At 45.0% G+C, this 72,089-nt stretch overlaps 1 protein-coding gene and 2 pseudogenes across 1 annotated transcript; all 3 read right to left on the reverse strand.

The window, feature by feature from the left end:
- Window positions 1–23,044: 23,044 nt before the first annotated feature.
- Window positions 23,045–25,101, reverse strand: LOC141134102 (uncharacterized; annotated as a pseudogene).
- A 3,701-nt stretch (window positions 25,102–28,802) lies between these two features.
- Window positions 28,803–29,775, reverse strand: LOC141134103 (uncharacterized; annotated as a pseudogene).
- Window positions 29,776–52,375: 22,600 nt separating this feature from the next.
- Window positions 52,376–70,660, reverse strand: LOC141134727 (uncharacterized). The gene is made up of 5 exons (XM_073624164.1): window positions 70,458–70,660; window positions 64,683–64,821; window positions 59,989–60,128; window positions 58,640–58,692; window positions 52,376–53,700 (listed from the first exon to the last, which is right to left on the reverse strand). Exons 1-5 carry the CDS (start codon window positions 70,658–70,660, stop codon window positions 52,721–52,723), a joined length of 1,515 nt encoding a protein of 504 aa, XP_073480265.1. The 3' UTR covers window positions 52,376–52,720.
- Between the last annotated feature and the right edge of the window lie 1,429 nt (window positions 70,661–72,089).

Raw genomic sequence — 72,089 nt, forward strand, 5'->3', positions numbered from 1 at the left:
TAAAACTTCATAAATTAATTCATTCCCGAACAGACAGTCTCCCAGAACTCTCACCTCATACACTGTAATAAATCGCATGGTAAAATGGACAGAACTCTCCACCGCTCCCCTTTGGCTCCTTCTCCAGCTCACATACACTTCAACAAGGGATAGGGGTACCCTCTCCAGCTGTAAATGTCTTTACTCAGCCGTCCCTATACACTCCGGTATATTAATAAGGTAGTGGGGTTAAAAAGACCAAGGTACGTTTAAACAATTAGGTGGACTCTTACATGAAAAAACAAAAATAACAGGCAAGAACAGTTTAAAACCGGCGTTTTCGGCGCCTCCTTACGCCACTTCCGGTGCGCGTCTGACTCCAGCCACTCCCTACGCGTTACGTCACGTCACAATGAAGTCACGTGACGTAACGGTTTCAAACTGTTCTTGCCTGTTATTTTTGTTTTTCATGTAAGAGTCCACCTAATTGTTTTAATAAAACGTACCTTAGTCTTTTTAACCCCACTACACTATTGGAGGCACTTCTGTTCTTTCTCTTCCCCATCACTACCTTATTAATATACCGGAGTGTATAGATACTGAGCAGCACTGATTTGCTTTCTCATTACTACACCATCTCTGTGCACTACTTTATGAGCATTTATTACCCTTGTACTCACTGTTCTCTATAGAAGACGAGATAATATCATCTTTCTGTCCCTTAGAGTGAACTAATTTTTATGTGCCCATATACGCATTTTTCTTGCATTTTTTGCACATGCGATTTTTTGCACATGTGATTTATTTTTTACTTTTTTACACATTTATTGACTCTTTCTCCATTTTTTTGCTTATTTAGTGGTCATTTGTTTTCACTTGTTAATATTGTTAATATATCTTGCACATGCGATTTTTTGCACATGCGATTTTTTTTTTGCACATATATTGATTTCTTCCTTTTTTTTGCTCATTTAGTGGATATTTGTTTTCATTTATTAATATTTTTATGTCCCTTGCTGAAATCAATTTTTTCACGGTTTCTTCAACTTATTTGTAGTTCTCACCCCTTCTTGGCTGCACATTGCACTTTTTGCATTTAGAATATCTGCTAGTCTGCGCGAGATCACTATATTTATCTTAATAAATACACAACGCACACCAAGATTCAAGGAATACATGACTCTTACATTTAGATAATATTTGCTTATCCCAGAGTTCAGCTATGAAGGATAAAATCTTTACTTTTACATAAAAAAAATTAAAGGCAAACGTTTTTTTTTTTACTTTCTTTTTCATTTTGGATAGAGTAACAGAGGGTTATAACCCTGTCAGATTTTTTTTTTTTGCCCTCTTTGTCTCATTAGGGAGATTTACATTTACTTCCTGTCCTATAGCCAAAACAGGAAGTGAGGAAATCCCTCCAAAGTGAGGGAATCCCTGGTTGTCACCAGAAGTAGTGTCCCCATTGGAAGATTTCCCCTCTATTACTATACTGAGGACAACCTAAAATTTGGGATTTTCTTTCACTTTGAATCTCAATGGTAATGGAAAATAAGACAAATAGAGAGGATGAATCTCCCTATTGGGCACACGGACAGCAATAAAATCCTGACAGGTATTCTAATCCCTCTCTAATCTATCCAAAAATAAAAAAGTTTTATCTTGAGTTATAAACTACATGTAAACTCAATCACTGAAATCTCATAGAATCTTTAACATGTTAAAAAAAAATTCAAAAGGCAATTTTCATTTAAAAACTTTTTTTTAATTAAAAAAAAAAAATAAAAAGAATCCCTGGTGATTCTGCCTTGTTCGGGCATTTCCTGTTATGGACTAAGGCCCTGTCTCCCAAATGTGCTCCTGTGTTGTCACCCTGCCAGATGGGCTTCCAATGGAGTCTAAAGATGGATGCCATTTAAACACACACAATTAAAAAACGCACCTATTCTCAAACAAGATACATAAAAAAGGGGAAAAGGCGCACTGGAATGCACTGAAAATGCATCACAAAGCATCAAAAACACACATGTCCCCAATTGAGCTGAAGAATAAAGACCAAAAATGTACTGGAATGCGTAGAAAATGCACCAGAACGCATCAAAAATGCACCAGAACGCACATGTCCTTAATTGAAATGAAGAGGAAAAAGAGGAGAAAAATGCATGTCCTCAATTGATATGAAGGAAAAAAGGGGGGGGAACTTACTGAAATGTGTCAAAAATGCACCAAATCGCATCAAAAACTCACTGGAATGCACATGTCCCCAATTGATGTGAAAACAAAAAGGCGAAAAATGTACTGGAAAATGTTGAAAGCGCACCAGAACGCAACAAAATGCACATGTCCATAACTGAGATGAAGAAAAATAGAGGGGGAAAAAATGCAGTGAAACATATTTAAAAATGTCCCGAAATGCACTTGTGTTTAATTTAGGGAGAAAAACAGAGAGGAAATAAACACACTGTAAAATATCAAAAACTCACCAGAACGCCTCAAAAATGCACATGTCCTTAACTGAGATCATGAAAAAAAAAGGGAAAAAACGCACAGAAACACATCAAAAACACACATATCCTCAACTGAGAGGAAGAAAAAAAAGAGGGGAAAAAAACACTGGAACGCGTCCCAAACACACCAGAAACGCACTGGAATGCACATGTCCTTAATTGAGATGAAAAAAAAAAAAATAGGGGAAAAAAACGCTCTGGAATGCAACAAAAATGCACCGGAACGCACGTGTCCTTAAAGTGATTGTAAAGTCTTGTTTTATTATCAATAAAAATGAATAAAAACATGTTATACTTGCTCTGTGCAGTTGGTTTTGCACACAGCAGCCCCGATCTTCCTCTTCTTGGGTCCCTCTGGCCCCTCCCTCCTGTTTAGTGTCCCCACAGCAATCAGCTTGCTATGGGGTCACCCCAGCCGAGTCACAGCTCCCTGTGTCCATTCAGACACTGATCTGCAGCCTGGTCCCGCCCCTTTCTCTCCTGATTGGCTGACTGACTTTGATTGACAGCAGCGGGAGCCAATGGCGCCATTGCTGTGTCTCATCCAATCAAGAGGGAGAGTCACAGTCGGCCAAGAAACTCGTCAACATCACTGGACAGAGATGGGGCTCAGGTAAGTATTAGGGGGGCTGCTGCACGCAGAAGACTTTTTATATTAATGCATAGAATGTATTAAGATAAAAAACCTTCTGCCTTTACAACCACTTTAACCACTTAAGGACCGCCCTCCGCATATATACTACAACAGGTCACCCCTATTGCGAAAAACGACATACCTGTATGTCATTTTGTGCATGAGCCGCTGTGGGCACAGCGGGGAAGCTGATTTGTAGGTCCGGCGCTCCTCAGAGAGGCAGAACCGGGATCTGTCAATATAAACAAAGCAGATCCCCGTTCTGTCAAGGGAGGAGAGATAGCTCGTCTGTTCCTAGTGATTAGGAACAGCAAACTTTCTTCTGTACTCCCAGTCAGTCCCCTCCCCCCACATTTAGAAACACCTCCCTAGGGAACACTTAACCCCTTGATCGCCCCTGGTGTTAACCCCTTCCCGGCCAGTGACATTTATACCATAATCAGTGGATATTTTTAGCTCTGATCGCTGTATAACGCCCCTTTCACACTTGTACAACTTGCCCTATGACTAGGGACTGCAAAGTCGTATGACAAGTCGTTCCCCATGATTTCCAATGACTACCATTCATATTAGTACCACTTCAAGTCGTGCCGACTTTATAATAGTCCCTGCACTAGTTTGGTCCAACTTTGATCCTACTTCAGGCCATTGAATATCACTGAAGTCGGATCACGCACAATGTAAAAAAAAAAAAACAGCATGGGTTCCCCCTCCAAGAGCATACCAGGCCCTTCGGTCTGGTATGGCTTTTAAGGGGAACCCCCACACCGAAAAAACTGTATTTGGGGTCCACCCCAAAATCCATACCAGACCCTTATCCGATCACACAGCCCAGCAGGTCAAGAAAGGGGGTGGGGACGAGCGTGCGCCGCCCCTCTGAACCCTACAAGGTCCCATGCCCTCAATATGGGGAGAAGACCCGGCAGAGGCAGAAGACAGCGGACAGAGGGAGAAGAAACGGAGAGAGCTAGAAGACATCAGCGGAGAGAGTGCAGAAGACCCAGAGAGGGGAGAAAACATCAGTGGAGGAGGCAGAAGACGTCGCCAGAAATGGGAGAAGAGCCGGTGAGGGGAGAAGAAGGCCTCTTCGCGGCTACCCATTCAGTTCACGGTATGGGTGGGGGGCAGAGGCTAGAGGTCAGCTGACTGGTGAGGAATGTGAAGTGGGAGGGGCTGGAGGAGACCCTATTTCCTGATTTCAGCATAGGTGTCACTGCTACAAGACACCACAAAGTCGGAGACACAGTGAGTAACACTACCAGTGGCGGCTGGTGCTCAAAATTTTTGGGGGGCAGGGGGGTGCAAACAAACTGAAAAAATCTGAAAAAAAACCCCCATCAATTGCAGCCTCACTGTGCCCATCAAACGCAGCCACTTTGCCCATCAAACATAGTCACTGTGCCCATCAAATGCTGCCACTGTGCCCATCAAATGCTGCCACTGTGCCCCAAATGTTGCCACTGTGCTCATTAAATGCTGCCACTGTGCCCCAAATGTTGCCACTGTGCCCATTAAATACTGCCACTGTGCCCCAAATGTTGCCACTGTGCTCATTAAATGCTGCCACTGTGCCCCAAATGTTGCCACTGTGCTCATTAAATACTGCCACTGTGCCCCAAATGTTGCCACTGTGCTCATTAAATGCTGCCACTGTGCCCCAAATGTTGCCACTGTGCCCCAAATGTTGCCACTGTGCCCATTAAATGCTGCCACTGTGCCCCAAATGTTGCCACTGTGCCCATTAAATGCTGCCACTGTGCTCCAAGTGCTGCCACTGTGCCCCCGGCCGTCTGCCCGGAACTTACCTTGCCTCGGGTGGGCAGCGGGTGACGGCGGCAGGCGGCGAGCGGTGTCCGGTGTCCTCCATTTTCTTCCCCGACCCCGATGTCTTCTCCAGCCCACTCCTCCATTCGTCCTCTGCTATGATTGGACGCCTCAGAGGCGTCCAATCACAGCGCCTGTCATTTCAGCCAATCAGGTGACAGGTAACACAGACCCGGCAACCTGATTGGCTGAGAGGCGGTTCAATGTTAGCAAAGCGAATTCCTCCGCTTTGCTAACATACAGCTGAGTGAGAAGCGAACGCACAGCGTTGCACCCGCTTCTCGGATTTTTGGGTGCCTATTAGAGACTATGGTTCCCAAAAATGATCCCCCCCTTCCATTTGACCCGAAAATGGGCCAGGCACCTGAAAAAGGGGGTGTCAGCAGTGACCAGAGATAGATTCATGCAATGCATGAATCTATCTATGGTGATTAGAGAGTGACAGGAGAAGGGGGGCCGCGCTCCTGCGCTTTTTATGGACGCACCACCACTAAACACTACCTGTGATTATGGTTGCCATTAAAAGTCCCTACTACAGTTCTCAGATCAGCAGATGACCTTGATCAGGAGCGCCCAAGTTGGCTGATCAGAACTCCCCCCACCAGCAATGCCACTCATCCCATTCCCTCCACCAAGGAGTAAGAGAAGGAATAAAAACAGAGAATACATGGAAGGGAGAGGAAAAGAGGGAGAGGAACAAAGAAAAAGGGAGAGAAAGAATAAGAGAAAAAACAAGAAAGATGGCTAGAGAGAGGGATGGGGAAAAAAAAACAAAAAAAAAAAGAAATTAGGATAGAGAGAGATAAAAAGGAGAACAGAGAGAAAGAGTGGGACATCCTAAAATGTACCATAAGGGGTTTTAATCCTGTACAAGTGGAAGGGACTCAAGGGCCACAAATTACTTGTCTTGCCCTGGGTGCTGACAACCCACGCTACAAAAATACATTTTACTGTTAGGGGTCCCCACAACTTGGGAAATTTTATCAAGGGGTCACGGCACTAGAGAGGTTGAGAACCACTGATTTAGATGGTGAGGAGTGTTTCACCGCCTGTCAAACGCCCTCTGAAAATGCAAATCGCCCTTCAGAGGGAACCACACTCCACTGCAAGTCTGAAAGAGCCAATGAAATAACACTTTGTATCAATTTATAGGAAATAAATTCTTTCATTGGTGATCTCATTGTATCATTCTCAGGTATTAGAGATTTCTCCCCTGTACAGTCATATTTCTATCTATGATGATACAATAATATACAGAGTTGCACTCACAGCAAACTTGTAAAAACTAAACAGAAAAGTTACTAAATGACATCTCCTGGAGGAAATGACCCGTCAGACTGACCTGAACCGTTCTGATGATCTCTGCACCGTAGAGGGGAAATCTTTGCTGCTGATGACAACTCCAGTCCTGCAATGGTTTTTGTACACAGGAGCAGAGTCACATGCAGGCTTCCTATTGGCTGCTGCAAAGTCAGCTATTCTGCTGCAAGGCAGAAAAACAAGACCGCACACACAGCGTGATCCTGTTTAACGCGTTTATTACTAAAAAAATCCCCATTAAAATTCAATCACAAACAGTGCTCAATCGCTTTTGTCACATGTATACGGCAAACAACCGCTGTCAGATGCTAGCGGTATCTCACCCCTCCGTGGATCCCTGCGCTCCTTCCCGATTGAACAGTCTGACGTCACCCAATTCACGCCGTCTCAGCCAAGCCCTTAACATTTCATCCTTACGACTTCATCTGGGGGAATGGCTGAATGGCACAGCGTGCCTCTATTTATCATGAACTCTTAGTAAAAGATTATCTGGCGTTTCACGTGTGAAAAAAAAGCGATTAACCCCTTCCCGCCCACGCTATTGCCAAATGACGGCTACAGGGCAGGCTTACTTTGCTGGGAGGGTGACTATTGGCACCCTCCCGTGATTGTGCTGCCTGCGCGCCCCCTGCGGCACACGCGAGCGCTCAGTCTTTCAGACTCAGCTGATCACAGATAGGGTAAAGGGCCAATCACAGCAGCCCACGGGATCTATGACAGCTGATCACAGAGGGTAACACAAGCTGGTTAGTGGCTTTTCTTTCCTTACGTTGACAGCATGCGGTGAGAAGAAGAGAGCCGATAACTGGCTTGTGTTAAAGGACATCTACATCTGATAATCAGGGCACTCATTATCAATGTCCTGATTATCAATGAAGTCCCAACAGTGCCCATCAGTGCTGTCAATCAGTGCTGTCAATCAGTGGCCATCATTGCTGCCAATCAATCCTGCCAATCAGACCATATCAGTGGTGCCAATCAGTGCCCATCATTGCTGCCAATCAATCCTGCCAATCAGACCATATCAGTGGTGCCAATCAGTGCCCATCATTGCTGCCAATCAGTGCCTATCAGTGCCTCCTCATCAGTGTCACCTATCAGTGCCTCCTACCAAGGGCATGCTGTACCCAAACAAAATTGACGTCCTTTTTTCCCACAAATAGAGCTTTCTTTTGGTGGTATTTGATCATCTCTGCGGTTTTTATTTTTTGCGCTATAAACAAAAAAAGAGCGACAATTTTGAAAAAAAAAGTAATATTTTTTACTAATAAATATCCCCAAAAAATATTAAAAAAAAAACAGATTTTGTCCTCGGTTTAGGCCGATATGTATTCTTATACATATTTTTGCTAAACAAAAGTAAAAAAATAAATTGCAATAAACGTATATTGATTAGTTTGCGCAAAAGTTATAGCGTCTAAAAACTAGGGGATAGATTTATGGCATTTTTATTATTAATTCTTTATTATTAGTAATGGTGGCAATCTTTATCGTTTCTGCGACATTATGCCTTGTTTACATAGGCATCTCTCCGTTCTGCCGCTCTGTGACACGATCACAGGACACCGGTGGACATCGAGCGGGAACGGTCACACACGCCCACTAGCCCTGCAAATTAAAGGGGACGTACAAGTACGCCCATTTTCCCACCGTTACCATTGTGCTGACGTATATCGGCGTGTGGCGGTCGACAAGTGATTAATGGGGATTTTTTAGTAATAAACGTGTAAAGCAGGATCACGCTATGTGTGCGGTCTTGTTTTTTCATGTTGAACTTTGAAGAACAATCGTTGTAGAGATGAGGAGGTCCGAGGAATCCACCTGAAGGGATGTTTATAAATAGAGCAGTTTGCCTATCATTAACGCGATAGGCGATCGTTTGTGAGGAGTGTGTAATCCTGAGGAGTTGTGTAACCCACTGAGCAAAAAGGGTGTGCTATCCTTAATGGTGGAGGATTGAAGCTTACAGGTGTCCCCTTTCACATCGATGTAATTTGATCGACCGCATACAATCGCATGTCAAATCAGAGCCTATTGCCAGCAATAGGAGCGTCCCAATCGGCGCGACTCTGACTTTGCAGCACCGTACTGATTTCCAAAAGAAGTTCCTGCACTATTTTGCCCACTTCGGGGACGATTACAATAGACATCTGTGCATGAACCCGCACAGATGTCTTTCAAGTCGCTCCCTGAAGTCGGACTGAAATGCAGATGAACTCGCACGGTTTCAAATCTGTAGGTAATTCTGGATGAATGGGTTTAATTAGGGAGTACGTGCTCGGTTAAAAACCGACAGTGCACAAAAAAAATGTAATATAAAATTATATATATATATATATACAGTCAGGTCCATAAATATTGGGACATCGACACAATTCTAATCTTTTTGGCTCTATACACCACTACAATGGATTTGAAATGAAACGAACAAGATGTGCTTTAACTGCAGACTTTCAGCTTTAATTTGAGAGTATTTACATTCAAATCAGGTGAACGGTGTAGGAATTACAACAGTTTGTATATGTGCCTCCCACTTTTTAAGGGACCAAAAGTAATGGGACAGATTAACAATCATCCATCAAACTTTCACTTTTTAATATTTGGTTGCAAATGCTTTGCAGTCAATTACAACCTGAAGTCTGGAATGCATAGACATCACCAGACGCTGGGTTTCATCCCTGGTGATGCTCTGCCAGGCCTCTACTGCAACTGTCTTCAGTTCCTGCTTGTTCTTGGGGCATTTTCCCTTCAGTTTTGTCTTCAGCAAGTGAAATGCATGCTCAATCGGATTCAGGTCAGGTGATTGATTTGGCCATTGCATAACATTCCACTTCTTTCCCTTAAAAAAACTCTTTGGTTGTTTTCGCAGTATGCTTCGGGTCATTGTCCATCTGCACTGTGAAGCGCCGTCCAATGAGTTCTGAAGCATTTTGCTGAATATGAGCAGATAATATTGCCCAAAACACTTCAGAATTCATCCTGCTGCTTGTCAGCAGTCACATCATCAATAAATACAAGAGAACCAGTTCCATTGGCAGCCATACATGCCCATGCCATGACACTACCACCACCATGCTTCACTGATGAGGTGGTATGCTTTGGATCATGAGCAGTTTCTTTCCTTCTCCATACCAGGGGCGGATCCAGGGGGGGGCAACGGGGCAATTGCCCCCTCCGAGAAATGCGGGTGACAGAGAGCAGGGTGTGAGAGAGAGCCCGCCGGCGGGCAGCTCCGTAAGTGAGAGAGCCGCCAGGCGGCTCCGTGAGTGAGTGACAGAGCCGCTGGGCAGCTCCGTGAGTGAAAGAGCCGCTGGGCGGCTCCGTGAGTGAGAGAGCCGCCGGGCGGCTCCGTGAATGGAAGAGTAGCCGGGAGGCTCCGTGAATGAAAGAGGAGCCGGGCGGCTCCGTGACTGAGAGTGCCGCTGGGCGGCTCTGTGAGTGAGGGAGCCGCTGGGCGGCTCCATAGGTGAGAGAGCCGCTGCTGACATGTGCCGCTCAATGTGGGCGGGCTGCTGCCTGATGGCCAATCAGGGAGCCGGCGGGCGGGGGAGCAGAGAGATGACATCATCTCTCACCGCCCGGCGCCCGCCCTGCATCCCTGCAGTTCAACTTCCCCCCTTCCATGCAGGCAGCTGCGGCAGCAGAGAGATTACATCATCTCTGTGCTGCCTGTCTCTGGGACACAAGAGACCACCTTAGCAGGTGGCAACTGACAGGCGACGTGGCAAGTGACAATCCGCAACATGTAGCAGGCGACGTGGCAAGTGACAATCTTCATCTGGTGGCAGGCAACGTGGCAAGTGACAATCTGCATCTGGTGACAGGCGACGTGGCAAGTGACAATCCACAATATGTGGCAGGTGACGTGGCAAGTGACAATCTGCATCTGGTGACAGGTGACGTGGCAAGTGACAATCCGCAACATGTGGCAGGCGACGTGGCAAGTGACATGCCAAGTGACAATCCGCAACGTGGCATGCAAAGTGGCAAGTGACATGGCAAGTGATAATCCGCAACGTGGCAGGCGACGTGGCAAGTGACATGGCAAGTGACAATCGGCAACGTGGCAGGCGACGTGGCAAGTGACAATCTACATCTGGTGACAGGTGACATGGCAAGTGACAATCCACAACATGTGGCAGGTGACGTGGCAAGTGACAATCTGCATCTGGTGACAGGTGACATGGCAAGTGACACACTCGGGGCTCCCACTGATTCTGCATTATGGTGAGTTAAACTATTTAATTTTTTATAACAATGTAATTATAGTAATAATGCGCTTCAATCATCCTGACACCATAACAACCATGGTGCCGTGATGATTGAAGCGCCAACACCAGCCATTTCCCCGATAGATGTACCCCAAAAAAATATATTTTCTGGCAGTGCCCCTCCCGAGACTAGGCTCTGGATCCGCCCCTGCTCCATACTCTTCTCTTCCCATCACTCTGGTACAAGTTGATCTTGGACTCATCTGTCCATAGGATGTTGTTCCAGAACTATGAAGGCTTTTTTAGATGTTGTTTGGCAAACTCTAATCTGGCCTTCCTGTTTTTGAGGTTCACCAATAGTTTACATCTTGTGGTGAATCCTCTGTATTCACTCTGGTGAAGTCTTCTCTTGATTGATGACTTTGACACACAAACACCTACCTCCTGGAGAGTGTTCTTGATCTGGCCAACTGTTGTGAAGGGTGTTTTCTTCACCAGGGAAAGAATTCTTCGGTCATCCACCACAGTTGTTTTACATGGTCTTCCGGGTTTTTTGGTGTTGCTGAGCTCACAGGTGCGTTCTTTCTTTTTAAGGATGTTCCAAACAGTTGATTTGGCCACACCTAATGTTTTTGCGATCTCTCTGATGGGTTTGTTTTGTTTTTTTAGCCTAATGATGGCTTGCTTCACTGATAGTGACAGCTCTTTGGATCTCATATTGAGAGTTGACAGCAACAGATTCCAAATGCAAATAGCACACTTGAAATTAACTTTTATCTGCTCCTTGTAAATGGGATAATGAGGGAAGAACACACACCTGGCCATGGAACAGCTGAGCAGCCAATTGTCCCATTACTTTTGGTCCCTTAAAAAGTGGGAGGCACATATACAAACTGTTGTAATTCCTACACCGTTCACCTAATTTGGATGTAAATACCCTCAAATTAAAGCTGAAAGTCTGCAGTTAAAGCACATCTTGTTTGTTTCATTTCAAATCCATTGTGGTGGTGTATAGAGCCAAAGATTAGAATTGTGTCAATGTCCCGATATTTATGGACCTGACTGTACATATATATATATATATATATATATATATATTTATATTTATATATATATTTATATATATAAAAAGTGAGTACACCCCTCACATTTTTGTAAATATTTTATTCTATCTTTTCATGTGACAACACTGAAGAAATGACACTTTGCTACAATGTAAAGTAGTGAGTGTACAGCTTGTATAACAGTGTAAATTTGCTGTCCCCTCAAAATAACTCAACACACAGCCATTAATGTCTAAACCACTGGCAACAAAAGTGAGTACACCCCTAAGTGAAAATCTCCAAATTGGGCCCAAAGTGTCAATATTTTATGTGGCCACCATTATTTTCAAGCACTGCCTTAACCCTCTTGGGCATGGAGTTCACCAGAGCTTCACAGGTTGCCACTGGAGTCCTCTTCCACTCCTCCATGATGTCATCACGGAGCTGGTGGATGTTAGAGACCTTGCGCTCCTCCACCATTCCTTTGAGGATGCCCCAAAGATGCTCAATAGGGTTTAGGTCTGGAGACATGCTTGGCCAGTCCATCACCTTTACCCTCAGCTTCTTTAGCAAGACAGTGGTGGTCTTGGAGGTGTGTTTGGGGTCGTTATTATGTTGGAATACTGCCCTGCGGCCCAGTCTCTGAAGGGAGGGGATCATGCTCTGCTTCAGTATGTCGCAGTACATTTTGGCATTCATGGTCCCCTCAAGGGACTGTAGCTCCTCAGTGCCGGCAGCACTCATGCAGCCCCAGACCATGACACTTCCACCACCATGCATGACTGTAGGCAAGACAGACTTGTCTTTGTACTCCTCAGCTGGTTGCCACCACACACGCTTGTCACCATCTGAACCAAACAAGTTTATCTTGGTCTCATCAGACAACAGGACATGGTTCCAGTAATCCATGTCCTTAGTCTGCTTGTCTTTAGCAAACTGTTTGTGGGCTTCACCTTTAGAAGAGGCTTCCTTCTGGGACGCCAGCCATGCAGATTTGATGCAGTGTGCGGTGTATGGTCTGAGCACTGACAGGCTGACCCCCCCACCCCTTCAACCTCTAAAGCAATGCTGGCAGCACTCATACATCTATTTCCCAAATACAACCTCTGGATATGATGCTGAGCACGTGCACTCAACTTCTTCGGTCGATCATGGCGAGGTCTGTTCTGAGTGGAACCTGTCCTGTTAAACTGCTGTATGGTCTTGGCCACCGTGCTGCAGTTCAGTTTCAGGGTCTTGGCAATCTTCTTATAGCCTAGGCCATCTTTATGTAGAGCAACAATTCTTTTTTTTCAGATCCTCAGAGAGTTCTTTGCCATGAGGTGCCATGATGACCTTCCAGTGACCAGTATGAGTGAGAGCCATAACTCCAGATTTAACACACCTGCTCCCCATTCACACCTGAGACCTTTTAACACTAACAAGTCACATGACACCGGGGAGGGAAAACGGCTAATTGGGCCCAATTTGGACATTTTCACTTGGGGGCGTACTTACTTTTGGTGGCAGTGGTTTAGACATTAATGGCTGTGTGTTGAGTTATTTTGAGGGGACAGAAAATTTACACTGTTATACAAGCTGTACACTCACTACTTTACATTGTAGCAAAGTGTCGTTTCTTCAGTTGTCACATGAAAAGATATAATAAAATATTGACAAAAATGTGAGGGGTGTACTCACTTTTGTGAGATACTAATATTATATATATATATATATATATATATATATATATACTTTACATTCGATTTTTGTGCACTGTCGGTTTTTAACCGAGCACATACTCCATAAGTAACCCCATTCATCCAGAATTACCAGTATAAATTTTTTTTCTTGTAGATTACTGTTCGCTTAAACACTACCAATAAGAACCCATATGGACCATTACATGTAACGAGGAAGTTGGTGACAGCTGATTGTAGGATGACCACTGTTATGTTTTTGCTCACATATGTTTAGTTATGTATTTATTCCCTATGAAGAGGTCACATGCCTGGTTATATGGATATAATGACTGACATGTCTATAGCCTTCGTTTTAGAGTTTGTGCTGTAATTCCATTTTTCCTGAAGCAGCAGGCTTTTGTACCTGTGAAACACACCTGCATTGATTTGAAGCTAAATCACCACCCAGCTGCAGTAGGGTGATGAATTATTCACAAATGTTATAGCAACTTTGTCTTTGTATTATGTTCAATATTAGTGGCATGTTTTAATTTTTGCATAAATAAACTTTGACTCTTTATCTTATGAGTACCAGTAAAGTCCTTCAAATAGTAGTTAGGGTTTTTGTACACAATTTACTATGCTTCAGGGATGAATGGACACAGTGAGTGATCAGTGCCAATCGCACAGTGTGTTCATTCGGGAAAGGAAGGGGCTGGTAAATATGACATATTTACGGCACACCCCCCTGCTCTCTATCCTGAAACATCCCCCTGTGTGCCCTCAGCAGCTGCTGACGGGAGAGGAGGGAAGCTGGCAATGCTGCAAGGGAGAGGGGCACAGAGGAAGGCCCAGACAGAAGGGGGATTGGGATGCAGATAGCAATCCCTCTGCAGTGCAACGGGAGGCGAAAAAAGGAGGAGAAACCGGCAGAGCTGCAGGGGGAGCCACAAGAGTTGGCAATAAGGCAGTAATTCGGGCCCCTCTTTTGAACTGATGGGGCCCGGGCCCGGTACAGGGGGGGCTAGCTGTACTGCCTTATCAGCGGACCTGGGGATATATTATTGGTTTATGTAACAATTTTGATTGTTTTAAGTAGCTGTCTCCTAAGGAGTTATTTAATTTTTTTTATTTTTTTAAATTTTATTATTTTTTAAACACACATAAGCGCTAGGTAGTGTGCATGAGATTTTTCTGTGTCACATCAGGTGGATGTTAAACTTTGCACCCCGGTGAGTGTTCTCTCTATGATTTAGGATATGCCATATCCCAGCCTTCCAATGCATCATTCCCTCTGAAATATTTTTCAACTTTTTTTTTTTTATAAACTAATTTGGCCTCTTTAATGCCCCTCTTAACCACTTAAAGCGGAACTTTAGTCTTTTTTTTTTTATCTTTCCATCTATTAAATCTTCTGCCCTCGTTGTTTTAACTTTGGATAGTAAACCTTTTTTTCCTGCCAGTAAATACCTTATACAGCGCACTTCCTGTTTCTTGTCTGGAAAAAAAGCCTAGGCTTATGACATCATACACAGCTCTCTCTCTCACTCTCATGAGAGTTTGCCAGGAAGGGAGGGGGGTGAGTCATAAGAGGGCCAATGAGATCTGCAGAGCTGGAGGTGTGCCTCTGTGTGAATCCAGGAAGTGAACAGGCAGTGGCTTCAGCTGCCCACAGTTAAAATGATTGCAGCCAGGCTCAGCGGAGGGAGATTTCTGCAGCATATTTGGCAAGTACAGAATTACAGTATGTATAAAATAATATGCAAAGTGGTTGGAGGGAAGCTTCAGAATGGCAAAGATGTTTTTATTACAAATGTGAGCAGACTGCAGTTCCACTGTAAGGACCAGCCTCCGTCATTATACTGCGTCAGGTTGGCTCTCCTGGGCAAATTGTCATAGGTGTATGTCGACCGCTTTAAGAGTGATGGGGGTGTGCGCACGCGCTCGCGATGCCGGAAGCTGATGCGCGTGGCTGTCGGCCGCGATGTCTGCCAGCCTCTCGCGAGAGCCAGAACAAGGGATCTATCAATGTAAACAGACAGATCCCCTTTCTGACAAGGAAGTAGAGAGAAATCTGCTGTTCCTAGTCATTAGGAACAGCAATTTCTCTCCTCCTCCAGTCAGTCCCATCCCCCCATAGTTAGAAATGCATCCCATAGAACACAGTTTAACCCCTTGATCGCCCCCTAGTGTTAACCCCTTCCCAGTGACATTTGCACAGTAATCAGCGTTTATTTTTAGCTCTATATATTTCGCTATATGAATGTCAATGGTCCCAAAAATGTGTCAAAAGTGTTTGATTTGTCTGCCACAATGTCACAGCCCTGCTAAAAATTGCAGATCTCCACCATTACTAGTAAAAAAAATAATAATAATAAAGATGCCATAAATCCCCTATTTTGTAGACGCCATAACTTTTGCGCAAACCAATCAATGTACACTTATTGTATAAATGGATGACTCCCGCGCTGTCTATTGAACTAAACTAGGGGGCACTGCTGCAAACACCTGTGAATCTGATCCAAACAGAAAAAAATGGTAAATGAGTAAATGATGATGTTTTACACGGCGCAAACATCACCATTTACCCAATATACACTTATTGCGATTTTTTTTTTTCTTTTACCAAAAATATGTTGAAAAGAATACATATCGGCCTAAACTGATGAAGAACTTAGTTTTTTTTTAACTTTTTTGGGGGGATATTTATTATAGCAAAAAGTAAAAAAAATATTGGGGTTTTTTTTTTCAAAATTGTCACTTTTTTTGTTTATAGCGCAAAAAATAAAAACCGCAGAGGTGATCAAAAACCACCAAAAGAAATCTGTATTTGTGGGCAAAAAAAAAAGGATGTCAATTTTGTTTGGGTACAACGTTGCGCGACGCCGCCATTGTCAGTTAAAGCGAAGCAGTGCCGTATCGCAAAAGAAAAATGGCCTGGTCATTAAGGGGGCAAATCCTTCCGGTCCTTAAGAGGTTAAGATTCACTCTAGCAACACCCTACTGAACCTTGTCCTTAATCCTAAAGGCACTATCCCGTCCTCTCGAGAGACACCGTACTCCAGGGATATGCAATTAGTGGACCTCCAGCTGTTGCAAAACTACAAGTCCCATCATGCCTCTGCCGCTGGGTGTCATGCTTGTGGCTGTCAAAGTCTTGCTATGCCTCATGGGACTTGTAGTTCTGCAACAGCTGGAGGTCTGCTAATTGCATATCCCTGCCGTACTCTCTTGGTCATCCAGGGCTTCTGATTAGGAAAAAAACCTTCATACGCTTCCTTTCTGTAACATTGTCTACACAGGTGCTAATGTAACTCACAAAGATCATATAGGGAAAGAAAACCAGGGGATAACCCGTAGCTCACTTGGGTATATGGGCTGGGAATGCTCTGTATGAGAGCAAACACAGCGTCCCTCAAATAGCTGACTCACCTCAATAAGGTGTGATCCTGGTAATCAGCCAAGCATACAAAAGGAAAAGGTGAAAAGAGAGCCTCACCTGCAGTAATTACTATGGACCATGCAGCTTATAGATAAGGGAACTTTATTACACAAAAAATATCAAATGGTAATACAAAAAAACACTGGATAAAAATCCCATCACCAGCACCTCAGTAAAAAAAAAAAAAATTATTCAAATAAACAACGTTGTCTGATCAGGATGCAGCTGCGTCATAAAAATCCACACACACACATACAGTGGGGACGGTAAGTATTCAGACCCCCTTAAATTTTTCACTCTTTTTTATATTGCAGCCATTTGCTAAAATCATTTAAGTTCTTTTTTTTTTCCTCATTAATGTACACACAGCACCCCATATTGACAGAAAAATACAGAATTGTTGACATTTTTGCAGATTTATTAAAAAAGAAAAACTGAAATATCACATGGTCCTAAGTATTCAGACCCTTTGCTGTGACACTCATATATTTAACTCAGGTGCTGTCCATTTCTTCTGACCATCCTTGAGATGGTTCTACACCTTCATTTGAGTCCAGCTGTGTTTGATTATACTGATTGGACTCGATTAGGAAAGCCACACACTTGTCTATATAAGACCTTACAGCTCACAGTGCATGTCAGAGCAAATGAGAATCATGAGGTCAAAGAAACTGCCTGAAGAGCTCAGAGACAGAATTGTGGCAAGGCACAGATCTGGCCAAGGTTACAAAAAAATTTCTGCTGCATTTAATGTTCCTAAGAGCACAGTAGCCTCCATAATCCTTAAATGGAAGACGTTTGGGATGACCAGAACCCTTCCTAGAGCTGGTCGTCCGGCCAAGCTGAGCTATCAGGGGTGAAGAGCCTTGGTGAGAGAGGTAAAGAAGAACCCAAAGATCACTGTGGCTGAGCTCCAGAGATGCAGTCGGGAGATGGGAGAAAGTTGTAGAAAGTCAACCATCACTGCAGCCCTCCACCAGTCGGGGCTTTATGGCAGAGTGGCCTGACGGAAGCCTCTCCTCAGTGCAAGACACATGAAAGCCCACATGGAGTTTGCTAAAAAAACACCTGAAGGACTCCAAGATGGTGAGAAATAAGATTCTCTGGTCTGATGAGACCAAGATAGAACTTTTTGGCCTTAATTCTAAGCGGTATGTGTGGAGAAAACCAGGCACTGCTCATCACCTGTCCAATACAGTCCCAACAGTGAAGCATGGTGGTGGCAGCATCATGCTGTGGGGATGTTTTTTAGCTGCAGGGACAGGACGACTGGTTGCAATTGAGGGAAAGATGAATGCGGCCAAGTACAGGGATATCCTGGACGAAAACCTTCTCCAGAGTGTTTAGGATCTCAGACTGGGCCGAAGGTTTACCTTCCAACAAGACAATGACCCTAAGCACACAGCTAAAATAACGAAGGAGTGGCTTCACAACAACTCAGTGACTGTTCTTGAATGGCCCAGCCAGAGCCCTGACTTAAACCCAATTGAGCATCTCTGGAGAGACCTAAAAATGGCTGTCCGCCAACGTCCAAGTCTTGCAAGCAGCTTCTTTGAGGCGCTTTAGGAGCGATGTATACACCGCTACTAAAGCGCCTCAAAGAAGCTGCTTGCAGGACTTTTTTGGACGTCCTGCCAGCACAGCGCCCCAGTGTGAACCCTCGGGCTTTCACTCTGGAATTGCAGATGAGGCTTTTTTTCAGGTGCTATTTTTAGCGCTAAAGCGCCTGAAAAACGCCTCCAGTGTGAAAGTGGGTTTAATAAAGCAGCTGACAATATGGTGAATTGAAATCGCTGTTGAAACACCATAGATGAGGAATATTCCCACAGTGTACGGGATAGTTGAGCAAAAAAGGGGGGCTCTGCGAGTGCAGCAAGGGGGGGGGGCACACTGCTTCCAGGCTGGTTGAGCGGACATGTTGGTCCATGCACTATACTCCTATGCTGTGTGTTTTTGTACTGCAGTGAACACTGGTCACACTGAGAACAATATCCCATGCTATACGCTGGACTGATATCCTAACCACTGTTACAGTGTTATTATATATGACCTCACTGCATCACTACTTCCCAGCTTCACCCTCCTGTGGAAAACTTTGAACTTGGGATACATACTTGCACTACATAAGGCCTGGAGGTGCTATCCACAGTGGTCATAGGAAAAACGTGCCCCCCCCCCCCCCCTCCCACTTGCTGCACTCCCCCATTTTTGCTCAACCATCCCGTACATTGTGTGAATATTCCTTATCTATGGTATTTTAACAGTGATTTCACTTCATCATAGTGTCAGGTGCTTTTTAACCCCAGGGATGTTATGTTGACATATGTATGTGTGTGTTTGTATTTTTATGACGCAGCTGCATCCTGATCAGACAACGTTGTCTATTTTTTATAAAAAATTTTTACTGGGGTGTTGTTGATGGGATTTTTTTATCCTGGTGTTTTTTGTATTACCATTTTGATATTTTTGTGTAATAAAGTTCCCTTAGGCTGGCCATACATGGTCGAATTTCGAAAAGAATTTTCTGTTGAAAATCAGAAAATTTGTGCATTTTGTGATCCGATGGTGCCACCATTGATTTCAAAATTCGACCAACCAAGCCTTCAATTTCACCTCCTGTTGCTACAGAAAATAATTTTCGTTGGCTGGGAATCTTCTTTTCTTTCCGGGAATTTTCTTTTCTTGCACACGCGCATTTCTTTTTTCGATTACATTTCCCGCATTTCTCCCATAATTGATTAGAAAATCGTTTGTTTTTAAAAAAATTTCTAACATGTCCGTGTGCTCAAAATCTCAAAAATCGGCTGTTGCTGTAGCCCACTAATGGTGCGAAATACGAACGAAAATTCTTAGATGAGATTTTCTAAAGAAAATTCTTTAGAAATTCGACCCGTGTATGGCCTGCCTTATCTATAAGCTGCATGGTCCCTAGTAATTACTGCAGGTGAGGCTCTCTTTTCACCTTTTCTTTTTCTAATTTTTTTTTTTAAAAGCCAGTGGAGTGCAAAACACACCCAAAAACTTCCACCCGGTGCCAAAAAAAGTGCACACACATAGAGAGTGACACACAAAAACGTGCAACGGGTGTTATACTGATCCTCCACTAGGGAAGGACCTTACCCTGATCCCCCAGGGCGTTAGGCTCCAGACAGGGACTGAGGTACTTCACATGGGACCATCTGGCCGAAACCAGATGGACGCCCGTTCTCTGGAAGGTCTGCCGAAACAGACCCACCCAAGTACTAGGTGGGACTCCCCCGAAGGGAGACCCCATGAGAGAGGGCGAACCAAGCCAGAAGGCCTATGTCCACCCCTTCCCAAGACTTTCAGAGTAGGCCCCAGGACTCACACCTTACTCATCACACTGTGACAGGCGTGCAACATCAACCAAAAAAGACAAAAATAGTGACAAACACGGGGATAAATAAAAAGAAAGTGGGGAGAAGGAAGGTGGGAAAGTGAAAGTGACCATTGTGTAATACAATGGCTGGCCCTCTGGCCAGGAATAAAAATTTCCCCTGAAAAAAAAAAAGGCTCGGCCCTAGAGGCAGGTGCGAAAAATGTGTGTTGTGGTGAAGTGACCATGGTGCCAAAAATCAGGTTCCTTTTCTAATGTAACTCAGTATTGTTCCTGTATGTGTAATTACTGTAGGTCATATTGTTAAAAATCTCCCAGGTGGTCCTCTCAAATCAGTCCTGTAACTGCTGGAGAGAGCCACCTGGCCAAATCCATATCTCCTTGCTTTCTGGAACATTGAGTGTGGTGTTGGACCTGGTGTGTTGGTTTGGGGAAGAAGCTGGACATTGGATATCTCATCACGAATTGTGTCAATTTTGTTTTTAAAATGATTGGCAATCTCCTGGGCAGTAAGTAAGTTGGTGGGTGGAGGCAATGGGGGGTGAAGAAATTAAGGGTAGAAAAGAGTTGACAAGGTTTGGATGAGAGTGTTTTGAGGAGAAGTGTAGTAGATTTGTTTAGCAATGTGGAGGCAGGAATTGTATATGAGAAGGGCAGATTTGTATAGGGTGAAGTCTTGCAGGGATTTCGTTTTATGCCATGCTCGCTCAAAAGCATGGCTGTGTCTCTAGAGACTTCTGGTGTCGTCTGTTTGCCAGGGCTGTAGGCAGGCAACCAGGGAAGGCCTGGTTCTGCGTGTAACAAGAGGAGCGAGTCTATCCAAGGAGGATGACAGTACGTTGTTGTAGATGGAAGTGGTCAGGTCTGGGCAGGAAAGGGGTGCCATTTTATCATAAAGGCAGTTGGTAGCAGAATGAAGAAGGGAAGGGTTGGGGTGGTGAAAGTTCCTGTGGGTAATTGTTTGCAGGTTGGCAGCATGGGAGGTAGGAGACAGGGAGAATGTGAAATGGATAAGGTTGTGATCGGAGAGAAGAAAGGGGGTGTTAAAGAGATTGCAGGGAGTGCAGTGGTGTGAGAATACAAGGTATTAAGTGTTGCCATTGGAGTGAGTGCTGATTTGTGTCCATTGTGTTAGGTTAAAAAAAGGAGGTTAAGTTGAGTAGCTAAGTGGCTGAGGTGTTAACATTGATTGGAATGTTAAAGTCACTTTGAATGATAGCAGGTACTTCAGGGGAGAGAAAGTAGGGTAGCCCTGCGAAGAAGTCATCGAGAAAGCATGACACTGGGCCAGGAGGCTTGTAAATTACTGCAATCCTCTGACAAACTGGAGAAAAAAGACAAATGCAGTATGCTTCAAATAAACAGAGGGAAAGAGGGAGGTGTAGGAAGAACCTGGAAGGTGCTTTGTGGGGAGAGAAGTCAAACTCCACCTCCTTTTTGTCTGCTGAATCTGGGTGAATGACTCCAGAGGAGGCCACCATAAGAGAGAGCAGCTGGTGAGGCAGTGTCAGATTCCTGGAGCCAGGTTTCAGTAATGGCAAGTAGATTGAGGGAGTTGGAAAGAAATGGTAATTGACAGAGGCAGGTTTGTTGTAGACTGGGTGGCCATTCCAGAGGGCACACATAAAGTGGGGCTGACTCGTGGAATCAAGGGAATTGAGGTAAGAGAGTGGGAATTACAGCTACTGTCAGAGAAGGTAGACTGGCAATTCTGGGAGTGAGAGTTGGCTGAAGGAGGGCCAGGGTTTGGGGCAATATATCCCCAGAAATTAGAAGTAGTAGGATGGTGAGGGCGGTAAGGTGGGAGTGGGTTTTTTTACAAGGGCAGGTGCTGCAGTGAAGTGGAAGTGGGGACATTGTGTGGGCTCAGAATGAGCAGGAGGTGATAAGTGCAGTAATATTGAGAGGGCAAAAGTGAGGGGGATATGTACAGGCTGTGGGGTGGAGAGGGGGAATGAGTTTGAGGAGAGAGGGCATTATTACATAGAAGATTAGTATGAGCATGTTGGAGGTTGGAGAGAGGGGGGAAAAGGAAGGCTGAGTGAAAGGGAAAAGATGAAGGGGAACTTCCAGACAACTTGGTGTGGAGCACTAATGTTTGTACTTGCTTTTTGTAGAAGTGCCTTAGTTAAAGTGCAATGCTGAATGTGTACCCATGTTGCACGTGCCAGGCACTTAACGCCGAAGTGACACTTTATACAAGGAGTGGAAAACCTACCTTGGCAAACCGTCCCAAAAGTTGAACTAAATGTATACTGGGAGGTTAACAGTTATTCAATTAAGAGCTAATTAAAAAGGCACATCGTGAAAGTGGGGGTTTTCTGGCCTAAACAGAGTGCAGAGAAAGAGGGAGACAGCAAGATACGGCTAGGGGTTTGATCTTGGCCAAGGCAGCATAATAAAAAAGTAAGTGTAACTTCCAAACAGACAAGTGAAAACTGCAGTTTCAAACTCCTAGCAAGGCAGAAGTGGATTGCAGACAGGCAAAGTGGCTTTTGTGTTGCAGGGAAGAGTTTAGGCAGTTACCCGTGTTGAAAGCGCATTGGGTCCAATGATCATTGAGTACCATTATTTTAATATCAATACAGACACAGATATGACCACAAGGAAACAAACCGTTGATTCAGTATTGTGGTTTGGGAGCGGGTGAACTGGCATAATTTTTTTACCTTATACAAAAATTCTATGCATACACTATTACATTTTGAAAATAACACTCAACTCTTAGACACTGTCTGATTCTGTATCAGGCTTTGTAAATTCCCCCTAATGAATACACAAAACTCCCTTAATCAAGATATACTGTATATCCAATTCTAAATTTTGACCATACCATAATGGCTATGACTGACACTAAAACAGCAGTATCTCTAGGGAAGTCACTGACATGTTTGCCATAATCCATTTGTTTACCAAGTTGAAGTAGTGATGCCCTTGGAACAATTGCAGCTAAGGGTTAGTACCTCAAGTTTTAAGCTTCAGCCTATCACTGGTGATGAAACTTTTCTAGTCAATATCAGCATGCCTAAATGTGTGCTCTTTTGCCTACAGTAATTTTGATCATTCTAGTGAATGCTGTTACTTAGTAGGCACTTAGTAGGCAATGACTTCATAAAGCATTCAATAAAAGGAAGTTAAACCTTTCCCAGCATTTCCTCTCTGTTCATGTCTTGGAAGTTAAGTCTTCGGTATAATGCAGAGTCCATATTCTGGAATTTCTGGGTGGCCTTGTACATTTTGCTGAGCACAGGGGCCAATGGTTCAAAACCTGCTGTTTTTGCAAGCCATTGGTTGTACTCCCACTGGTTTGTTCCACAATGGTGAAAATATTTTAAGGGTATCCCAGAATTCTGGGTTTTTAAGACTTCTTCCGGGGATTCTGAAAGCATTTCCCCTGGAGGAGGCAGCTGACATTTACTCTCCCGTACAGACAGAAAAACTGAGCCTAGCAATGAAACAATGAGAAAGGTATCACAATTTTAACAGCTCCACTGAAGCCCAGAGTAGGGTAGCGAGCATGAATGAGGTGCTTGTAGAGTGGTGGAAGATGACCCTATTCTACATTCGTTCCCACAATGTCTTTATCCTCCAAGTCCACTCTAGGAAGGACTGATTTCACATTAGGTTTCTCAGATGCTAGTTCAAGTTTATCCACACTTTTTCTAGCCAACTTCTCTCTCTGGCCTGTCTTCTGGTTGACCATAACTTCACTGCCAGTCAACAAAAATTGGTAGTTATATTTATAACCGGTACAGAAAATCATAGTGTCTGCTATAATGTATGTGCCATCTTCACAAATAAAACTAGTGGCGGTAGCCCAAACTATTGGAGGCACCAAGGAGATGTTTTCTGGTAGGGCCCACTGTAACTGAGGACCTTGGTGGCTCAGAATGACATGCTGAGCATGTGAAGACAGCTCCGGGGCAATATTAATTCCAGATGGTCCTACACCCAGGAGGACAACTGAGCAGGAAGAGTAATAATGGCTGTGCAACACTTGACCTGGAAAAGGTGTGGAAACTAAACTCACAGTAAAACTCTGCTTTCATTGATACACAGTAGCGGGCATAATGGCTACACAATGAAGTCTGCTATTTATTGTTATTATAATTAACTATTTTTTTATCTGTTAAAGAACCCAGCTTTTGAAAAACTACCCAACCCAAAAAATCTAATGCTTCTACCTTGCAAATCTGGTAACCACAGCAACATTTCATTGCCAAGTCATAAAACTCGCCCACTGTTGTGTGATTAAAGCAAGCAGACCCTCCCACTTAAAACTCAACCTCACAACGACTTCTATAAATACCTAAGAATACATCATGCCATGGCTTCTATCGTTTGGTCGGACCAACCTCTCATGACTGACATCATCAGAGCCTATAAATGCCCTGCCTCCCCTATTAAGGGATCCTCATTGTTCTACAAAGTGATTAGCAACACACAGAACCACAAGAAATTACCAGTTATGGAAAAGTGGGAACAGACCCTAACCTTCTCGGCAAACTTAACAACATGGAACCAAGCATCACGCCTCACCTTGAAAGTGCCTATGACACTGGGAAATGGCACAAAAACTGTTCCACCAATGGTACCAAACACTGGCAAAACTAGCCCATTTTTCACCTTCCCAATCACCTGCTTGCTGGAGGAAATGTGGCTATGTCGGATCGAATATCAACGTCTGGTGGTCCTGCCCCAAACTTTCACTTTTATGGCACTTTGTTCAAACCCTCTGCACCAACCTTACTGGCAACTCCACAAATATCACACCCAACTGGCTCTCCTAGGCCTAGGGTTTGAAGCTTGGGACAGTCAATACCATGTTACCCCCACCCACATCCTAATTGCAGCTAGACTTTCGATATCAAGAAACTGCAACAGCGACTCTTTAACCTCTCCTCAACTCATTCTTCTGACCCTCCATCCACACCTACAACTGGAGCTCATGTTTGCCAAAGCAAACCTAAACCTACCTAAATTCCAAAAGGACTGGGCTCCCTGGCTCAAGTACAATCCTTACTCTACTAACTTCATACCATCTCATTAACACGAATTACTCCACATTCCTAGGCTCATCTTATATATCATCCTCACCTGTACGAACGCGACCCAATTTCATCTCCTAGTACCATCACCTCTTCCCCAGCTGGAATGGACTTACATTTGGCTACACGTAGATCTATGGAACTTTTATTCAATAAGGCATATTAGACTTTTATGTTCACTTTCTTATGTAACACAATTATACAGCTCTACAACTAATACTGTATGTATACTTTGAAATTATTCGATAAAAAAGTTCTAAGTTAATAAAAAAGTAAAAAAAACTCAACTTCAGCCAAAATGTAATTAAAGCAAAAGTTCTACCTGCTGATTTTTCTCTTTATTGCATCAATCATTTTTGACCCAGTGACATCCTCACTACTTCTCATCCCTTTGCTTCTCTGGGAGAAGCTCACAGTGTGCAGTGAAATCAGAGTAAGCTGATTCAGTATAGAAGGGGAGCCTGTATAACTGTGCAAGATTAAAGAGAGTCCTGGAGTTCACTATTGAAGGGTTAGATCCTCTGTCAAGTATTGATATTGTTGTTTTTCCCAGTTTGAATTTCCCATCACATTCTGTTCCGAGTAACAATGGGTATCAGGACAAACAGGGTCTATCTCCCCAGTGGGGTTGGAAATGAAAACCTGCCAGAGGTTCTAAACCATCCCCATTTCATCCAAAATTGATAAAAGATTGGCTTCACATTTTCTTTAATGATAAGTAAATCCGTGAGGATTCCGTATATATGAGAAAACAAAACAAAGGCAATAAAGGTATGACATGTATGGTAATTGAACAAACATCAAATACAATTAATAAAATTAGAAACTTTTTCAAATAAATAATATAAAATTGGAGTAATAACTATGTTTGTAAAAAGTATTTTTTATTTAAATCGGAGTGTTATTTAAAAGACCATACAATATTTCAGGTTTAACTATAAAAAGTTTTGAAGTAAATGAAACAACTGTTATCGAGAGTTTTATTTTTCAAATCCAATATGTTATTTTAAATACAAATTTAAAAAAAGACACCTTTATTGAATGGTTAATAAAGACATATTAAACAATTCATTTTAAATTTATATTTCTATGTTATGCATAAAGGAGTAATGACAATGTCAAATACAAAAAAAGTAAAATAGTAAAACATTATTTTTAATTAAAAATATGTAAAAAGATTGGACCATCATCTCTATTCAAATATAATCCTATAATCCTATTCAAACCAATGCGTTACTTTGAATACAAATAAAAAAAGACACATTTAATGAATGGTTAATAAAGACATCTTAAATAGTTCATTTAAAATGTATATTTTTATGTTGGTCCTAAAGGTATTGATGGTGTCATATTCAAAAAAGTCAAATAGTGCAAAATATTTTTTTATTTAAATAAAAAATTGTAAAACTATCAGACCATCATTTCTAGTCAAATAAACATATTTTTTTATGACTAGCCATGCAGAGAATAAAAAAGAGCTCAGTAAACTGAAGTCACCTTAAAAATGCAGATACTGGAAATACTGTACTATCAGTGGCGGCCCATTCATTAGGGGCGCACGCTGCCGCCCCCCCCGTCCATGCGTCCGGCCCCCTAATTTACATACAGGGCGCCAGACTATGGATTCCAATGGGGGGGGGGTTTAAGCACCTGATTACAGCCTGAGGCACTGATAGGCTTCAAAAAAGGGTGGGCTCGAGGCACAGAGCACTGCGCCCCGATCCCACCCAGCTGTGAGACGATAGCGAATGAGCATTCGCTACTTTCACACGAAATTTCCTCCCCGTAAATCAGGAGGCGGGTCGTGAGACCCGTTTCCCGATTGGCCAAAACGACAGGCGATCCTGTTGGACGCCTAGCGCTTAGGAGGAAGGGAGTGGAGACGCACGGCGGAAGCCATGGAGGAAGCCGCTGGAGGAGCAGACACTGGAGCCACTGCCCGCACCCCGCCACCTAGGTGGTGTCCGCCCGCCGTGTTGGAGGACACCGTAGCCTTAGTAAGTGCCGGACTGCCGGCCGCCTGGTGAGGGGGGGCGCTTGGTAGTGCCGCCCAGGGGGGGTTGTTCCCTCCCCCCCCCAAAAAAAAATAAAACACCAGCTGCCACTGTGTACTATTATCACAGTTAAGTAATCACTAATAATGTATTTTTAAAATACAGTTACTACAAGTACCTGAATACTGTATGTCTTTAGCTTCCTATTCTCCTCTGAAGGAAGGGTGTTTTATTTAATTTGAAGAAATCTTCTTTCTATTTGAAATGTTTCATTATGCATGTAAAACTGGGCAGCCATTTTCACTTATAAGATGTCCAGTTTTCCTAGAGGATCAAAGCCCTGCTGATATACCTGATCACACCTGCTTGAGTGACAGCCTATTGATAGGTCGGTCATCAAGGTGATAAATAAGGACAAAGAACACAATTCATACTACAACAGACTATTCAATTACAGGGGGAGTGGGAGGCTGGGGGATTGGGGGATTAGGCTTCTAGTGTGTTTTGAGGTTTGTACTCTTATAAGATATCACGCTGCCACTGGAATAATCCATTGTCTTTTCGTCTATAGTATTACCGGAGAAAGAACAGTTCTGGTTATAGTTAACCTGTCTTTTTCTCTTTGTCCATGCAATTTAAAGCATATCTAAACCCAAAAACAAAAAATAAAATATATTGTAGCTTACCATTCCCTGAATGTGGTGTCTACATTCGTTTTCATCTTTCAGGCTAAGTACTGTATATGGCCTGCAAGTACAGAGATATTTCTGTCAATCCTGACAGAAATCCAGTGTCCTTGTCATTTCCTGTGCACTGAACTGAAATCTCAAAACAAAACTTAGCTGTCTCAGCTATCTTCTATTAAATACAAAAACAACTCCACCCCTATAATAAAGAGGTGAGGGGAAAGTGTTCTGTAGCTCAAGTCAGGATGACGTGACAACACTGCTCCTCCATGGGCAAAGGAAATGGTCACTTTAAAAGTACGTGTAAAGCCAAAAACCGTTTTTGTTTTGGATAGAGTAGAGAATGGCTCAGATATTTTGGGAAGATTTCCACTCATAAACACAACAGGAAGTTAGAGAAAATCTCTCCAAAATGAGGAGGAGAATACAGTTTTCACTGGAGTGTGTGTGTCTCCAATGGATGCTTGCCCTTTTAATCCTGTTCCAGTGACAACTCAAAAATTTTGGATTTCCCATCACATTCTGTTCTGAGTGACAATTGGTCATGAGGACAAACTGAAAGAGTATATCTCCCCAGTGGAGTTGAAAATAAAAACCTGGCAGAGGTTCTAAGACATTTATACACAATTACATTTTAAAAAGAAAGCTCAACTCTCACACTCTGTCTGACTCCGTATCAGACTTTGGAACCTCCCCCTAAAGAGTAACCAAGAATCCCGTAATCAAGATATACTGTATATCCCATTCTAAATTTTGACCATACCATAATAGGTATGACTGTCACTAAAGCAGCAGCATCTCTAGGCAAGTCACTGACAGGTTTGCCACAATTCATTTGTTGACCAATTTGCAGTAGTAATGCCCATGGAACAAAAGCAGCTATAGAGCTAGGGGTTAGTACCTCAAGTTTTGAGCTTCAGTCTATCATTGCTGATGAAGCTTTTCTAGTCAATAGCAGTACGCTTCAGTTGTGCTCTTTTTCTTTTGCCTGCAGTAATACTCCTCATCTTAGTGATTGTATCACTCTCAGAACAAAAGGCACTACTGTGATTTAGTAGGCACTTAGTACAACATGCCAACTAGTAGGCAATGACTTCATAAAGCATTCAACAAAGGAAGTGGAACCTCTCCCTTCATCTCAAACTCCTCTCTGTTCAAGATCTGGAAGTTGAGTCTTCGGTATAATGCAGGGTCCATATTCCGGAAGTTTCGGGTGGCCTCGTACATTTTGCTGAGCACAGGGGCCAACGGTTCAAAACCTGCTGTATCTGCAAGCCACTGGTTGTACTCCCACTGGTTTGTTCCAAGACGGTGAAGATATTTTAAGGGTATCCCAGAATTCTGGGTTTGTAAGACATCTTCACGGGATTCTAAAAGCATTTTCTCTGGAGGAGGTAGCTCTAACTTACCCTCCAGTACAGACAGAAAAAAACTGTGCTTGGCAATGAAACAATGGGAAAGGGATCACAATTTTAACAGCTCCAATGAAGCCCAGAGTAGGGAAGCGAGCATGAACGAGGTGCTTGTAGAGTGGAAAGAGATGACCCTGTTCCACATTAGTTCCCACAATGTCTTCATCCTCTAACAAGTCCACTCTAGGAAGGGCTGATTTCACATTTAGAGTTTCATTTACCTGAGGGTTTTCATCATTTTTCTTAAACCCTTTCCCAGATCCTAGTTCTTCAAGTCCATCTACATCTTTTCTCACCACCTTCTCTCTCTTGTCTATCTTCTGGTTGGTCGTTGTGTCACTGCCAGTCAACAAGAATGGGTAGTTATATTTATAACCGGTAGCAAAAATCATAGTGTCTGTCATAATTTCTGTTCCGTCTTCACAAATCAGACTATTGTAAGTAGCGCGCACCACTGGAGGCACCAATGAGAGGTTTGCTGGTGGGGTCCACTGTAAAGGAGGACCCCGGTGGCTCAGACTGACATGCTTAGCATGTAGAGACAGTTCTAGGGCAATATCAATTCCAGATGGTCCTGCACCCAGGATGACAACTGAACGGGAAGAGAAGACCTCTGGGTAGCGATAATAATGGCTGTGCAACACTTGACCTGAAAAAAGTGTGGGAACAAATTAGTGACTGGTTACAGATAAAATGTTACTTTAATAAAAAATTGATATCATTGCTAGTCTGTTATATAAGGTTCTAATAATCATCTATCTCAATTGTACAGTACAGGGCACAGGCTGGTTATGGTATGGAAATCCAACCCATGTGGTGCTCAAGGACTTCTTCTCAGCAAAGATACCATGTAACAGGAAGTGTTTGGCAAAACACAAATACTCCAAATCTTCATTTTATTTAAACGTCGATAAAACCAACCAATCTTTCAACGGGCTTCTGCCTTACAGGGTCTTAATCATAGTTTTATGGACAAGCTTACCCCATTTCTACACCCTTCTCTGTCAGTACCCCAAAGAGGAATACCCTTACTGATAGCAGTGGCAGAAATCTAGGAACTGAGACAAAAGCTCAGATATTTATCCTGCCAAAGGTCTGTAAACACTCAAACCACTAAGAGTGACAATGCTTTCTGAGTACAGGAGCAAGACCTTATTTTAACACTGCTCTCTGCGTTCAAACAAATAAAATAAAAATTCATTATGACTGGGTTAGTCCTCAAAAGATTTTCACCCCTCGAAGAATCATGCAAAGCTCTATCTAGTGGAAAAAGAGTTCACAAAAAAATCGGAATGTCCTGGTAGTAGACCCTGCCATATCAGGCTAAAAAAACATTTAACTGTGCCTATAGAAGATGCTCCTCCAGTTAAGGATTCTTCTGAGAGAAAATATGAGATGCTCTTAACAGTGCTCTTTTCTCTCACAGGCCTTGATCTGCAATCACTGCAATTTCTGTTTGTCAAACCTCAGCTAATTCGACTGGGGCATTGAACAACCAACAGGATCCTGTCTTCCAGCATCGAACTCTGGAGAAACATTTACAGACAGTACTCTCCACCTTTTGTATTAATGCCCTAGAACACATCATGACTTAAATGTCCAGAATGCCTCAGGTTTCTGCCCAAATGCACAGAATCTTATGGCTAAAAGCCTGGTCAGCCGAAGCTGCTTAAAAAAAATGCCTCAGACATATGACTGTAGTGGTAACCCCGTAGGGGCTGCTGAATGATGTGGCCCACCTGTCACCCTGCCCAACCTGGCATTCACTTCCAGACACCCAAGACAATGAACAAGTCCATAAGCATTGTTTTTTTTTGTATTTTATTGAGGGATTAGAACTTGGATTGGGTTAAGGAAATCATTGGATGCCCAGAAAAGACTCTTGCATGGTTTGGGACAATCTAGATATGCTCCTCCTGCACAACACTTGCTGAAGACTGCTCTCACCTTCTCTCTCCAGCACAATTCTTCAGGCGCAGCAAGCACATGGTTAGGCCTGACACTGATTTCAGCCAGGGCTGAGAAGAAGTGCCTTAGTACAGGCAGGGACCGCAGGCCTCCATTTGTGTAGCAAATGAAAGTTCTGATGCTAGCTGCCCTCTTTGGTGAACTACTGCTCCCAGTCAGTCCTCTTCAGACCCTGACAGCCCTCCTGGCCGCAGCTGCCTGCTTCCACTGCCCATGACACCACAGTCCTTACTGGCTATACATCCATCTCAGATTGCATCCTCCCAATCTGTTCTGGCATGCCTCCCCAGCATTACTGGCTGTGTGTCACACACCAACACCTGGTGGATCCCTCCTGGAGACTTGCCTGGTAGTATGCCCCGCTGTCCTCTCCTGCTCCTGTTCAGGACACCCCTTAGGTTGTGTGGGGTTCCTGTTCAGCTCCGAGCCCCTGGCCCAAGGCCCCCCCCTAGACTGGGAAGCTTCCTCAAATGCCCCAACAGCCTAATACTCCATCTCCAGTTCTTCCACCTGAACAACTCCTCCCTAGCTGAGCTGAATCTAGGTATTTAAGGAGGCCTGCCCCATGCCAATCCAAATTGGGGATTGGTCAGACCTCCTCAGGAAACCCCAGACAGCTCCACCTTTCTTCCCCACATTCCTTCGAGAAGCCTCTAGAAGCAGAAGGGGGTAACCAAAAGATGAAGCTAGCTGTAAGTCACCAGCCTACTCTAGGCCACTCCCAGCCCATCGATTAATACAAACAGGCCATTTCTTCTGATCATCCTTGAGATGGTTCTACACCTTCATTTGAGTCCAGCTGTCTTTGATTATACTGATTGGACTTGATTAGGAAAGCCACACACCTGTCTAAATAAAACCTTACAGCTCACAGTGCATGTCAGAGCAAATGAGAATCATGAGGTCAAAGGAACTGCCTGAAGAGCTCAGAGATAGAATTGTGGCAAGGCACAGATCTGGCCAAGGTTACAAAAAAATTCTGCTGCACTTAAGGTTCCTAAGAGCCCAGTGGCCTCCATAATCCTTAAATGGAAGACGTTTGGGACGACCAGAACCCTTCCTAGAGCTGGTCGTCCGGTCAAACTGAGCTATCGGGGGAGAAGAGCCTTGGTGAGAGAGGTAAAGAAGAACCCAAAGATCACTGTGGCTGAGCTCCAGAGATGCAGTCGGGAGATGGGAGAAAGTTGTAGAAAGTCAACCATCACTGCAGCCCTCCACCAGTTGGGGCTTTATGGCAGAGTGGCCCGATGGAAGCCTCTCCTCAGTGCAAGACACATGAAAGCCCGCATGGAGTTTGCTAAAAAAACACCTAAAGGACTCCAAGATGGTGAGAAATAAGATTCTCTGGTCTGATGAGACCAAGATAGAACTTTTTGGCCTTAATTCTAAGCGGTATGTGTGGAGAAAACCAGGCACTGCTCATCACCTGTCCAATACAGTCCCAACAGTGAAGCATGGTGGTGGCAGCATCATGCTATGGGGGTGTTTTTCAGCTGCAGGGACAGGACGACTGGTTGCAATAGAGGGAAAGATGAATGCGGCCAAGTACAGGGATATCCTGGACTAAAAACCCTCTCCAGAGTGCTCAGGACCTCAGACTGGACCGAAGGTTTACCTTCCAACAAGACAATGACCCTAAGCACACAGCTAAAATAACGAAGGAGTGGCTTCACAACAACCCCGTGACTGTTCTTGAATGGCCCAGCCAGAGCCCTGACTTAAACCCAATTGAGCATCTCTTAAGAGACCTAAAATGGCCGTCCACCAACGTTTACCATCCAACCTGACAGAACTGGAGAGGATCTGCAAGGAGGAATGGCAGAGGATCCCCAAATCCAGGTGTGAAACACTTGTTGCATCTTTCCCAAAAAGACTCATGACTGTATTAGATCAAAAGGGTGCTTCTACTAAATACTGAGCAAAGGGTCTGAATACTTAGGACCATGTGATATTTCAGTTTTTCCTTTTTAATAAATCTGCAAAAATGTCAACAATTCTGTGTTTTTCTGTCAATATGGGGTGCTGTGTGTACATTAATGAGGACAAAAATGAACTTAAATGATTTTAGCAAATGGCTGCAATATAACAAAGAGTGAAAAATGTAAGGGGGTCTGAATACTTTCCGTCCCCAATATATATATAGTCACTTAAAGTATAAGTAAAGTGTTTTGTTTTACAGCAGGGAATAGCTGCAAAAAAACTTTCAGGCATTTGGGGAGGTTTCTTTCCAGAGACACAAGAGGAAGTGAGAGGAAATCTCTCCAAAATAAGATTAATTCCTAACACCTCTCTATGGGATTGTATGCATTTGGAGGTGGCCTGAAGACCTTTTTAACCACTTCAGCCCCAGAAGAATTTGCCCCTTCATGACCAGACCATTTTCTGCAATACGGCACTGCGTCGCTTTAACTGACAATTGCGCGGTCGTGCGACGCTGTACCCAAACAAAATTCCTTTTTTTTTTCCACAAATGGAGCTTTCTTTTGTTGGTATTTGATCACCTCTGCGGTTTTTATTTTTTGCGCTATGAACAAAAAAAACTGACAATTCTGAAAAAAAAAAAACAATATTTTTTACTTTCTGCTATAATACATATCCCAAAAAAATATATAAAAAAACTAATTTATTCATCAGATTAGGCCGATATTTATTCTGCTACATATTTTTGGAAAAAAAATCACAATAAGCATATATTACAAAAATGGAAAAGCAATCAGCGCAAAAATTTGACAAATAAATGGACTATGCAAGCTGAACACTAAAGGATTCACCAACCCAAAGTAATATAATATAAAAGATAAGTGCAGCGCAATGAAAATGTACACATAAAATTATGATAGGATATTTATAAATGATTGATGGTAAATAATGTCCTTATTAACTCATAGATGGAATATACTCCCACTCTCGATCAAAACAGGACAAATAAAATCTTCTCAGATACTCTTGCAAATTAAATCTGTAGGAAATTGCGCTTACTGGAACTGTTGGACCTATAAATTATAGGAGGTCATACGGGCCTGATAACCAGAAACATCAGCAGAACGGCTTGGATCCCTTGGATACTTATCCTCATCCACCAATAGCTCTTACATGCTGGAAACCGTGTAATTCTTAATACAGCGTTCAGATTTTCCTTAATCAGATCCTCAGTAGGTGTATGATAAGCAACATAGGTGGGATGCCCAGAACATATAAAGAAAGGAGTCCTCTAAGTGCAGACTGTGTGCTACTTTAATAAAGACTTCCAAGGCAAATGACAATAAAAAGCGCTGAAAGTGCAGTATAAAAGGCAAATTAAAGTTTAAAAGCGATCCAATAAGACACTCAGCTAGGACGCTGAAGCGCAGTATAAAAGGCGATAAAGATTCATAAACGATCCAGTGAGACACTCAGCTGTTCGCGTCCGAACAGCTGAGAAGGCTACGGGTGACGTCACAGGTATACTCCGCCCCCCGTACGCGGCGTTACGTCCATATGGACTTCGTCAGCGAGGGTGGAGTCTGTGAGTCACCCTCGCTCCTTAAATAGCCGCCGCCTGTCAGCTGGGAATGGTCCGTTCCCGGAAGCGGAACACACATCACAAATTAGAGGGGCCACTGCATGGGGACACCGATACCAATTCTGACAGGAGCGCTTGATTAAAGCTAAATAGAGGAGATCAAATTGTGGGCTTAATTAGCCTCAGAGGAATGTATATATTAATTAACTAAGAAAATATAAACTAAATTGATAATAATAATAGTAAATAATTAAAACTATATTAAATATATAGTTAATATATTGCCTAATAATAATAATAATAATAACCTGTGTGTACCCGCAACCTTCTCTTACAATAAAATAATTTCACATATTCCCATGGCATGTTTGAGCAATATATCATTTAGTGACAACTTTGTGCAAAAAAAAAAAATTTGTCTCTTTCCCGCAACTTGTGTCACAATATAAAATATTCCATGGACTCGACATGACTCTCAGCAAATAGCTTGGGGTGTCTACTTTCCAAAATGGGGTCATTTGGGGGGGGTTTGAACTGTCCTGGCATTTTATGCACAACATTTAGAAGCTTATGTCACACATCACCCACTCTTCTAACCACTTGAAGACAAAGCCCTTTCTGACACTTTTTGTTTACATGAAAAATTTTTTTTTTTTTTGCAAGAAAATTACTTTGAACCCCCAAACATTATATATTTTTTTAAAGCAAATGACCTACAGATTAAAATGGTGGGTGTTTCATTTTTTTTTTTTTCACACAGTATTTGCGCAGCGATTTTTCAAACGCATTTTTTGTGGAAAAAACACACTTTTTTAAATTTTAATGCACTAAAACACACTATATTGCCCAAATGTTTGATGAAATAAAAAAGATGATCTTAGGCCGAGTACATGGATACCAAACATGACATGCTTTACAATTGCGCACAAACGTGCAGTGGCAACAAAATAAATACATTTTTAAAAGCCTTTAAAAGCCTTTACAGGTTACCACTTTAGATTTACAGAGGAAGTCTACTACTAAAATTACTGTCCTTGATCTGACCTTATCGGTGATACCTCACATGCATGGTGCAATTTCTGTTTACGTTTGACGACAGACCGCCGCTTGCGTTCGCCTTAGCGCGAGAGCAGGGGGCGACAGGGGTGCTTTTTTTTTTTCTTTATTATTTTTTTTTTTTATCTTATTTTTAAACTGTTCCTTTCATTTTTTCTTAAATCATTTTTATTGTTATCTCAGGGAATGTAAATATCCCCTATGATAGCAATAGGTAGTGACAGGTACTCTTTAGACCCTAGATCTCTCCTCTGCCCTCAAAGCATCTGACCACACCAAGATCGGTGTGATAAAATGCTTTCCCAATTTCCCAATGGTGCTGTTTACATCCGGCGAAATCTAAGTCATGAAATGCTTGTAGCTTCCGGTTTCTTAGGCCATAGAGATGTTTGGAGCCACTCTGGTCTCTGATCAGCTCTATGGTCAGCTGGCTGAATCACCGGCTGCATTCTCAGGTTCCCTGTTGAGACAGGAGAGCCAGAGAAAAACACGGAAGACGGTGGGGGGGGGCATTCCCTCCCACGGCTTGTAAAAGCAGTCTAGAGGCTAATTAGCTGCTAGGATTGCTTTTACATGAAAGCCGACCGCTGGCTGAAAAGAATGATACCAAGATGATACCTAAACCTGCAGGCATCATTCTGGTATAACCACTCAAAGTCGTGAATGGCGTACCTGAAGACAAAAAAATGGTTAACAATAAAACACAGTGAACGGTAAAGTATAAAAAATTGCATAACTGAAAAACAAGCGTGATAGAACATAAAAACAATAAAACATTGCAGAATAGAATACAGTAAAAAAGAGCAGAACGGCGTGGCCTGACACAGCATGGAGTAGGACGTGTGGACTCTGAGCTCCGTCCAGTACTCCTGTTTTATTACTAATCCTGGACTGTTTGCACTGGGTAGCCGGCTGGATTGTCTCCCTGGGACACCTGGGACAGAAGAATCTGGTTCCTGAAGAGGAGGAACGTGCGGCGGCCCGAAAGGAGCGGCGATCTCCCGCTCGGCGGCAAAATAAATCTAGACCGCGGCTCCGGCCTACAACCGGAGACCGCGGCCATCTTGGTCCTCCTCACTTACGGCCCTGCCTGAAACCTGCTGCATCACACAGGTACCCCACTACTAGATAGCTTCCTGGGAAGGCTGGCCTGCACTCATCCCCCTGTTTGCTGTCCTATTTACCCATCAGAGACCCAGGGAAACTGACGCCCATAACTGGCCTAGACTGCGGCCTGTGCCTACATATGGTGATCGGCGGCCATTTTAGCACACCTACCCTCTATGCCTGTGCTGTGAACACGGATTGTGGCTCTGCTGTTCCCCTGTAGACAGTGCCTACTCGTCCCCTGTATCTTGCAGGGCGAGGCTCAAGACTGCCAGTGCCTCTGAGAAGGGAGGGGTGACACCTCACACATTAACTTTGCAAGACCAGCTCCTGTCCCGGGCACCTGGGTGAATATTGAAACTAGGACTGCGGGGGCGTCGCCTGGACATGGCGGAGTGAAGTCACTTGGTGCTTGAGCTCCTGACCCCAGACCCAGCGAACGAGGCTGTTATGCCATTTCACCAGCTTTTATCTACCCGGCCATGAGCTATCGAAAGAGAGGCAAGTACAAGGCATCTCTCAAGCTAAACCCGGCGGCACAAATCGACCGATATCTAAAAGAAAAGTCCAGATCAAGCCAGGAGGTTCGCACTGGGATAACACGTGGCGAGGCCAGCTCGCCATCTGCATCCCCTGACAGCATGGCGGCTTCACAGAGTACGAGCTCACAGGCCCTCACGGGGATCCCGAATCTGCTAAACCCATCGCTGAACAGCCAGCCGGCAACAGGTCCTTCTGTGCAGCTACCCAGCGATGATTCCGACATAAGAGCATTGCTGAGGGCTCTGCCCACTAAAGCAGACATGGAAGCTCTCCCCACCAAGGTAGACATGGAGGCACTTGTCCTGAGAGTAGAGGAGCAGCACCGCCGCGATCTGCAGGAGGTTCGGGCAGAAGTCCAAGAGATTGATGAGCGGCTGACTAAAGAGGAGGCCTCAATGGGGACTCTGGAGACTCGAGTAACACTACTGGAGAGATCGCAGCAGAGATATCAGGAACAGCTAGCGGAGGTACAGCTGCATGCCGAGGACTTAGAGAACCGTAACTGGTGCCAAAACATACGGTTCAGAGGCATACCAGAAGCTACCGGCCCAGAGAATCTAATAGAAACAGTGCAGGCACTAATACACACAATACTAGATGGTGACCTTCCCGCCTCCCTGGAGTTTGACAGGGTACACAGAGCGCTTGGCCCGAAACATGGAACGTCCCCGTGATGTGTTATGCCGTCTCCACCGGTACAATCACAAGGAACAGATCATGCGCGCAGCGCGGCTCAAGGGCCCGGTGGATTTTGACGGAGCACAGATCTCAGTGTACCCAGATGTGTCCCGTGCAACCCTCCTGAGGAGAGCGATGCTGAAGCCATTGCTGGAGAGAGTAAGCCGAGCGGGACTGTCATACCGATGGGGATTCCCTATACAACTGACCATCCGGAAAGGAAGTGACAGTCAGGAGGGGTAGAGGGGGAAGTGCCAGGGAGGCTGATCCAGGACTGGAGCATCCCAATAAGTACGCTACTTTGAGTGACATTGGTGAAACCAGTCAGGGACCAGCACTGCTGGAGCTGAGGGACTCTCCTAGCTGCCGGGGGAAGAACTCCTCCAGTGAGAGTGGGGGGGCAGCAAAGGGAAAGGAAAGACAGATTCTGGTGGTAGGGGACTCAATTCTTAGAAGGACAGAGAGGGCAATCTGAAACCAAGACCTGAAGCGCCGAACAGTATGTTGTCTACCGGGCGCTCGGGTTCGGCACATCACGGATCGTGTGGACAGATTACTGGGAGGGGCTGGGGAAGACCCGGCTGTCATGGTGCACGTTGGCACCAATGACAAAGTCAGAGGCAGATGGAGTGTCCTAAAGAACGATTTTAGGGACTTAGGAGCTAAATTGAGGAAAAGGACCTCCACGGTAGTATTCTCAGGAATACTACCGGTACATCGAGCCACACCAGAAAGGAAGAGGGAGATTAGGTAAGTAAACAAGTGGCTGAAGAGCTGGTGTAGTAAGGAGGGGTTTGGGTTCCTGGAGGACTGGGCCGACTTCTCAGTCGGTAACCAGTACTATAGAAGGGTCGGACTGCACCTAAATAAGGAGGGTGCAGATCTGCTGGGAAGGAAGATGGCCAAAAAGTTAGAGGGGTTTTTAAACTAGGCGATGGGGGGGAGGGTCCACAGGCAGAGATAGCCAGCGCGGAAGATATTCCAGAGGGTAGTATTGAGGGCATTAGTGGTAGGTTAACCAAAGCACAAAAACACAAGGTGAGTATAGTAGCAAGTCCTAGTTGCAATATCGAAACACCCAATACGAAGACAATATGCGACCGGTCTAAACTATGTGGCATGTTCACCAATGCCAGGAGCATGGCGGACAAGATGGGTGAACTAGAGATACTGTTGTACGAGGAGGATTTGGATTTTGTGGGAATTTCAGAGACCTGGTTCAACAGCTCTCATGATTGGCTGGCAAACATTCAAGGGTATACCCTATACCGCAAGGATAGAGAGGGTAAAAAAGGGGGAGGGGTATGCCTTTATATCAAGAATAATGTACAGGTGAATGTGAGAGATGACATCACTGAGGGAGCTAGAGAGGAGGTGGAATCCTTATGGGTAGAGCTCCAAAGGGATAAAGCTAAGGGGAAAATAATACTGGAAGTATGCTATAGGCCCCCTAACCTGAGGGAGGAAGTGGAGACGGATCTCCTATCACAAATTGGAGTAGCAGCAAGGATGGGAAGTGTTATCATAATGGGGGATTTTAATTATCCAGACATAGACTGGGCGGAGGGAACCGCGCATTCATTTAAGGCTCGCCAGTTCCTTAATGTCTTGCAGGACAATTTTATGGGTCAGATGGTAGACGCACCAACTAGAAATAAAACATTACTGGATCTACTGATTACCAACAATACAGACCTGATCACGGATGTGGAAATGCGGGGCAATTTAGGTAACAGCGATCACAGGTCAATTAGTTTCAGTATAAATCACACAAACAGGAAACATAAAGGGAATACAAAGACGCTGAATTTCAAAAGAGCCAACTTCCCTAAACTACAAACCTTGCTAAAAGGCATAAACTGGGATAAAATATTAGGAACAAAAAATACGGAGGAGAGATGGGTTTGCTTTAAGAGCATATTAAATAAGGGCATTAGCCAATGTATCCCATTGGGTAATAAATTTAAAATAGCGAACAAAAGTCCTGGGTGGCTTAACTCCAATGTAAAAATGCATATAAAAGCAAAGGAGAAGGGCTTCAAAAAATACAAGGTTGAGGGATCATCCTCAGCATTCAGACTTTATAAAGCATGCAACAGGAAATGTAAGGGTGCAATTAGGACAGCTAAGATAGAACATGAAAGACACATAGCGGAGGAGAGTAAAAAAAATCCCAAGAAATTCTTTAAGTATGTAAACAGTAAAAAAGGGAGGACAGACCATATTGGCCCCATAAAGAATGAGGAAGGACATCTGGTTACAAAGGATGGGGAGATGGCGAAGGTATTGAATTTATTCTTCTCCTCAGTCTTCACGAGTGAATCGGGGGGCTTCAGTAACCAAAACTGCAGTGTTTATCCTCATGACACAACACAGGAAGCACCTCCATGGTTAACAGAGGACAGAATTAAAATTAGACTTGAGAAACTTAACATTAATAAATCACCGGGACCAGATGGCTTGCATCCGAGGGTACTTAGGGAACTCAGTCAAGTGATTGCCAGACCGTTGCTCCTAATTTTTACAGACAGTCTATTGACTGGAATGGTACCAGCTGATTGGAGAAAAACCAATGTAGCACCAATATTTAAAAAGGGCCCAAAATATATCCCTGGGAATTACAGACCAGTTAGCCTAACATCGATAGTATGTAAACTCTTGGAGGGGATCATAAGGGACTATATACAGGATTTTAGTAATACGAACGATATCATTAGCAGTAATCAGCATGGATTCATGAAGAATCGTTCTTGCCAAACCAATCTATTAACCTTCTATGAGGAGGTGAGTTGCCATCTAGATAAAGGAAGGCCTGTAGACGTGGTGTATCTGGATTTTGCAAAAGCATTTGACACAGTTCCCCATAAACGTTTACTGTACAAAATAAGGTGCGTTGGCATGGACCATAGGGTGAGTACATGGATTGAAAACTGGCTACAAGGGCGAGTTCAGAGGGTGGTGATAAATGGGGAGTACTCAGAATGGTCAGGGGTGGGTAGTGGGGTTCCCCAGGGATCTGTGCTGGGACCAATCCTATTTAATTTGTTCATAAACGATCTGGAGGATGGGATAAACAGTTCAATCTCTGTATTTTCAGACGATACTAAGCTAAGCAGGGCAATAACTTATCCGCAGGACGTGGAAACCTTGCAAAAAAGACCTGAACAAATTAATGGGGTGGGCGACTACATGGCAAATGAGATTCAATGTAGAAAAATGTAAAATAATGCATTTGGGTGGCAAAAATATGAATGCAATCTATACACTGGGGGGAGAACCTCTGGGTGAATCTAGGATGGAAAAGGACCTGGGGGTCCTAGTAGATGATAGGCTCAGCAATGGCAGGCAATGCCAAGCTGCTGCTAACAAAGCAAACCGAATATTGGCATGCATTAAAAGGGGGATCAACTCCAGAGATAAAACGATAATTCTCCCTCTCTACAAGACTCTGGTCCGGCCGCACCTAGAGTATGCTGTCCAGTTCTGGGCACCAGTCCTCAGGAAGGATGTACTGGAAATGGAGCGAGTACAAAGAAGGGCAACAAAGCTAATAAAGGGTCTGGAGGATCTTAGTTATGAGGAAAGGTTGCGAGCACTGAACTTATTCTCTCTGGAGAAGAGACGCTTGAGAGGGGATATGATTTCAATTTACAAATACCGGACTGATGACCCCACAATAGGGATAAAACTTTTTCACAGAAGAGAGTTTACCAAGACTCGTGGCCACTCATTAAAATTAGAAGAAAAGAGGTTTAACCTTAAACTACGTAGAGGGTTCTTTACTGTAAGAGCGTCAAGGATGTGGAATTCCCTTCCACAGGCGGTGGTCTCAGCGGGGAGCATTGATAGCTTCAAGAAACTATTAGATAAGCACCTGAATGACCACAACATACAGGGATATACAATGCAATACTGACACATAATCACACACATAGGTTGGACTTGATGGACTTGTGTCTTTTTTCAACCTCACCTACTATGCAACTATGTAACTATACTATGTAACTCTACGCCGACATGCCGAACTCCCGGACCTATTTGCCTTCCTAGGGATGGAGCCGGTTTTGTTGCGGGACTGGCTGGGTCCCATACCGAACAGGGATTTCCGTCCGGCCCCCCAGAGTGCTTCCTTGGGTCTCCCTCGTCGATCGACCAAGCGCAGACAAAGAGAGCACACTCCGATAGGAAGAGGGGATCCGGAGCCGTGAGACCAGAGATCCCATACATGTAAGTGACTGACAGCGCGAGGTGACTGTGTTACGGGACTCGTAATGTTTTCATGACAATCAACAGGCTCAGGGATATTGAATTTGCCCCCTCCCCGCTGGATGCCCGACCTTTATGGGGCTCCGCTCAGACCCCAATGGTGCCCCCCCTCTGCCCCTTACATTACTCTTTTGTGAACAGGAGATTAGTACTGACGATCCCATCTCCTCTCCAGGACTGTGATGTGTGGCCACATTAGAAAGATTGCATTCCCCCTTTCCCAGGGTTCACCACGGAGTTCACCACCCGGTATGCAACCATGTCATCATCAAGTAGATAGGAAACTCCGGCTGAGAGGAGGCAGCTGTCTTATGGGGTGGCCTGGCTATCCTGGGACAACATGGGCCATGAACTACTGCAACAGTTTGAAAATGCACGTTACAGGTTAAGAGGACAACCACTAACAAATTTTTTCACATAGCAAATTGAGAGGACTCTAACCCCCTCTTGACAGCTAGGATTAAACATGTGGAAGGTATTGTGTGTTCTGGAGGTGGAGGCACTGAAGAGGAGGGATGAGGGTGATCTAGAACATAGCTGGAAGTAGGGAACAGGACGCTCATTTGTTGTAGACGTGCAGCACGGCACTGCCTCTTAGTGAATATCGGGATGACGCAGGGGGCTTTCTGTTAATGGGGGGACCCCTGTGTCGCCATGGTCAGAGATGATGTGCCCTCTCGGCGAGAGTTATGCTGGGGAAAGGAACACGTTCAAAAAGATGGCTGGTGCGGGGCTGTACGTCAGATTCCAGTTGCACCAAGGATACCAGCAAATGACGCCTGGGGGGGGGGGTGAGACTGTTACTGTTATATATGTATGGTCCCTATAGCACAGACATGCTGTAAGTTATGTTTGTTGTTACACTGTTATGCCTTATCAGCGCTCTAAAAGGTGCTGAATTTCGCCTGCTGCACACCCATATAGTTAGACGGACAAAAGGGTTTCCCAGTGAGACATCACTGGAATGTAATTAACTGATTGCAAGCAGTGGGGTGTAGCAGGCGACAGAAGTACTCCTCCTAAGTCATAATTTTCAATATGTACCTTGCTTCATAGATAGCCGGATTAAGGTTTAAGTTACTGATGCTTATATTCCGGTTCATGATAATTTTTCGTTTTTTTGTTTCAATTTTCCTTGAACTTCATGCTGGTTCAGGTTAGTTTACTTTCCTTATATTTATTTCTTTTACATATGGGTCTGGTTGGGGAGCTCCTGACCACGGTTGTGTTCAGCCACTACCCCAATTAGGATAACACCCCTCTGGGGCTTGGTTTAGTAGTCCCAAGGGTGTTCTGAGACTAAGTCTCCCAAATGCTATAGGCGTTTTAGTTTTTTCTTTCCCCCCTTTTTTTTCTGGGTACACTGATACTTTAGTGACCCACTTTCTACTTTTCTGCCTCTTCTTTCTTCTTTTTTCTACTTACCTTTTCCAACCCCCCCCCCCCCCCTTTTTTTTTTTTTTTTTTTTAATTTGTACCCCTTCCCTAAGCCTAGCCTACACCATGGACTCCAGGGATACTCTCCGATTAATGTCTATCAACGTCAAGGGACTTAATACCCCTGAGAAAAGATCTATGGTCTTAGCTAATTTGAAACAAGCGAAGGCGAGGGATGACACCACGAAAGCAATCAACCTTATCCACGCAGCACGAATGAAGGGAATCCCGATGCTACTTCTCTCTACCGATGCCGAAAAGGCGTTCGATAGGGTGAACTGGCCCTTCTTGATCGAGACCCTATATCACATAGGATTGGGACAGAGGATGATGAACTGGATGTTAGCCATATATTCTAGACCATCGGCTCAGGTGAAAGTAAACGGACTACTATCCTCCCCTTTTGCTATTGCCAACGGGACAAGGCAGGGGTGTCCCTTATCCCCTTTAATATTTATCTTAGCATTGGAGCCCTTTCTCCGTACGGTGAGAGACAATCCTAACATATCGGGGATACACCTGAAGGACTCCTTGTCTCCCAAAATAGCGGCCTTCGCGGACGACCTGCTCTTCTTTATATCTAATCCCCTAATCTCCACACCTAACTTGATGTCAGAGCTCAGGGCATACGGTAAATTATCTAATTTTAAAGTTAACTTCCAAAAATCGGAAGCCCTAAACATATCCATGCCGAGTTCATTGGCTAAACTGCTGCAAGCAGATTTTCCCTTTAAGTGGGCAGATTCCTGTATCAAATACTTGGGCATCCGTCTACCAAAGAAGGTGGAAGACGTATTCGCTTTTAATTTTCCTCCCATGCTGAGAGACATTAAAAAAGATCTGCAGAAGTGGCAATCGGGTTTGTTCTCCTGGTTTGGAAGATGTAGTATAGTAAAAATGAATGTTATGCCCCGCATTTTATACTATCTCCAGACTCTACCCGTTAGGATTCCAAAGGCATTTCTAAGAGCAGCAAATAGGGAGTTGACCCTGTTTATTTGGGCTAGAAAGCCCCCACGGCTCGCCCAATCAATCCTACGGTTACCAAAAATGCTTGGTGGAATTGTTCTTCCAGATGTGGCTCTCTATCATTCAGCTTGCCATTTGACAAGAATAATTGACTGGTGTCACCATGGGACACTAAAAAAATGATTTCAAATAGAAAAGTGTTTGACGGGTGTGGAGCTAGAGGGATTGCCGTGGTGTCAGAAGAATTTACCAGTCCGCATAACGGACCATCCTACAGTGGGTGAGACGTGGCGAATGGCCCAAAAAATATTTAGAGAACACTCGATTGTGCCCACTCCCTCACCACTAACCCCAGTAACTGATAATCCTGCCTTTAGCCCAGGAGTGAACGAACCCAGATTCCAAGCTCTTAAGGGGTGTAACAGGTCTCAGCTCCGTCACTTCATTGGGAATGGGAAATGGATGACCAGGGAGGAAATTATGGATGATCCCCTCCTGGCGAGCCTTTCTTTTTGGCAAAAGGTCCAATTAGCGCATTTTCTTAGAGCACAGCCCTCACCGGCACCTTTCATGCGAGCACTGACAGCATTCGAACTTATTTGTTCGGAGCAGGAGCCGTTGCACCATGCCATTTCATTAACTTACCAGCGCCTCATCTCACCCCCCAAGGGATTTAGACCTCCTTATCTAGCTAAGTGGGAACGAGTCTTGGGAATAAAGCTAAACGAGAGACAGGCAGAGAGAATATTTCTCTTTACCTACAAGACTTCGATCTGTGCGGCCCAACAGGAAGCGGGGTTCAAGGTCCTATCACATTGGTATTACACACCAGACAGAGTACATCGGATGTTTCCTCAGAGCGCGGATATTTGCTGGAGGTGTGGAGAGGAAGAGGGCTCTCTTCTCCACATATTCTGGTCTTGTAGGCTTCTTGCACCTTTCTGGTCAGAAGTACACCGGATCACACAGAAGTTTACAGATAGGGAGCTGCCCAAGACCCCCGAATTCTTTTTATTACACCATCATGAAATACCAAGCAAGGCATACAGGAAATCAATCCTGCCCTCATTGATTACGGCGGCGAAAAGTTGTATTCCCCTATTCTGGAAAAGGACGGAGCCCCCGGGTATTGCGGTATGGTTGAAAAAGATAGTTGATATTCACAAAATGGAGGACCTCGTGGCCATTGACCAGGGACGTGGAGAACAGTTCTCTAAGAAGTGGTATTATTGGCTCCAATTTTTCTACTCAGAAGAGTATGCAGGGCTGGTGGCCTAGATATTTAGTAAGTTGGAGAATTGGAATGTGGAGACACTGTAGGTGTGGCTGGAGAGGGGTGGTTCCCCCCCCCCCCTTTTTGTTTTGTTTTTTTTTTTTGTTTCTCTTTCCCTATCTTGCTCTCTCTCTTCTCTCCTTCTCATCCCTTTTCCCTCGCTCTCTATACTTTCCTTGTCTCCTTCTCTTTCCGTTCTTAGTTTATCTTTGTTCGCATACTACGGTATACAGATAAGGGAAGAGGAGGGAGAACACAGAAAATTAAGAAAAGAAAATACAACAAGAGGTAATACATAATAGTAAACCTGGCACAGCAGGCCTCCTTGAATTGTAAACCAGTTAACTAGGGTAAAACTGTATAGGATTATACACGTTATCAGGTTGTATTGCTAGTCAGTAAGGATTAATCAGTAGAACTGTACGTAAAATGTGGAAAATTGATGTGCCCGTTCTATTGATGTTTGTATATTGCTGTTTTCCTGCCTCTTTGCAAATAAAGAATTAAAAAAAAAAAAAGAGCAGAACAATAGAGAGAGAATAAAGAGAGAGAGAACAATAAAACGACAACTATTTTTTTTTATTTTAAATATATATTATTTTTTTTTTTACACTTTTTTTTGTAACTGTAACTTTTATAACTGTAACCGGTTCCAGGTTCGGGTCTCTCAAAATGCGATGGCATCTTAGGAGACCCCGTGAAAGTGTGTCCTAGTCTGTGCACTGCTGTACCCTACGCTAATACTCAACTAGTGTATGGTAGCGTTCAAAACATTCACCAATGCAAAGACCAGGATTGTCAGGACAGGAGGGACAATAATAGCGGGTGTCACGCCTATATCCGCGCTTGCTGCAGACACAACAACTTTTTTGGGGGGTTCGTTGGGTAGGGGTACTCGGGAGGACATAATGCCTCTCATGCAGCCGACTGCATTTGGTTGGGGATGTGAATGGGGGAAGTACGGGCGCTGCAGAAGCGGTGGGTTCCCAATTAGGATTGGCGAATGCAGCAGGAAGGGCATTATGGGCACGACGGGCCTGTGTTTGTCTTCTTCTTGGTGGCAGCGGGACACTACTTGTGCTTGCCACCTCACCAGCTTGAACTGCACTTATGGGACTCGCCACGTCACCAAGTGTTACTGCAGTGCTGGTTTAACTATGACCGGGGTGTACTAGGCCGCTGGCGCTTGCCAGTTCACCAAAACGCTACCAAAAAAACTGTTAGCGATCGCAGGGATCAGGCATGACTCTGCGAACACTGCAGTTATGCGTTTAGTGTTTTGTAAGTGACAGTGATCGATCGATACTGCACTTGGGTGGGCTGGGCTGGGCCGGGCAGAGGGGCAAAACGCAGGTACTAGCAGGTATCTGGGCTGATCCCGCTAACACTGCGTTTTTGGGAACCCTAAACTGCTGGGGACGCTATTATAGATCTGATCGGATCAGATATTGATCCGTACAGATACTAAACCACTAAGGGAGGCATATGCTGCGTGCGTGGGTGTTAGCGGCACTGGCGCTAATCTGACGCTGCCTGGGGCGACGCATATCACCGCCGGGCGATCAGGGGGCTAAACCTTTATTCGGTAATAAACGGCGGGTGCCCTGACACTATAAAAATTAAACGAACTAACCAGCGTCACCCGTAACAGTTATACGGTGATTAGTGGTGAAAGGGTTAACTAGGGGGCAATCAAGGGGTTAAAACATTTATTAGATAGTATATGGGGGTCCCTGTCGCTATAAAACGCTGACGGCGAACCTAAATATTTATGTCCCTAACTAGCGTCACCAGCGACACTAATACAGCGGTCAGAAAAATGATCGCTTAGCGACACTGGCGACAGGGGGTGATCAAGGGGTTAAAACTTTATTAGGGGGGGTTAGGGGGGTATCCTAGACCTAAAGGGGGCTAACACTCTCTGCCCTAACACACTAACTGTCACAAACTGACACCATGCAGTAATCAAAAAAAAAAAAAACTGCTTGGTGTCAGTGTGATTGGGGGGGGGGGGGGGTGTATTGTGTGCCTGGCATGTTCTACTGTGTGTGTTGGTGCACTCACATTTCAGTCTTATCTCCTCGGCGCCGGAACGGAAACTGCCGAGCCGAGGAGAGATGACATCACATCCCCTGCCTCTGTGTACTACACAGAGGCAGGGGAAGAATCTCATTGGCTGGGAGCGATCGCAAGGGGGGGGCCACAATCGGATGGCCTCCCCCTCATCTCTGATCGCTGCCAGACCAAAGGCGACCACCGCTGGCACCAGGGGGGGTCCGGTCAGACCCCCCACCCGCGGGAAGGCAAGGACGTATATGTATGTCCTTTTGCCTGCCCGTGCCGCGCTCTGTGGACGTATATAGTCGTGCGGCGGTCGTCAAGTGGTTAAGGGCCAATTCATACCATAAATTGCCCAAGAATGCGCTGTGCTTTGATGTGCAATTTACATGAGATGCAATTTCAGCCCATTCATTTGAATGAGAAATCACACTGGGCCACACCAATGCGTGCAATACTTTATAAAGTACACAGCAAACGAATCGCATGATACTCCTAATGTGTTCCGATGCAGGTGAACGCGCACAGAACTTAAATTTCCGGCACTGCGTTCTGGTGTGAACTGGCCCCTTATCCTGTTCCAGTGGCAACTTCAATGCCGCGTACACACGAGCAGAATTTCCGTCAGAAAAAACTTGGATGGTTTTTCCGACGGAATTCCGCTCAAGCTTGCCTTGTATACACACGGTCACACAAAAGTTCTCTGAACTTTCGACTGTCAAGAACGCGGTGACGTACAACACTACGACGAGCCGAGAAAATGAAGTTCAATGCTTCCAAGCATGCGTCGTATTGTTTCCGAGCATGCGTGATTTTTTTTTTGCGCGTCCGAATTGCATACAGAACGGATTTTCAGATAGGAACTTTTTCCGACCGAAAAATAGAGAACCTGCTCTCAATCTTTTTCTGGCTGGAATTCTGCCAGCAAAAGTCCAATGGAGCATACACACGGTCAGAACTTATGACCAAAAGCTCCCATCCGACTTTTGCTGGCGGAATTTCTGATCGTGTGTATGGGGCAAAAAAGTTTGAATTTCCCATCACATTCTGTTCTGAGTAACAATGGTCACCAGGACAAACAGAAAGGGTATATCGCCCCAGTAGGGTTGGAAATAAAAAACCTGCCAGAGGTATTAAACCATCCCCAATTTATAAAAGATTGGCTTCAGATATTCTTTAATGATAAGTAAATCTGCGAGGATTCTGTATGCTGGCAATCCAGCAAATACAACCTACTAATTGGGTTATTGGACTTGATTGCAAGAAAGGCTGCTAGAGGGGATTGTTTGGAGGTTGGTGAGTGAATACGTATTTATGCATGTATTGATCGCTAAATTAATAAGTAATTGCCCATTTACCATTTTTATGAATATAACACAAGTAAAATTGTTGTTCTCCTAGATGCCTTTTTGACATATCATTGGGCCCAATGATCATTGAGAATCATTATTTTAATATCAGTACAGACATAGATATGACCACAAGGAATCAAACTGTTGATTCCGTATTGTGGTTTGTGAGTGAACTGGCAAAATGTTTTACCGTATTCCAATATAAGGTGATAGAACTATTCTAGTCAATAGCAGTATGTCTCAACAATGTTCACTCTTTTGCCTATAGTAATACTGATCATCTTAGTGAATGCTGTGATTTCGAAGGTACTTAGTACAACATGCCAACTAGAAGGTTATTAATCATTTTTTTATTACAGGTACTTATATAGCACAGATAATTCATATATATATATATATATATATATATATATATATATATATATATATATATACACACATACATACATACATACATACATACACACACACTTGTCAAAAGTATTTACACACACACATGAACTTTAATGGTATCCCAGTCTCAGTCCGTAGGGTTCAGTATTGAGTTGGACCACCTTTTGCTGCTATAACAGCTTCAACTCTTCTGGGAAGGCTGTCCACAAGGTTTAGGAGTGTGTCTATGGGAATGTTTGACAATTCCTCCAGAGGCACATTTATTTAGGTCAGGCACTGATGTTGGAGAGAAGGCCTGGTTTGCAGTCTCCATTCTAATTCATCCCAAAGGTGTTCTATTGGGTTGAGGTCAGGACTCTGTGCAGGCCAGTCAAGTTCTTCCACCCCAAACTCGCTCATCCATGTCTTTATGGACCTTGCTTTGTGCACTGGTGCGCAGTCAAGTTGGAACCGGAAGGGGCCGTCTCCAAACTGTTCCCACAAAGCTGGGAGCATGAAATAGTCCAATATCTCTTGGTATATTGGCGTCTTAGGAGTTCCCTTCACTGGAACTAACGGACCAAGCCCAACCCCTGAGAAACACCCCCACACCATAATCCCCCCTCCACCAAATGATTTGGACCAGTGCACAAAGAAAGGTCCATAAAAACATGGATGAATGAATTTGGGGTGGAGGAACTTGACTGGCCTGCACAGAGCTCTGACCTCAGCCTGATAGAACACCTTTGGGATGAATTAGAGTGGAGACTGTGAGCCAGGCCTTTTCATCCAACATCAGTGCCTGACCTCACAAATCCGCTTCTGGAAGAATGGTCAAACATTCCCATAGACACACTCCTAAACCTTGTGGACGGCCTTCCCAGTTGAAGCTGTTATAGCTGCAAAGGGTGGGCCAACTCAATATTGAACCCTACGGACTAAGGCCTGATTCCCACCTATGCATTTTTAGTGCTTTTTGCATTTTGCAGATTTACGCTACAGAACGTGTTCCATAGGAAACCATGTTGAGTGGACTGTAGTGCAAATCTGCAAAATGCTCCTTAAAATGCATAGGTATGAATCAGGCCTAAGACTGGGATGCCATTAAAGTTCATGTGTGTGTAAAGGCAGGCCTCCCAACACTTTTGGCAATATAGTGTGTGTGTGTGTGTGTGTGTGTATATATATATATATATTTATTTATACACACACACACACACACAGTATATGTAAAAGATTTATCAAAGCAGTGGAAACTGCAGTTCAATGTTTCTAAAAATAAAACAATGCACCTAGGGAAAAATAATTCTTTAACAGAGTAACTATTGGGGGTACAGTGTTGGCCAACACTACGGAGGAAAGAGATTTGGGGATACTTATTTCAGATAATTGCAAAATAAGCAAACAGTGTGGCAAGGCAGTGGGAATAGAATTCTAGGATGCATCACTAGAGGGGTCACCAGCAAGAGGAAGGAGATCCTGATTCCTCTACATAGATCTTTAGTGAGACCTCATTTAGAATACTATATCCAGTTCTGAAGACTTCACTTACAAAAGATATTGATAAGATAGAGCGAGTCCAGAGACGGATAACAAAAATTGAAAGGTGTGGGGGATAAAACATATCAAGAGCGACTTCAGGAACTTCATTTGTAAAGTCTGGAGGAAAGAAGGGTAACCTTAAGGCCCCTTTCACATATGATGACCGTTCAGATACGCCTGTCAGTTTTTTCAGGCAGATCTGAACGGTCATTCCATACAGCTCTATGGAGCGTCGGATGTCAGCGGTGACATGTCCGCTGACATCCAATCCGCCCCACAAAATCCAGACGGATTGATGTCCTATTTTACATCCGTCTGGCGGATCGGATGAAAACAGACAGGCGGTCCGTAATCATCCGATCCCCCCATAGGGGAGAGCAGACTCGAGCCTTAGAGCCTCCTGATGCTGAGCCGGCTGAGTGATCGCTGCATACAGCCATTGTGACTGCCTTGTTACGTATTCATGATCCCAGTCTCAGGGATGCTTGATATGCGAACATCTCTTATGGCCCTGTATGACCCTTTTGATCTACGGTCCTGCCAACTGGAAGTTTCCTTACATCCCAGCCCATGCGTCACATACTATTTCAACTTTGAGGCGAGGCTGTCTGTCATCCCCTGTGTCCACCGCAGGGGGAATTTTATGGGGTTCCGCATGCCCACAGAGGTTTCCTGAACTGGATACGGTTCTCCTGAAGAAGCGGTTTTAACCGCGAAACCGGTCGAGAAATAAAGTTGTACACATATCTGCCATCTAAAGTGTGCGGAATCCACTTGTTCAGACTATGTGGTATCTTTCCCCCCCTTTTTATGGTCATATGTAATGTTGTTACTTTTGTCGTCTACGATCGTAATTGTATACGGCACTGCAATTTTTTATAAACATTGTCTCTATTAAAATTGTAATTTTATAAAATATTCTAATCTTTGTCTTTTACTCTTTATCCTTATTGCATACCTATACCTAGTACCGTAATAGTCCCCTTCTTTCCCTCGTTGGGGGGTGGGGACGCTGGCTGGCAGTAGCAGCAACTGCAGCCATCGCCCTACCCTTCCCCCTTCTTTCTTGATCTCAGACAAAAAAAGTTAATGAAAAAAAAAAAACAAACACACACACACACACAGACAAAACTAAAAAAAAAAAAAAAAAAAAAAAAAAAAAAACACCACACAAGAAATAGAAAAAAAAAAGAAAAAAGGCAGACTCAATGGACTTGGTCTTTTTTCTGCCTTCGCTTTTCTATGCTCATCCCCCACAGTTATTACCTTTTGTATCACCTGACCCTCCCTCTTAGATTGTAAGCTCTAACGAGCAGGGCCCTCTGATTCCTCTTGTACCAAATTGTATTGCAACTGTAATGTCTGCCTTCATTTTGTAAAGCGCTGAGCCAACTGTTGGCGCAATATAAATCCTGTATAATGTTTCTATGTAAAGTGTACTTACATTCATCAGTGCCTGCCCTCAAGGAGCTTACAATCTAAGGCAATGGCTTCATAAAAGCATTCATAAAAGGAAGTGGAACCTCCCCCTTCATCTCATACTCCTCTCTGTTCAAGAGCTGGAAGTTAAGTCTTCGGTATAATGTAGGTTCTATATTCCGAAAGTTCCAACTGGCCTGAAGTATTTTGCAGAGCACAGGGGCCAAAGGCTCAAAACCTGCTGCATCTGCAAGCCATTGCATGTACTCCAAAAATCTTTTTCCAAGGCGGTGAAGATACTTTAAGGGTATCCCAGAATTCTGGGTTTTTAAGACTTCTTCACGGGATTCTGAAAGCATTTTATCTGGAGGAGGTAGCTGGAATTTACCTTCCAGTACAGACAGAAAAAGCTGTACCTGAAAATGAAACAATGGGAAAGGAAGCACAAATTTAACAGCTCCGATAAAGCCCAGAGTAGGGTAGCGAGCATGAAAGAGATGCTTGTAGAGTGGAGGGTAATGACCCTGTTCCCCATTAGTTCTTACAATGTCTTCATCCTCCAACAAGTCCACTCTAGGAAGGACTGATTTCACAGTAAACGTTTCATTTACCTGAGGGTTTTCCTCATATTTTTGAAACCCTTTCCCTGATTTCAATTCTATAAGTTCATCTACATTTTTTCTCTTCATCTTATCTCTCTGGTCTATCTTCTGGTTGTCCATCGTGTAACTGCTAGTCAACAAGAACGGGTAGGTATATTTATAACCAGTGCAGAAAATCAAAGTGTCAGCCATTATTTCTGTCCCGTCTTCACAAATCAGACTATTTGCAGTAGCCCGCACAACTGGAGGCACAAATGAGAGGTTTGCTGGTGGGATCCACTGTAATGGAGAACTCCGGTGGCTCAGATAGACATGCTTAGCATGTGGAGACAGCTCTAGGGATATATCAAATCCAGCTGGTCCTGCACCCAGTACGACAACTGAATGAAAAGAGAAGACCTCTGGATAGCTGTAATAATGGCTGTGCAACACCTGACCTGGAAAAAAGTGTGGGAACAAAATTATTGATTGGTTACAAGTTAAATGTAACGTTCATTAAAAAAAAAAAAAAAAAAAAATGATATTGCTAGTCTGATATACAATTTCCGCATCTGAACAGATAAAATAGGCAATTTATGATGATTGGATTCATCCTGAAAAATATTTTTACCCCTTCCAAGAATCATGCTGAGCTCTATCCGATGGAAAAAGTTAACAAAAAGTGGACTGTTCTGGTAGTAGACCCTGCCATCTCAGACTTAAACATTTTACTGTACCTATAGAATATGCTGCTTTATCTAACCACCTAGAACCCTCCCTATATAGACCAGGTATCTCCAAACTACGGCCTTCCAGCTATTGCTAAACTACACATCCCAGGAGGCCTTGAAAAACTCTGACATTCACAGACATGACTAGGCATGATGGAAAATGTAGTTTCTGAACAACTGGAGGGCCATAGTTTGGAGACCCCTGGAAATGACGGCAGGCGGGGTGCTCTCTTGTTCTGGGATGACGTCATATAATGTCTCCCCAGTCTGACTGTACTTGTGTGCCCACAGGGAAACAGCGCAACCTCTTTCTCGGTAAAGAGCCAATGACGAGGCTCTTTACCCATGTGATTAGCTGTGTCCAATCGCAGCTGATCACATGTAGACACAGAAATGCTGGTTATCAGCTCTCCCCACCTCACACTGACAGAGTGAGAGGAGAGCTGATCAGCTGCATTTCCTCACAGAGGAGAACTGTACAAATAATCAGGGCACTGATCATCAATGATGCCAATTTGAGCCCATCAGTGATGCCAATATGTGCTGCCTTTCAGTGCCCATCAGTGCCACCTCATCAGCGCCCTTCAGTGCCGCCTCATCAGGGCGCCCTCAGAAGAAGTCCAGGAAGTGACGAAACGTTAGGGACATGTCACACAGGAAGTGACGCATGCGCTCCACCAACCGAGGAACCAGGAAGCGTGTGACTGTGGCTACACACAGGGAGCGCTCCTGACAGGTTTTCACAACTGGGAGGATGCAATCAGGCACAGTGCACTTTGTTATCTTTGCTCAATGTTTATTAAATTTTGGTACGCATGGTTTTAAGGGGATGTTTGGATGGTTTAAATAAAGATGTTTAGCAGTATCACGCTATGTGAGCATTTTTGTTTCTTCTACATATCCTATTGGAACTACTGGGAATAATACTGACATCTGGGGGTCGCTTTGGATATTGATGCAGATTTACTACTATTAATCAAGGCTTTTATTGATCTGAATTCTGGTGAGTGAGTTTTCATTGGGGACCCCAGCACGTGGTGTATCGCTTGGTGAAAGGATTACTACCCTCACAGAATACATCTTGATTATTTATTGGTGGGACTCTGGCTATCAGATCCAGGGCTGGTGCAAGAATTTTTGACACCCTAGGCGAAACCTCATTTTGCCGCCCCCCCCGGCTCTACCTCCAACCCCACCCCCTTTGTCCTGCAGCGGCTATGGCTGGCAGTTGCTGCTGTCCCCAAGGCAGCTATGACTGGTGGCTGCAGATGGCTGTCCTGCAGGAAGGTGCTGCTGGCGGTTATCCCTCGTGGCTGCTGTCTTAGGAGGAAGAGGAAGAGGAAGAGGAAGAGGAAGAGGAAGAGGAGGAGGAGGAGGAGGAGGAGGAGGAAGGGAGGAGAAGAGGGAGGAGGAGGAAGGGAGGAGAAGAGGGAGGGGGAGGAGGAGGGGAAGGAGAGGAGGGGAGGGGGGAGGAGGAGGAGGAGAGGGGGAAGGAGGAGGAGGGGGGGGAAGGAGGAGTGGGGCTGAGGGGGAGATGGAGGAGGAGTGGGGGGGGAGGAAGAGGAGGAGGAGGAGGAGGAGGAGGAGGAGGAGGAGGAGGAGGAGGAGGAGGAGGAGGAGGAAGAGAGGGAGGAGGAGGACGGGAGAGGAGGAGGAGGGGAGAGGAGAAGGAGGGGAGAGGAGGACAGGAGAGGAGGGGGGAGAAGGAGGAGGGGGAAGGAGGAGGAAGGGAGGGAGAGGGGGAAGGAGGAGAGGAGGGAGGAGGGGAGGGGGGGAGGGAGGGAGAGGGGGAGGATGGAGGGAAGAGGGGAGAGGGGAGAGAGAGGAGGAGAGAGGAGGAGGGAGGAGGAGGGGGGAGGAGGAGGAGGGGAGGGGGAGGAGGAGGAGGAGGAGGAGGGAGAGGGAGGAGGAGGGGGGGTGGGAGAGGAGGAGGGGGGAGGAGGGAAGAGGGGAGAGAGAGAGGAGGAGGGGAGGGAGAGGAGGAGGGGAGGGAGTGGGGGGAGGAGGGGAGGGAGGAGGAGGGGGGGAGAGGAGGGGAGGGGAGGAGAGAGACCCTTACATCCAGGCCATGTGCTTGGGAGGATCATGACATATGTGAGGAATCTGAGAACAGATCAGTCTATACACACTATACAGTGCACTTCAAGTTCACTCACTGGGGCTCTGCTCTGCAGACTGCATCCGATGACTGTGTCCAGCACAATCCCTGCCTCGATGCCTCCAGCTGTCACCACTCATCAGGCACTGACTACTCTGATCTGCTATAATGTGTCTGCACGTGCAGTGACACTGCCGCTGTACAGGACAGGCGATAGAACACCGGGAGGGAGAGATGGCCTCTGCAAAGGACGGTGACACGGGGGCGGAGTTAGGGGTCACATGACTAGTCTCGGGATACGACTCAGTCACTGAATCATGTATGGGCAGAGCTGGCAGTACTGGAAGAGACCAGAGACACAGACAAGTCACTGATATAATCATAGAGGCACGCAACAGCAGGGGATGTGTTTGCTTCAGTTCCGTCGGGAGACTCGGGAAATGTCCCCCAGTGCTACGCTGCACCTCTAATGATACTACAGTTGGACGGAGCGCCTGCCTGGGTACATGTAACATACTGCAGAGGCGCCGGGCGGCATCCCCTGCATTATACAGCACCGCACCGAACACTTACATAACGCGGAGACCGGTGGGAGACAGGGATTAGAGAAAACAGAGGTCGGGCGCCCTAGGCGGCAGTGCGCCCTAGGCGGCTGCCTAGTTTGCCTAGTTGTAGCACCGGCCCTGATCAGATCCGTGTTTGAACTTTCTGAATTAGATTAAGAAAGAGACCCTGTTCAATTGGGGTGCACAGCGCTGCTGCAATACTGAAGAGACACTTTATATATTTATAATTGTGTATTTATATATTTATCTAATTTAATTGATTCATTATTGCCTATATACATATTTCTTATTTTATTTTCAATTTAGTAAGTGGCTGAGGGACAGGACTCCTAAGGGCAAGAAATTAGAATGAGCTGCACACACACGAAATTGTCTCTTACAATGACACTGACATCAGTGTGTAGCAGCACAGATGAGGACACCTCACCGACACAACACGTCCCCTCCTGAGACACAGTGACAGCCTAGCTCCATGCCAGGTGGTCTCTTCAGTCCAATCAAGTCCAAATAGCACTGACAGTCCTGCTCCTGGCTTGACTTGCTCCCGTCCCACAGACCCGCAAGCAAGGATTTGGCTGCTCTGCTCAGCTCCCTTGCACCATGATATCACATGACACACTGGGCAGCACCGGCAGAGGGCGGGTGTGGCATAGGCGGTGCATTAAACACACTGTGTCAGGCACTCGGATTGTCTCAGACAGTTCTGGATCTGAACAGAGAATTTGCCTTTCCAAGCCGAGCGTCACAGCCATATTTATTACTGGTAACCTTTTCCTGTTACTGGCTGCTACTAAAAATACTGACAGTTGGCAACACTGCCTGGCACCCCTACAGGATAGGTTCAAGGGATTCTTTTCAAACGAAGAAACAAAATGGAGTGGGGACAGGGGGCAGTGGCTGATGTTGACCCCGTAACATTCCCACCCTAAAAATAGCTGGACTTTCATAGATTGGTCCTCCTGAAGAAGCGGTAATCCCACGAAACTAGTCGAGACCCAGACCATTCTATATGTTATAACAACAGATATCTCTTGGGACAATCCCGAGCTTCTGTTTTCAATTTTAATAAGTATACTATGTATTTTCTGTTTTGTAATAAAACTTCTTTTATATAATTTTTGTATTGTTGTCTCTCAGTACTAAGATAGTCCAGCTATTTTTAGGGTTGGGAATGTTACGGGGTCAACATCAGCCACTGCCCCCTGTCCCCAATCCATTTTGTTTCTTCATATTAATTTGGATGATGGTACGTATTTAAGACCCTTCACCTTTCATTACATGAGGCTATACTCCAATTTGTGCAGATTCTTTTCAAACCTCTTCATGGTACCAAAACCCAACTGACCAGTCTACGCAGCCTCATACAGAACAAACTGCGATTTACATTTTTTCTGCTTTCAACTTCAAGGACAACATGTTCACTTACTGCATAATATATCCTACTGACTTTCAGATGCCATTGTAATGAGATAATCAATAATATTCACTTAACCACTTGCCGACCGCCACACGCCGATGTACGTCCCTACTTTGGGGAGGGATATCATTGTTATGGCAGCAGCTAGCTGCCATAACCCTGGTATCCCCGTGTTTGGCCAGCGGTCAGCTACAAGATAAAAGTGGTCTCTGCGGCGGATTCACTGTGAGATCACTTTTATCCGTGGCAGTAGAGGCCCCCCCCCCCCGCCATGATCCGGTGCCCTCCGCCGCTTACCGGAGCCGTTGGCAGCGGCAGAGGCAATCGTGTCTGTCCCCTTGCTGGGTATGGAGATGAGTGAGGGGAAGATGGCCCCCACCTGTCTCCATACCATAGCAGGGCGGAAGCGTCACTTACGCCCATACGTCTTAAATTTAAACCTCCCCAATAAGCAGACAGCAAAAAAAACGTGATTGAATTTCTGAGTTCTAACTACCTCGTACTCCATCTTTACCCGAATAAACTGCTTTATTTCACCAACTATCATGGTCCTAGAACCTGATGATTTGAATTTGATACTCTCACCTTGAAAATGCTCCAACCCTTCAATGTCTGGCACAAATGGATGGGAGTAGTGTCTAAAGAATATAAAAAAAAAAAAAAAAAAAAAAAAAAAAAAAAAGGAAGGAGGTGTCAGGTTTATTCAGTAAAGCATTTTTTTTATTGGGATAGTGTAGGCAGTGGTTAAAGCTGATCTCTAGGCACACCCCCCCCCCCCTTTAACTGGCATTATAAAAAAAAAAAGAAGGAGAGAGGGAAATGCCCTTTTTGCTCCCCTAAAGCCATGGTCACATGATGTCCCAGTCCCAAGTCTTCTCTATACTTTTCACAGGATCTTTCTTTGGGTGTCCATCTCACCACCTGCTTGAAGTGGACGCTTCCTATTGGCTGTCCAGTGGTGGGGGTCCTCTTAGGATTCAAAAGAGGAGTTTGCAGTGATGACACCAGTGTCCGGAGACTGATAGGTCAACTACTTTTGCATGGTTGAACGCTGTCCAGGAGCACTAGATATATTTTTTTTTTGGTCCACCCCGCTCCCCAGCCACCTATGCAAGAATGATGTCTTCTCTTCTTTGAAGCCTCCTGAGATATCAGCGTCACATATCCCAGGAGGTTGCAGGAGCGGAAACACACAATGGCCAGGGGGAGCTGATGCATATCATCAGGGGCCAGCTTCCTGAACCCAGAAAAAGGCAATCAGGCTCCTGATGAGTTCACAGAAGAAGATGGGCGTGTAGGAACTGAGCTGTTGCACCTGAGCAGTGGAGTTCAGCAAGATTCATTGGACAGGTGAGTATGTGAATCCAGGACAAATCTGGATAACAGGTAAGGGGGACTATAGAAAAGTGTGTGTGTGTGGGGGGGGGAGGGGGGGGAGTAAAATTCCTCTTTAAGTATTTGAATGTATACTCCCTGTACACAAATTAAGGCACTGAGTGATATAGAGGTTGGATGATTAGTCAGTGACAAGAGTGGAAAGGCTCTGCAGGCCATAGACAGTGCAAATTTGCATGATTCCCCCATCAACACAGACAATGCTGACAGGGGAATCCCTCCTGCCGAGCAATTGTCTGCTCCCAGTAGGGGAGGGCTGTGCCTGCTAAGAGCCGACCGTGATTATTGCTAGCATTTATAGAAGTCGATAGCAATAATCACAAGTGAATCTGGCAGGCTGGTTGTACACAAGTTGAGTGATCAATCAAATTGGTATGTTCATCCCGCCCACACAAGGTTTGAATTTCATTTGGTTCCTGCTGAACCAGCCAAAATTCTAACCAGCCCGCCTTAAGTTTTTGAAACCTAAATGAAGGGAGGAGAGGGAAGAGGAATCCATACATACAGGTTGGGGCATCTAGAGGACCTCTGTTTCTTACCCTACACAGACCATGATGGCATCAAAATGTTCTGTCACAGGATCACCATTGTCCAGACTTTGGAAGGTCACATCCCAGGAAATCTCTGAGTTCTTCCCTTCCCCTAGTACAGGAATGACCGACACCACCTGGGTATTAAACTGCAAAGCACAAAAGGACAGAGGCTTAAAGAGTACCCAGACCGAAAATCAAAAATGTCATGTATTAAGTAGATACACTCAGTCACTCAATCGGTACAGGAGCAATGGTGTCCCCCTAGGTAGGTCTTTTCTTTTTGGGTGTACATAAAAAAAAGCTTTAGTAGGTTTTGACACATAGCGTTGTACAATTCAACATCTGGTAGGTTTTTATAGTTCACAGAAAAAAAAAAAAAAAAAAAAACCACACGATCCATAACCCCCATAACCTGCGTCATTGTTCTCTTAATTTATTCTTGGGGAAGCTTTATGCCATTCCTAGTTGTAACAATATACCAAATAAATTACCGTATTTGTCGGCGTATAACACACACATTAATTATAAGAGGGAAGTTTCAGGAAAAAAAATTACATTTTAAATAAGGAACTTTGAAGCAAAATGAGGGTCAGTACCCATCTGCAGCCTCACAAGTGCCATCAATGTAGCCTCGCCATTGCCATCAGTGCAGCCTGATCGATGCCCATCTGCAGCCTAGAGGGGACAGGAAGGGGGCGGGGCAAGTGCCGACAGATTACATACAGTGAGAATCTCCTATGATAGACAGAACAGTGGTCCAATGGCGGCCCAGGAGATGGGCCGCCAAGTAAACAGGAGATTCTCAGTGTATGTAATCTGACGGCGCTCGTCCGACCCCCCTCCCTGTCCCCTCCGAGGCAGCTAAAATTGACATATTGGCGTAAAACACGCACACGCTATTTGCTGTTTGTGCCCCAGGTAGGGAGATTCTTCATCCCAATCTGTCTTGATAGTCACTGTCATCAGGACATAAAGTGATTGAAAATACAAAAATCTTACTGATAACCACCTAAACAGGAAGTCAGGAGGAATTTTTTGGGGACACCTCTTAGACAATTGTCTGAACAATGCTCTATATTTACTGTACATACACATTAATAATGACATACCTGAACACTGCTCCATATTTACTATAGATGCACATTAATGACGACATGCCTCAACATAACTCCATATTCACTATAGATACACGTTAATGAGGACATACCTGAACACTGCCCCAAATTTACTATAGATAAACATTAATGAGGACTAGGGATGAGCCGAACACCCCCCTGTTCGGTTCGCACCAGAACATGCGAACAGGAAAAAAGTTCGTTCGAACACGCGAACACCGTTAAAGTCTATGGGACACGAACATGAATAATCAAAAGTGCTATTTTTAAAGGCTAATATGCAAGTTATTGTCATAAAAAGTGTTTGGGGACATGGATCAATGCAAAAAAAAGTTTTAAAAACGTCCGTTTTTTCAGGAGCAGTGATTTTAATAATGCTTAAAGTCAAACAAAAAAGTGTAATATCCCTTTAAATTTCGTACCTGGGGGGTGTCTATAGTATGCCTGTAAAGGGGCGCATGTTTCCTGTGTTTAGAACAGTCTGACAGCAAAATGACATTTTGAAGGAAAAAACTCATTTAAAACTACCCGCGGCTATTGCATTGCCGACAATACACATAGAAGTTCATTGATAAAAACGGCATGGGAATTCCCCAAAGGGGAACCCCGAACCAAAATTTAAAAAAAAAGACGTGGGAGTCCCCCTAAATTCCATACCAGGCCCTTCAGGTCTGGTATGGATATTAAGGGGAACCCCGCGCCAAAAAAAAAAAAAAAAAACGGCGTGGGGTCCCCCCAAAAATCCATACCAGACCCTTATCCGAGCACGCAACCTGGCAGGCCGCAGGAAAAGAGGGGGGGACCAGAGTACGCCCCCCCCCTCCTGAACCGTACCAGGCCACATGCCCTCAACATTGGGAGGGTGCTTTGGGGTAGCCCCCCAAAACGCCTTGTCCCCATGTTGATGAGGACAAGGGCCTCATCCCCACAACCCTGGCCGGTGGTTGTGGGGGTCTGCGGGCGGGGGGCTTATCGGAATCTGGAAGCCCCCTTTAACAAGGGGACCCCCAGATCCCGCCCCCCCCCCCTGTGTGAAATGGTAAGGGGGTACAAAAGTACCCCTACCATTTCACTAAAAAACTGTCAAAAATGTTAAAAATGACAAGAGACAGTTTTTGACAATTCCTTTATTTAAATACTTCTTCTTTCTTCTATCTTCCTTCATCTTCTGGTTCTTCTGGCTCTTCTGGTTCTTCCTCCGGCGTTCTCGTCCAGCATCTCCTCCGCGGCATCTTCTATCTTCTTCTCCTCGGGCCGCTCCGCACCCATGGCATGGGGGGAGGCTTCCGCTCTTCTCTTCATCTTCTTCATTTTCTTCTCCGGGCCGCTCCGCATCCATGCTGGCATGGAGGGAGGCTCCCGCTGTGTGACGGCGCTCCTCGTCTGACAGTTCTTAAATAACGGGGGGCGGGGCCACCCGGTGACTCCGCCCCCCTCTGACGCACGGGACATGACGGGACTTCCCTGTGGCATTCCCCGTGACGTCACAGGGAAGTCCCGTCAAGTCACCGTGCGTCAGAGGGGGGCGGGGTCACCGGGTGGCCCCGCCCCCCATTATTTAAGAACTGTCAGACGAGGAGACGCCGTCACACAGTGGGAGCCTCCCACCATGCCAGCATGGGTGCGGAGCGGCCCGGAGAAGAAAATGAAGAAGAGAAGAAAAGAAGAAGAGAAGAAGATGAAGAAGATGAAGAGAAAAGCGGGAGCCTCCCCCCATGCCATGGGTTGGAGCGGCCCGAGGAGAAGAAGATAGAAGACGCCACGGAGGAGATGCTGGACGAAAACGCCGGAGGAAGAACCAGAAGATGAAGGAAGATAGAAGAAAGAAGAAGAAGTATTTAAATAAAGGAATTGTCAAAAACTGTCTCTTGTCATTTTTAACATTTTTGACAGTTTTTTAGTGAAATGGTAGGGGTACTTTTGTGCCCCCTTACCATTTCACACAGGGGGGGGCCGGGATCTGGGGGTCCCCTTGTTAAAGGGGGCTTCCAGATTCCGATAAGCCCCCCGCCCGCAGACCCCCACAACCACCGGCCAGGGCTGTGGGGATGAGGCCCTTGTCCTCATCAACATGGGGACAAGGTGTTTTGGGGGGCTACCCCAAAGCACCCTCCCAATGTTGAGGGCATGTGGCCTGGTACGGTTCAGGAGGGGGGGGGCGCACTCTCGTTCCCCCCCCTCTTTTCCTGCGGCCTGCCAGGTTGCGTGCTCGGATAAGGGTCTGGTATGGATTTTTGGGGGGACCCCACGCCGTTTTTTTTTTTTTTTTTTTTTTGGCGTGGGGTTCCCCTTAAAATCCATACCAGACCTGAAGGGTCTGGTATGGAATTTAGGGGGAACCCCACGTCATTTTTTTTTTTTTAATTTTGGCCGGGGTTCCCCTTAATATCCATATCAGACCTGAAGGGCCTGGTATGGAATTTAGGGGGACTCCCACGTCATTTTTTTTTTTAATTTTGGTTCGGGGTTCCCCTTTGGGGAATTCCCATGCCGTTTTTATCAATGAACTTCTATGTGTATTGTCGGCAATGCAATAGCCGCGGGTAGTTTTAAATGAGTTTTTTCCTTCAAAATGTCATTTTGCTGTCAGACTGTTCTAAACACAGGAAACATGCGCCCCTTTACAGGCATACTATAGACACCCCCCAGGTATGAAATTTGAAGGGATATTACACTTTTATTGTTTGACTTTAAGCATTATTAAAATCACTGCTCCTGAAAAAACGGCCGTTTTTAAAACTTTTTTTTGCATTGATCCATGTCCCCTGGGGCAGGACCTGGGTCCCCAAACACTTTTTATGACAATAACTTACATATTAGCCTTTAAAATTAGCACTTTTGATTTCTCCCATAGACTTTTAAAGGGTGTTCCGCGGCATTCGAATTTGCCGCGAACACCCCAAATTGTTCGCTGTTCGGCGAACTTGCGAACGAGTCGAACATGAGTTCGACTCGAACTCGAAGCTCATCCCTAATGAGGACATACCTGAACACCACTCCATATCTACTATAGATACACATTGAGGACATATAGGGGTTGATTTCCTAAAGGCAAATAGACTGTGCACTCTGCAAGTGCAGTTGCTCCAGAGCTTAGTAAATGAGATAAGGCTTCACTTTGCAAAGAATATCCAATCACATGCCAGGAAGATAAAAAAAAAAAAACAAAACAAAAAAACCACACACACACACACACACACACACAGCATTTTTGCTTGCACATGATTGGATGATGGAAGTCAGCAGAGCTTTTGCTCATTTACTAAGCTCTGGAGCAACTGCACTTTGCAAAGCACATAGACTATTTGCCTTTAGTAAATCAACCTCAAATTTACACGGTTATACAAGCTGTACACTCACTACTTTACATTGTAGCAAAGTGTCATTTCTTCAGTGTTGTCACATGAAAAGATAGAATAAAATATTTACAAAAATCTGAGGGGTGTACTCACTTTTGTGAGATACTGTACCTGAACACTGCCCCATATTTATAAGGGGATGAAAATGTTAAAGTATACAGTATGTGTTAAATGCCTGTCCAATATATTCATGGAAATATTTCTCATAGGCATCCCCCCTTCTCACCTTGATGTGCGGTCGGATGGAGAACCTGTCCGTATAGTCCTCCAGGTATTTCAAGACTTCGGAGTGGTGGATGAAGGATGGCAGGGACGGGTCAAAGGCAAAATCAGGGAACTCCATGCTCTCTTTAGGTAGGTTGGTACTGTAAGTGAAAACATTGATAATACAAATGAAAGATCTATCATGAAAATGACATTCTATTATTCACTGGTGGGCAATGTGCTGGATTTTAGGGGCTCTCTCATGTAGCTCTGGGTTCCTCAATGAAGGTAGAAATATATCCAGGTTGTCTACATACATTACAAGGCTTCTGCAATAATGTTTAGCAGGAGCCTTGCAATGTATGTAGACAAACTGGATCCATATACTTTTAATGCCGCGTACACATGACCGGACTTTACGGCATACTTTGTCCTGCGGACTTTACGACGGACTTTCCAAATGAACGGACCTGCCTACACACGATCAACCAAAGTCCGACAGATTCGTTTGTGATGACGTATGACCGGACTAAAACAAGGAAGTTCATAGCCAGTAGCCAATAGCTGCCCTAGCGTTGGTTTTTGTCCGTCGGACTAGCATACAGACGAGCGGACTTTTCAACCGGACTCGAGTCCGTCAAAAAGATTTGAAACATGTTTCATTTCTAGGTCCATCAAACTTTTGGGGGAAAAAAAGTCCGCTGGAGCCCACACACACGATCGAATTGTCCGACAGACTCCGGTTCGCTGGACCAAGTATGCCGTAAAGTCCGGTTGTGTGTACGCGGCATAAAGATATCAGGAACATATTTTTTTAGGTGCCAAATAGAGGTTGATATAAACTCATGTTAAAGAGGTTGTAAAGCCTTACAGACCACTTTTTGCCACAGGTAAGCCTTTAATAAGGCTTACCTGTAGCTACCTAGGATATCTCCTAAACCTGCATGGTTTAGGAGATATCCCCTGTATTTGCATGTGGCATATGCGCACTGAAGCAAACTGAAGCAATGGCACGTACGTGCCGTTCGCTTCAGTGAGTGTGCCGTTACCGGCGGCTCCTGTGCGCATACATGGGAGTGACGTCATTGCGGCTCCAGCCAATCACAGCACCAGAGCCGCGATACCCGGAAGTAACCCCGGGAGTGTTGCCGGCCGCTTTATGTATGGGCACCACAGCGAGGGCTTCGATCCCAGGTGAGTATTAAATAATGAGCTAGTATGCTATGCACATTAGCTCATTATGCCTTTGTCTTGCAGGTGTTTTTATTTTTTCAAAGTGGGTTAACAACCACTTTAAAATTTGTAATGGTTTGGGGTCACTTTAAAGTTCCAGCCTGGGTGAAAAAAAAAAAAAAAGTCAGCAGCTACAAATACTGTAGCTGCTGACTTTTAATATAAGAACGCTTACGTGTCCAGGGAGCCCACAATGTCAGCACCCGAAGCCGTCCCATCCATCGGCTTCGGGTGCAGGCACCGGTATCCTTCCTAAGGGAAACAGAAAGTGAAGCCTTATGGCCCGTACTAACGAGCGGAATGTCCGAAAGAAGAAGTCAAACGGGAGCTTTTCATCGTATATTCCAATCGTGTGTAGGCCCCATCGGACTTTTTACGTCGAAAATTCTGACGGACCTAGAAAGAGAACATGTTCTAAATATTTCCGACGGAACCAATTCCTATCAGGAAAACCGCTCGTCTGTATGCTGTTCCGACTTACCAAAAACGACGCATTCTCTGAAGCAAGTACGAGACGGAAGCTATTGGCTACTGGCTATTGAACTTCCTTTTTCTAGTTCCGTCGTACGCGTTGTACGTCACCGCGTTCTTGATGGTCGGACTTTGGTGTGATTGTGTGTACACAAGACAGTTTCAGCGGAACTCCGACGGAACTCCGTCTGAAAAACCTTCAGAGTTTATTCAGACGGGAAAACCGTTCGTGTGTACAGGGCATTACGGCTTCACAACCTGTTTCCTATTGCGCAGGCGAGAGTCGCACTGCTCTTGCTGAATGGTCCCGATGTCTTCTGGGACCTCTGTTTGTCCCAGAAGGCAGTGGGGGGGGGGGCTGATGTTTTGTAGATCACCGCACAATGATGCAGCAATCTTACATGGACGTGGGAGTGGATACCTGGTTTTGACAGGTATCTGCCCTCCCACACCCGCACCCCCGAAAAATGGCAAATGTGGCAGTAGGGGGGGGTGCTAAACAAGCCTTCCACTTTTGGGTGGAACTCTGCTTTAAGTATTTTTGTGAACGGCTTTTTTAACAGCATAAATAAAATCATTATTTTACAACAGGGTGCTTCCACCACACAGGATCTGCAGAGCATTGTGGGCCCTCCAACAAGACGAGCAGTATCTTTTGGACTGGCTCTCTCTAACTAAGCGACCCGAGCCCACCCTTTTTTGAAGCCTATTAGAGCCTCTGGTTCTAATCACATGCGTCAAAGAAACCCCCCCCCCCATTGGAATCCATGCATTCGGTGCCCTGCATGTAGATTAGGTGCCAAATGCATAGACAGGTAGGGCGGCGCCCCTAATGGACGGGCTGCCACTGCTTTAACTGAATCTCTATGGAAGTGTATGTGAACCAAGAAGCCAGGAAGGGAGGTGGAAGGGGAGGCATTTGTCTGATTATTCAGTTGTGTGGATACATTTAAGCAATTGAGCTCTGTAAACAGGCTTTTTTTTCAGCAGAGCAGTAGAGGTCAGCCTGGTACACACAGGCAATGGAGTAGGAAACATAAGAAAACAAATGCACCCATCACATCTAATGATTGGTAAGCTGCAATATAATCCATTTCTGGTTTGGGGTTTAATACCGCTTTAACTTTTTTCTTACTGCAGGTGTTTGTTTTTTTTTTTTGTTTTTGCGCAACATTTTGCAATGGGGAGGGGTCTGGTGAATAAGCAGACCTTGCTATTTTAACATGCACCATGCATATCAGTGCACCTGCCTTTTGTACGGTGCATTGTAGTGACATTCGAGTGACTTTGCCTAGGCTGAGATGTCATCGGTTTGCTGCAGGCAGGAAGAAGCTTTTCCTCAGTCTCCTCTCTTTTGTATTTCTAGAGGGGCTGATCTGTGTCAGACATTTGTGAACACAGCCAGGAAGTGCACAGGTGCCAAGATTTACATGATTGCTATCTCTGAGCTGCCATCTCAGTCCAGGGAGTAAATGGTGACCCTGGATGATGCCAGAATACAGTAAATAGTAAAGATGACTCTGTCTTTCTGAAGGGAAAAACATTTTATTATGTAATCCAAATCTTTGGAAGTTTTTACACATGGATTTATGATTTTAACTCCATGGCCAGGGTAAAAAAAATTTTGGTCTCATTTACACTTGCGTCAAAATGTGGCATTGGACAGGCTTTTTTAAAGTACTCTGAATGCCAATCAAAGCTCCTGTCACTAAATAAAATTGTTACCTTACAGTCCTGTTTAAACATTTAGTAGGTTTTGCTCCAAGAATTATACCCCATATTGCTTTTATCGCATATCGCTTTTTTGGTGCTTCAAAGTATCCCTAAAGCCTCCATAGAAGTCCATGACAATGCTCACTAAGAGCCCCTGCAGCTTTTGAGGGGCTTTTATTCAGCGTTAGCTTTGCTTTGTTTTAGAGGTATTACAGATTTGACATATCCCAGGATGCACTGGAAAATCAACAACCGGAAAGACATCACAAGCAGTCTTTTCTGGTTCATGTGTAAATATTCTGGGAGTGTCCGGTTCACACGTCACATCTGGTGTTCAGCATGGAGCAGCAGAATGGTGAGCGGGGACCGGACTTGAGTGGAGCAATTAGCAGAGGGCACACATGGTGTGCAACATGAGAATGCTATAGCAGAAGCTGAACAGGTCTGGAGAATGAGGATTAAGCAGGGAAGGATCAGCAGAGCTTGGGAACGGGAGCAGGAGAAACATGCAGTTGTCACACGTGGTGAGCAGCGTGGGAGCAATATAGTGGCGGGTAACTGGGGACCAGAAAGAGGAGGATCAGCAAACCAGATGATCAACAAAGCTGGGAGTTGCTACTGAGAGGGGGAATCAGCAGTCCTGGGGGTTAATACTAAGTGGAGGATTGACAGTGCTGGGGGTTACTACTGAGTGGGGCATCAGCAGAGCTGGGGGTACTACTGAGCAGGGGATCTTCTGAACAAGGTTATTATTAAGCTGGAAATCTGAGCACGGGTCAGCTAAGTAGGGGGTACTACTAAGCAGGGGATCAGCAAAGCTGGGGGTTACTGTTACTACTAAGCGGGGGATCAGCAAAGTTATTAATAAGCTGGAAATCTGCTGAACAGGGGTACTAATGAGCTGGGGATCTGCTGAACAGGGATAGTAATGAGCTGGGGGGATCTTCTGAACAGGGGTAGTAATGAGCTGGGATCTGCTGAACAAGGGCACAAATGAGTTGGGGTTATGCTGAGTGGGGGGTACTTATGAGCTGCAGATCAAGGGTACTAATGAGCTGGGGATCTGCTGAGTGGGGGTACTAATGAGCTGGGGATCTGCTGAACAAGGATACTGATGAGCTGTGGGATCTGCTGAACAAGGATACTGATGAGCTGTGGGATCTGCTGAACAAGGATACTGATGAGCTGGGGATCTGCTGAGCAAGGGTACTTATGAGCTGGGGATCTGCTGAGCAAGGGTACTTATGAGCTGGGGATCTGCTGAGCAAGGGTACTTATGAGCTGGGGATCTGCTGAGCAAGGGTACTTATGAGCTGGGGATCTGCTGAGCAAGGGTACTTATGAGCTGGGGATCTGCTGAGCAAGGGTACTTATGAGCTGGGGATCTGCTGAGCAAGGGTACTTATGAGCTGGGGATCTGCTGAGCAAGGGTACTTATGAGCTGGGGATCTGCTGAGCAAGGGTATTTATGAGCTGGGGATCTGCTGAGCAAGGGTACTTTTATGACCTTAGGGATCTGCTGAACAAGGATACTAATGAGCTGGGGAACTGCTGAATGTTGGTGCTAATGAGCTGGGGGATCTGCTGAGTGGGGGTACTTATGAGCTGGGGATCGGCTGAGTGGGGCTACTGATGAGCTGGGGATCTGCTAAACAAGGGTACTAATGAGCTGGGGATCTGCTAAACAAGGGCACAAATGAGCTGGGGATCCGCTAAACAAGGGCACAAATGAGCTGGGGATCTGCTGAGTGGGGGTACCACTGAGCTGGGGGATCTGTTAAGTGGGGGTACTTATGAGCTGGAGATCTGCAGAGTGGGGTTACTAATGAACTGGGGATCTGCTGAACGAGGGTACTAATGAGCTGGGGATCTGCTGAACGAGGGTACTAATGAGCTGGGGATCTGCTGAACGAGGGTACTAATGAGCTGGGGATCTGCTGAACGAGGGTACTAATGAGCTGGGTATCTGCTGAACGAGGGTACTAATGAGCTGGGGATCTGCTGAACGAGGGTACTAATGAGCTGGGGATCTGCTGAACGAGGGTACTAATGAGCTGGGGATCTGCTGAACGAGGGTACTAATGAGCTGGAGATCTGCTGAGTGGGGATTACTACTGAGCTGAGGTTCTACTGGGCTCCTTTAAAACAATTAGAAAATCAGCACTCACACACACAGGGCATTTGCCAAGCTTTTAAATAAAGCTTCAAAAAGCATCACAGAAGCAACAAAAAAAAATATGTTGAAGCGGTAGGCACTTTCATGTGTGTTAAAGTTGATGCAAGTGTAAATGAGCGATACCTGATGACTAACATTTCATATAACATAATGGAGTAATAAAAGTGCAGCCTACAGAACATACTGGCCTCCAAGAGATCTTACTTCAGGTCTCTGTACATGGCGGTGGGGATGTGTGCCCCGCTCTTCACCTCTCCCGTGTACACCCAGGTCCCCCCAACTTGTCCCTTCATCTCAAACACCACGGGAGGTTCGAAAGTCAAAGGTCGGGAGAGGATGTGACGGGCACTACAGAGTCCCGCCGCTCCAGCGCCGATCACCGCCACCCGTAACCTGCCAGACGCCATGATGGTGGTTTGCTGTTGGGAAAATAAGAAAATTAAACAAATATACAAATAAGATGCTGTAAAGGTTTCAAAGCTGACCTCTGGGCACAAGTATTTTCCTTTATAGCTACAAAGGTTATACAACCACTTCGGTGCAGCAAATGCCTTTGCAAACTGAGATATTACCATATAATGATAGCAGTGATTTCTGGTCCGATGGCCACAATGTCCGCCGGCCACCCGCGATCGCTCCTCAGAGAGGCAGAACTGAGATCTGTCAATGTAAACAAAGCAGATCCCCGTTCTGTCGGGGGGGAGAGAGATCGTCTGTTCCTAGTGATTAGGAACAGCAAACTTTCTGTACTCCCAGCCAGTCCCCTCCCCCCACAGTTAGAAACATCTCTCTAGGGAACACTTAACCCCTTGATTGCCCCCTAGTGTTAACTCCTTCCCTGCCAGTGACATTTATGCAGTAATCAGTGGATATTTTTAGCTTTGAGCCTTGTATAACGCCCCTTTCACACTTGTACAACTTGTCCTACGACTTGGGACTGCAAAGTCGTATGACAAGTCGTTCCCCACTATTTCCAATGACTATCATTCATATTAGTACCACTTCAAGTCGTGCCGACTTTATAATAGTCCCTGCACTAGTTTGGTCCAACTTTGATCCTACTTTAGGCCATTGAATATCACTGAAGTTGGATCAAAGCGGGATCGCCGTCTTAACTGATCTGACTTTGGCATGCAACTTGTGCTCTGTTGATCTTGAAGGGGAACTCCACGCACAATGTAAAAAAAAAAAAAAAAAAAAACACAGCATGGGTTCCCCTTCCAAGAGCATACCAGGCCCTTCGGTCTGGTATGGATTTTTTCGGTCCACCCCAAAATCCATACCAGACCCTTATCCGGGCACACAGCCCAGCAGGTCAAGAAAGGGAGTGGGGACGAGCGTGCGCCCCCCCCCCCCCCTCCTGAACCCTACAAGGTCCCATGCCCTCAACATGGGGAGAAGACCCAGCAGAGGCAGAAGACAACGGACAGAGGGAGAAGAACCTGGAGAGAGCTAGAAGACATCAGCGGAGAGTGCAGAAGACCCAGAGAGGGGAGAAGAACCATCAGAGTCAGAAGACATCAGTGGAGGAGGCAGAAGACATTGCCAGAAGAGGGAGAAGAGCCGGTGAGGGGAGAAGTCGGAAGAGACGCTGGAGCTGCCTTAATAAATTACCTTAAAAACCTGTGCACTGTGTTTTATTTTTGACACTTTTTTTTTTTAGGTGAATGGGTAGGGGTACAATGTACCCCATACTCATTCACATAGGGTGGGGGCCCCCCCTTCTTAAAGGCGGCTTCCAGATTCCAATAAGCTCCCCGCCCACAAACCCCTACAACCAACGGCCAGGGTTGTCAGGAACAGGCCCTTGTCCTCATCAACATGGGGACAAGGTGC

The sequence above is a fragment of the Aquarana catesbeiana genome, linkage group LG03, assembly GCF_042186555.1.
Source record: "Aquarana catesbeiana isolate 2022-GZ linkage group LG03, ASM4218655v1, whole genome shotgun sequence".
Lineage (NCBI taxonomy): Eukaryota > Metazoa > Chordata > Amphibia > Anura > Ranidae > Aquarana > Aquarana catesbeiana.

Excerpts from the sequence above, each read along its gene's own strand:
- LOC141134727 (XM_073624164.1), bottom strand. The coding sequence starts at position 70,660 with ATGGCGTCTGGCAGGTTACGGGTGGCGGTGATCGGCGCTGGAGCGGCG. Across the intron at positions 58,693-59,988 it reads GCCATCATGGTCTGTGTAGG|ACACTACTCCCATCCATTTG; the intron begins GTAAGAAACAGA and ends TATATTCTTTAG. Across the intron at positions 53,701-58,639 it reads AGGGTTGGAGCATTTTCAAG|GTCAGGTGTTGCACAGCCAT; the intron begins GTGAGAGTATCA and ends ACTTTTTTCCAG.